General features: G+C 48.0%; 2 protein-coding genes across 2 annotated transcripts in view; both read left to right on the top strand.

Annotated features, from left to right (window-relative positions):
• The window catches only part of LOC140720486 (uncharacterized), a 15,822-nt gene extending 9,210 nt beyond the window's left edge, over positions 1-6,612 (top strand). Inside the window, exons 4-6 of the mRNA XM_073035336.1 lie at positions 1,384-1,526; positions 1,989-2,050; positions 5,509-6,612. Of these exons, the coding sequence (XP_072891437.1) occupies positions 1,384-1,526; positions 1,989-2,050; positions 5,509-5,701 (398 nt within the window). The 3' untranslated portion in view covers positions 5,702-6,612. The remainder of the gene's footprint in view (positions 1-1,383; positions 1,527-1,988; positions 2,051-5,508) is intronic.
• A 34,241-nt stretch (positions 6,613-40,853) lies between these two features.
• Positions 40,854-64,959, top strand: LOC140720454 (NACHT, LRR and PYD domains-containing protein 3-like). Its single transcript, XM_073035306.1, has 11 exons — positions 40,854-40,984; positions 46,475-46,566; positions 48,309-48,475; positions 54,006-54,177; positions 54,276-54,341; positions 59,542-61,309; positions 63,016-63,102; positions 63,258-63,428; positions 63,584-63,754; positions 63,910-64,077; positions 64,236-64,959. The coding sequence occupies exons 2-11, from the start codon at positions 46,557-46,559 to the stop codon at positions 64,336-64,338; spliced, it is 2,883 nt and encodes a 960-aa protein (XP_072891407.1). The 5' UTR covers positions 40,854-40,984; positions 46,475-46,556; the 3' UTR covers positions 64,339-64,959.
• Positions 64,960-72,089: the final 7,130 nt, after the last annotated feature.

Below are 72,089 nucleotides of genomic sequence, written 5' to 3'. Positions count from 1 at the left end.
CTCTGTGTTTTACTAGAAGTGTCTAATGGAACAGTGCAATACGGAGCTCACACTGGGTGAAACCCTGGGAGTGTGATGGGACTGTATGGAGGGAGCGTCACTCTACTTCAGACGTATGTCGACTGTGACAGGATGATGTGGCAGGAGCTGCACTCTGTGACTGACACAGTGTGCGTGTGATGGAATGTTACGGAAGTAGTATCACTTATACCTGACCCATGGAGTATGTGACGTGACTGTGTGGAGGGAGATTCACTCTGTGTCTGACCCCGGGAGTGTGTGACGTGACTGTGTGGAGGGAGATTCACTCTGTGTCTGACCCCGGGAGTGTGTGATGGGACGGTGTAGAGGAAGCTTCACTCTGTGTCTGACCCCGGGAGTGTGTGATAGGACGGTGTAGAGGGAACTTCACTCTGTGTCTGACCCCGGGAGTGTGTGATGGGACGGTGTAGAGGGAACTTCACTCTGTGTCTGACAACAGGATTGTGTGTTGGGACAGTCTGGTGGGATCATCACTCTGTGACCAAACCCAGGATTGTGTGATGGGACGGCGTGGAGTGAGATACGCTCTGTGTGTCCGACCCCTGGAGAGTGCGATGGGGCACTGTAGAGGGTACGTCACTCTATGTCTGACCCCGGGAGTGTGTGATGGGACCGTGTGGAGTGAGATTCTTTCTGCGTCTTACCTCGGGAGTGTGTGATGGGACAGTATTGAGGGTGATTCACTCTGTGCCTGACCCGGGGAGTGTGTGTGATGGGACGGTTTGCAGGGAGCTTCGGTCTGTATCTGACCCGGGGAGTATGCGATGGAACGGTGAGAAGGGAGCTTCACTCTGTATCTATCCCCAGCAGTGTGTGATGGAGCGGTGTCGAGGGAGCTTCACTCTGTGTCTGAATCCGGGAGTGCGTGATGGGACAGTGTGGAGGGAACTTTGTGTCTGATTCCGGGGTTGTGTGATGGGACGGTGTGGAGGAAGCTTCACTCTGTATCTGACCCCGGGTGAGTGTGATGGGAGGGTGTGGAGGGAGATTCACTCTTTTTCTGACCCCGGGTGTGTGAGATGGGACGGTGTGGAGGGAGCTTCACTCTGTGTCTGACCCCAGGAGTGTGTGATGGGGCGGTGTGGAGGAAGATTCACTCTGTGTCTGACACCGGGAGTGTGTGATTGGACGGTGTCTATCTCCCGGCGGATTCACTGCTACATGTTCGGAAATTCCAGAGCCAATTTGTCAAGGGACCGGTGAGGAGGGTGTTTCATTCTGTACTTGACCAGTTGTGTGTGATGGGTCGGTGAGGAGAGATCCTCTTTCGCTGTCTGACACACAGCGGACGTAATGGACGGTACGCAGTGAGATTCACTGTTCTTTTCTCCCAATTTCCAGAGCAATATTTTTCCCATAACTGGATCAGAAATGATGGCCCGTGTTATTTTATATCCACGGTTAACACTTCCTACGATGAAGCGAAGCAGAATTGTTCGAACTCTGATTCTAAACTTCTTGAAATAAATTCAGCAGAAGAGGAGGTACGTGTCAGATCGACGGAAGATGTATCCACACCAGAGGGAAGCTCCCTTAACTCCGTTTGATCTCACACTTCCGGGCTCAGACACAGAGTGACGCTCCCTCTTTCTCGTCCCAGCACACACTCCTGCTGTCAGTAACGGAGCGAATCTCCTTCACACCTTTCCATCACACATGTCCGGTGTCAGACACAGAGTGAGGCTCCTTTCACACCGGCCTATCACACACTCCCGGGGTCAGACACAGAGTGAATCTCCCTCCACACCGTCACATCATACACTCCCCGGTTCAGACACAGAGTGAGGCTCCTTCCACTCCGTGACATTCATATTCTCGCGTGGTGAGACAAAGTATTAAGCTCCTGCAACACCATCCCTTCACACTCACCTGGGTTCAGACATAAAGGGACGCACCGTAAAACTCTTTGGGATTCAATCATTAATGATAGCAATTTAATTTCACAGAATTTTGTTACAAAAACTCTCCGCGACCGCATTTCATATTGGATTGGAAAATGCAAAGACGGGTGAGCTTTGGGATCTTGCAGGTTTCTGAAAAGAAAGTGGGTCGTCGGATTGATACACGCTGCGAGAAGCGAGTGGGCGGTGGATTTATTTTGGGGACTGGCACAGGCTGCGGGAAGGTTGTGTGCAGTGATATTAGTTTGTGGTCAGACACGGTTTGCTAAAGGGAGTGGACAGTGGTATGATTTTGCGGACAAACAAGGGCTGTGGGGTGAGAGTGGGCATTCGGGGCGTTTTGGAGAGAAAAAGTTCTGCGGTGAGAGAATGAGCAATTGGATTTGTTTGAGGATCGACAAGGCCTGTTGGTACAGAGTGTGCAGTAGAATTAATTGAACCATATAACTACATAACATTTACAGCACGGAAATAGGCCATCTCGGCCCTTCTAGTCCGTGACGAACACTCACTCTCACCTAATCCCATCTAACTGCACTAAGCCCATAACACTCTATTCCTTTCCTGTCCATATACCTATCCATTTGTTTAAATGACAAAATGGAACCCAAATCATACCTCCGTCACCTAACATATCTCATTCCCTAACAGGAGATCCAGCACTGCCCTTTCTCTAGTTGGTAACTATATGCATTGCTGCAAAAAACTAGACTGCATAGATTCTACAAACTCCAAACCATCCAGCACTTTTACAGAATTGGCTTCCCAGTCCATGTGTGGAAAATTAAAATCTCCCACAATCACAACCTTGTGCTTACTACAAGTATTTGCTATCTCCTTACAAATTTGCTCCTCAAATTCCTGCTCCCCATTAGGTGGTCTATAATTGTTACTATACCTTTCGTATTCCTCAATTCGCACGAAATAGCCTCCCTAGACGAGCCCTCTAATTTATCCTGTATTACCACCGCTGTAATATTTTCTCTGACAAATAATGTAAGACACCCCCTCTTGCCCCTCCGATTCTATCAGACCTGATAGAAAAATATGGAGTTAGTTCTCGTGCGTTCAGAGATGAGATTGCGCAGTGGAGGAAGATGTCCCATTACATCTCTTCATCATAGAAATCAACGAATACTTAGTTGCCAATCACACCCCTCCTGCAAGCATGATTCACTAATTGCTATAACATCATATTTCCAGGTATCAATCCATGCTCTAAGCTCATCCACATTTCTTACAATGCTCCTCGCATTAAAATAGATACATTGAAAAAACTCTCCACCTCTTCCTCTATGTTTATCCCTAACGGTACAAACAACTTTATTATCTTTTTCTTCCTTCTCTCCTATATCCTCGGTCTGAGCGCTCCTCTTCTCCATCACCTGCTTATCCTGTCTCCGACATTGTCTACTAGCTTTTTCTATTTGTGAAATAACCTGCTCTCTCCTAGTTTCTTCAAATTGATTCACACCCCGACCATTCTATTTGAAAGTCTCCCCCGTAGCCTTAGCAAATCTCCCCGCCTGGATATTTTTTCCCCTCAGGATTCAAGAGTAACCCATACTTTTTGTACGGGTCGCACCTGCCCTAATGGAGATCCCAGAAACTTGAATCACTGTCCCCTGCTTCAACCCCTCAGCCACGCAGTTATCCTCCATCTCATTCCATTCCTACTGTCACTGTCGCGAGGCACAGGCAGTAATCCCGAGATTACTACCTTTGCGGTCCTTCTTCACAACTTACTTCCTAACTCCCTATATTCTCCTTTCAGGACCACTTCCCTTTTCCTACCTATGTCATTGGTACCGATATGTACCACGACCTTTGGCTGCTTTCCCTCCCACTTCAGGATATCTTGGACGCGATCAGTAACATCCCGGACCCTGGCACCAGGGAGGCAAACTACCATCCGGGTCTCCTGACTGGGCCCACAGAATCGCCTGTCTGACCCCCTAACTATCGAGTCCCCTATTACTACTACCTTCCTCTTCCTTTCCCTACGCTTCTGAGCTACAGGCCGGACTCTATGCCAGTGGCACGGCACCTGTCGTTTCTCCCAGGTAAGTTGTCCCCACCCCCCCCCCCAACAGTACTCAATCAGAAGTACTTATTTTCAAGGGGTACAGCCACTGGTGTACTCTCTACTACCTGACTCTTCCCCTTCCCTCTCCTAACCTTGACGCACCTTCGGCCTCCTGTGGCCCTGGTGTGCCCACCTGCCGGTAACTCATCTCTATCATCTCCTCACTCTTCCTGACCAGACGAAGGTAATCGAGCTGCAGCTTCTGTTCCCTAACACGGTCCCTTAGGAGCTACAACTCGGCGCATCCGACGCAGATGCGGACGTCCGGCAGGCTACGAGTCTCCAGGACCTCCCAATCCGACACCGAGGACAACAAACTGCCTTCACACTCATAATTCCCCCTTTCCTCAAATAAAAGGAAACATTAAAACAAAACCTACCTTGCCTCGCCCGTTTCCACCTAAGCCTGGTAAGCCAAATCCCTTAAGAGCCCTTTACTCTGCTCCCGGCTCACTCCGCTGCCCGCTGTATAAGGCTGTGTTCCTTTTAAATCTTCCCCGCTTCGCTGCCCAGCGTCACAGGCCTGCGCAGTCCCGCCTCTCTTAACTGCAGTGAGAAGAAGAAAAAAATCCTTTCTGATCCTTAGACTTCCTTCTCCAAATGTGGGAACTGACATGGGCTGTGGGAAGAGAGTGGGATGTGGCTGTCTTTCGGTGGTTGACACAGATCTTTATCGGAAGGCGAGGCATTGGGATTATTTTGGGGACCAGCACGGGTCCGTGGGGAGAGAGTGGAGCTATAGAGCTCTTTTGGGAACTGACCCAGGTTGTGGGAGAGAGTGAGGCAGTGGGAACACCTTGGGGCCTGGCACATGTCTATGGGGAGAGAATGATGGAGGGCTGTACTGTGGGGACAGACACAGATCTGTGGGGAGAGAATGGTTCAGTGGGAGTGCTCTGTGGACTGAGACACGTCCGTGGGGAGAGCATGAGAAACGGGAGGTGTCTTGGTGACTGACACAGGTCTCTGAGAAGAGGGTTGAGCAGTGGGATTATTTGGGGGACCGGCACGGGGCTGTGGGGAGAGAGTCAGGCGGTGAGTGTAGTTTGGACTGACACTGATCTGTGGGATGGGATTGGTGAGTGTGAGCACTTAGACAGAGAACACAGGCCTGTGGGGAGACAGTAAAGAAGTGGGAGCATTTTGAGGACTGACATGGGGCCTTGGAAGACACTGGCGCTGTGGGAATAATTTGGGGACTGACACGGGCCTGTGAGGAGAATGTTGGGTCCTGTTATAATTCTGGTCTCTGACACCGATCTGCTGTTAGAGGGGGCAAGGGATTACTTTGGTGACTGACACTGGGCTGCAGAGAGAGTGGGTCAGTGGGATATTCTGGAGGCTGACACAGGGCTGTGCTGGGACAGTGGGGTTGTGGGAGATGTTGGGGTGCCACAGGTCAATGACGAGGGAGGATATCAGTGGTTTGGGGGACTGATTGCTGGAGGTGTGTTGACATTGTTTACCCATCTTTGACAGGAAAGTGGCTTCGAATGTCATGTTCCGAACGAACGGTGGAGACCCCGAGTGCGGTGTATGTACATGGTACACTGAGAGTAAACCTTGCGATGAGGTTCGCACGCGCTTCATCTGTGAGAAGTCTGCACCTTCGTGCCCAGATATTTCTGAAAAGATCCAGGATCTCTGTCATCAACCACTGGGACCGACTTGAATACAATGATAAAACCCTCTTTCTCCTCCATTTCTCTTAACCACTCACATTAACCCCTCCGCGCCGCTGCCAGTCACCCTTACCCTATTCTCCTCTTTCCTTCAATCACAGTCTTACTCACCATCTTACCATCTCTGTACACTCGTCCCTCTAATGACTCTCCCTTATCCTTCTCCACTCCCGCCTCCTCTGTTACAACCCCGTTTTCCTCAGCCTGGTTTCTTGCCTCCCTCGCCCCCAATTCCCCCTTCTGTTCCCGGTCTCTCCCTCGATTAGCTTTCACTTCCACTAGCTCATTCTTTCCCACAACCTGGATCAGTTCCCAAAAGAGCTCCATAGCTCCACTCTCTCCCCTCGATTAGAGATTCTGTCTCTACCCACTCTCCTCATCCTACTGTGTCGCTTTTATCAAACCCAACTCGCACCCCGCTTCTGTCTTTAGCTACTCTCACCTCAATCATGTGCGTTAATGTTCTCGTTACCCCAGTCATGGGGAAATAGAGTGCACGCATTCGGCTGATCTGTGTCCCTTGTGGTTTTCTACACCTCTGTAAGGTCACCGAAAAAAGTCTCAGAATTCCCAAACTCGCTCCATAACTCAGTCCCTCCTGTCCCGGCAGCATCCTCGGAAATCTCCCTCTGCAATCTTTCCAGTTCGTTGAAATTTCTCTTAGAGCAAGGCAAGCAGAACTGAACTCCATACTCCAAGTGCGGCCTGACCGACGTCATCTGCAACTGCAACGTGACCTCCGACCCCCGTACTCAGTGTCCTGACTGATGAAGGCCAGCGTGTCAAATGTCCTGTCCACCTGTATCGCATCTTTTCTACTGGACTCACGGTCTGTTTTATTATCTGTGACTTAGACCACCTGAGATTTCTTCTTTTGAAGAATCAGTAGGGCTCAAATATGTAAAATTAACGTCAAATGCAAAACGTTAATAAATGCCGCAAAAATGTGGAGGTGTTGCTGATACGTTCAAGAATATGCTGGCGGAGGGGAAGAAGGTCTTCCTGGTTCATTGAGATTTCAATCTCCTGTTCGTCGTCAACCCTCCTTCCCAGCCGACCATCCTCGTCACCGTCATCCACGACTTCCGCAAAAGCCCTCCCCGTTTCCGCCACCGCTATCTTGTTCCACACCCTGTCTCCATGACCCCTCCGTCCCCTACACTCCGTGTTGTCTCCGTTATCTCCAGCTTCACAAATTCGGCTCTCCTTCTCACTGACCCGCTCCATCCCCTGCAGGTCCTCCACGATTCCATTAACCCTCTCCCTCCTCCACACGTCTCCCTCTCTCTCTGTTTATATGGAATTATGGGGAGGAGGGGGAGAGGTGACTTCTGTTGTTACAACAGCCAGCCCCCTTCCACCGGATATCGATCTCTGGGTTTTGAGCCTCTGCACTGCTCTGTGTGAACAGGCCGATCGTTTGTTTCGACAACATTTCATCCCAGTGACTGCTACCTCACCACCATGTCCATCCCCGTACCAATTCTCTCCTGTTCCCTGCACATCCTCTGAACAGAAACACACGCACGTTCTCCGAGCCGGCACACAATTCAAGACTACTGGAACATCGGAGTTCTGGGTATTGGTGAAAGGGAACAGGCTTCGGAACATGGGAGTTTCTGAAGGGACCCTGGGGAGTAAGCTTCGGTTTGAGTCTGAAACCGGATGTGTTCGATAGGACGGTCCAGAGAAAGCGAAACCCAGTGTCTAACTTCAGGAGGGTGTGATGCGACGGTGTTGATAGAGTTTCACTCTGTGTCTGTCCCTGGGAATGTGTGCTGCGTTTTTGTCAAGGGAACTTCACTCAGTGTCGAATACCGGGAATGTGTGATGTGAGGCCTTCTCTCTGTGACTGACCCTGTGAATATGTGATGGGACAATCTGGAGGGAGGCTTAATACTTGTCTGACCCCGGGAGTGTGTGTTATGACGGTGTAGAGGAAAATGCACTCCATGTCTGACCCCAGGAGTGTATGATGAGACGGTGTGGAGCGAGACTCAGTCTCTGACTGAACGTATCAGTGTTGGATGGGAGGATATGGAGGGATTTCCATTCAGTGTTTGTATCTGAGTGTGTGTGTGTGTGTGTGTGTGTGTGTGTGTGTGTGTGTGTGTGTGTGTGTGTGTGTGTGTGTGTGTGTGTGTGTGTGTGTGTGAGTGAGATGAGGTAAAGTAGAGGGAAAGAGTGCCGGGAAATTGGATTTGAGTGGAAGTAAGAGGGTTTATCTTTTTGATTCTGCAAGGAGAATAAGTCTTGGGTGAGAGAAGGCACAACATTATTGGTTGTTTTTTTTTAGTTGAATTATCGTTTTCCTTTTCTTTATAATCGCACAGTCATGACAGTAACAATGCCTGGCAGGAGAGTTGAATGCTCCTCTTGTAAGATGTGGGAAGGCATGGAGACCTCCAGAGTCCGTGCCAACTTCACCTGCAAGGAGGTCATCACGCACGCACGCACGTATATAAATAAGCAGCTTGAAGTCCTAGGCACTTTAAATGTCACCGAAATCCAAAAACTACAGCAAATGAGCTTGTCTATTGCCGAACGAACACTGGGGGCAGCACCGAGTCATGCCTAGAGGCCGTGCCATATCGGCCCACATTGTGCAACTGCTTCATCTTCCCCGCCATCTTGCAATTCTCTCACCTGATCTGGAGTGAAACTAATATCCCAGCGGGAATGTTTGCCATTAAAATAAGGGTATTTGTGGTGTTTAAGCTAGAATTGCAGGGGGATAATAACCAGAATGTTTGAACAGATAGCTGAATCATTGTGGGACAAATGTTGTTAAGACCTCAGATAAAGTCAGCAAGCAAAATATTAAGCCCGCTGGGACTCAAGTTGTGAGCTGCGTCCATTTCAAAGCAGTAAGTATTGTACGAAAGGCAGATGAGTTCAGGATAGGGGCCCACTACTGAAAGCATGATAGATTAGTCATTAGTAAGAGTTGGTTGTTGGAGTGGCAGGTTTGTAAGCTCAACCTTCCAGTTTACCGCTGTTTTAGTCTGCTGATGTATATATAATTCAGACAGAGGCGAGGCTTTAAAGGTGGAAGTGAGGAATGAGAGGGCATGAACTCCTTCACGGGGCTACATTATCGATCACCGAACAGTCTGGGGATTTAGAGGAACAAATCTGTGGAGAGTTCGGAGTCTGTTGTATGAGACATCAGGTTGTGACATCGGGTGAGTTTAACTTTCCTGGTATTGACTGTGAGCCTCACACTGTGAAAGGGCCACTGGGATAGTTTCCTTAATCAGTTAAGAAAGGTTCCTTAATCAGTAGATTAATGTCCCAATGAGAGAGTGCAATACCTGATCTCATCCTATCAAATAGGACATGCCGGGGACGGAAGTTTGTGTAGGGGAACACTTTGCATCTAGTGATGGTAATGCCATTAGATACAAGGCAATTATGGAATAGGATAGGTGTAACCACGAGTTAAGTTTCTCTTTGAGCTGTATAACAATACGAGACGCAAATAGCCAAGATAGCTTGTATCTGTTACCCATGGGAGGGGGGGGTAATGACTAATAACGGAGTACCTGCATTAGGGTGAGAGGGGGGGACGTTCAAAGGAGATGCGTTTGGCACGTTGTTGTTGTCACACAGAGGGAAGGTGTGGAGGGAGCTTCACTCTGTGTCTGACCTTGGGAATGTGTGATGTGACGGTGTGGAAGGAGCTTCTTTCTGTGACTGACCACGGTAGTGTGTGATGGGACAGTATGGAGGGAGCTTCAGTTCTTGTCTGATAACGGAAGTGCGTAATGGAATTGTGTGGAAGGAGCATCACTCAGTGTCTGACCCAGTGAATATGTGATGGGGACGGTGTGGAGAGATATTCACTCAGTGTTTGAATGTGTGTGTGTGTGTGTGTGTGTGTGTGTGTGTGTGAGAGAGAGAGAGAGAGAGAGAGAGAGAGAGAGAGAGAGAAGAGAGAGAGAGAGAGAGAGAGAGAAGAGAGAGAGAGAGAGAGGAGAGAGAGAGAGAGAGAGAGAGAGAGAGAGAGAGAGAGAGAGAGAGAGAGAGAGAGAGAGAGAGAGAGAGATAGCTGAGCCGGACTAGAGGGAAAGAGTGGAGGGAAATTGGATTTAAGTCAGCGGGTTTATCTCTTTGAATCTTCAAGGATGGGGGTCTTGGATGAGAGAGGTACAAAACTGTTTCTTGATTTGTTTTCAGTTTAATTATAATTTCCTTCTTTATAATCGCAGTGGGAGCAGCAGCAATACCTGGCGGGAGTGTTGCATGCTCCTGTTGCGGGTTGTGGGTAGGCATGGAGACCTCTGTAGTCGCTGACAACTTCACCTGTATGAAGGTCATCCAGCTGCACCGTCTATCACTCTGCTTAACAGAGTTGGAACTGGAACTAGATGAACTCGGGATCATTCGGGAAGCTGAGCGGGTAATGCTGCTGCCTGGCCTGCTGCGTTCCACCATCTTTTTGTGTTTGTTGTTTGAATTTCCAGATTTCCTCGTGTTTGCCACTTCCAATTCTCTCCTGTTCTCTGTACATCCTCTGAACAGAAACACACGCACATTCTTCGAGCCGGCACACAATTCAAGACTTCAGGAACGGCGGAGTTGTGGGAATTGCTGAGAGGGAAGGAGCTTCTGAACATGGGAATTTCTGAAGCGACCCGGGGGAGTAAGCTTCAGATTGTGTCTGAACCAGTGTGTGCGCGATAGGACTGTCCGGAGAATGCGTCACCCAGTGTCTAACATCAGGAGTCTGTGATGCGACTGTGTGTAGAGAGTTTCACTTTGTGCCTGAACCCGGGAGTGTGTGATGGGATGGTGTGGTGAGATTTTCACTCAGTGCTTGAATGTGTGCGTGCGTGCGTGCGCGCGCGCGTTTGTGTGTGTGTGTGTGTGTGTGTGTGTGTGTGTGTGTGTGTGTGTGTGTGTGTGTGTGTGTGTGTGTGTGTGTATGTGTGTGATGAGCCAGATAACCCGAAAAGAGTGGCGGAAAATTGGTTTTGAGTGGAAGTCAGAGGGTTTACCTCTTTGCATCTTGGGTGACTGAAGGTAAAAAAAAAACAACTGTTGTTTGATTTTTTTTCAGTTTAATTATTGTTTCCTTCTTTACACTCGCACAGTCATGACAGTAACAATGCCTGGCAGGAGAATTGAATGCTCCTCTTGCGAGATGAAAGAAAGCCTTCCAGCTGCACCTTCTATTAACCATATAACCATATAACAATCACAGCACGGAAACAGGCCATTCCGGCCCTCCTAGTCCGTGCCGAACTCTTAATCTCACCTAGTCCCACCTACCCGCACTCAGCCCATAACCCTCCACTCCTTTCCTATCCATATACCTATCCAATTTTACCTTAAATGACACAACTGAACTGGCCTCTACTACTTCTACAGGAAGCTCATTCCACACAGCTATCACTCTCTGAGTAAAGAAATAGAGTAAAGAATTCTGAGTAAAGAATTACTCGGCGTTACAGAGTGGGAACTGGAAATGGAGGATCTCGAGAACATTCGGAAAGCTGAGGGGTGATAGGAAGGACATATAAAGAAGTATTAACACTCAACGTGTAGGATGCACGAAACCGGGTGACAAACAAGAAGGTGAAAGGGATTAAAAGCCAACGCCGGTGCAGAGACACCTTGTGGCCATCCCGGTCAATAACAGGTAGACCACTTTGGATACTTCTGGATGGGAGGAGAGAGGTGCGAATGACCAAGCAGAGGAAAGTCTCACTGTTAGTTCTCTGGCGCTGACTATGGTTCTGAGGCTCAGAAAGGAGGGGGTGAAATGTGTTGAGCTGTATCGATAGTGTTGTCTTTGTTAGTGGAAGGGAAATGAAGGTTATGTGGACGAGAAAAAGATTCCTTGATGGTATGCGGTCAATATACTCACCAGTTTATAGGTAGGAAAAGGGATCCGGTTCACTAAACTTATGTATGTGCAGGTGTGGCCAAAATTAGAAAGAACATTCAGTTTAAAATGTGGCTAATGAGTTAGGTTTGGAACAAGCTCTTCAGATATGTTTATTACTGGGCTCTCTCCCTGGGAAGGTGCGGCCTCTACAGACGAGACGAATTCATTTCATTTCAATTCAATTCAATTAAATTTTAATTGCAATTCCATCACACATGACCGCCAGGGCCAAGCTGCTAAACACAAAACCAAGTGTCACACGAGGCACAAAACACACATAATATGTATGAAATAGAAAGTTTGCAAGCATATGTACGATATCAGTGAAATACTTTCATGCTTTATGTAGACGCACACTCAAGCACGCGCTCGCGAATATATTCATACATAAGCAGCTTGAGGTCCTCGGCTCTATAAAAGACACCGAAATCTACAAGCTACAACAGCTGAGCTTGTCTTCTGCCGAGCGAACACTGGGGGCAGCACGGAGTCCTGCCTGGAGGCCGCGCCAAACCGTCCCTCGTTGTGCAGCTTCTTCATTTTCTCCGCCATATGGAAACTCTCTCAGTTTACACCTGAACCGGAGCTGAATTAATGTACCAGTGGGAAGGTTTACCATTAAAAGATGGGTCGTTGTGCTGTTTAAGCCAGAGTTGCAGGGGGATGATAACCAGAATGATTAAACAGATTGTAGACTAATTGTTGGGACAGATGTTGTTAAGAATTCAGATAAAGTCAGCAAGCAAAATGTTGAGCCCGTTGGGCCTCATGTTCTCAGCTGCGTCTATTTACAAGCAGTAAGTATTGTACGAAAGGCAGATGAGCTCAGGCCAGGGGCCAAAAATTGGAAGCACCGTAGTTTTGCCGATAGTAAGACTTGGTTGTAGGAGACGCAGATTTGCTTGCTCAACCTTCCAGGGTACCGCTGTTTTAGTCTTGCTAAAGCACATATAATTTAGGCTGAGTTGAGGTATTAAAGGTGGAAGTGCGGAATAAGAAATGTGTGAATTCGTTCATGGGACTACATCATCGACCACCGAACAGTCCTGTGCAGTTAGACGAGAAAATCTGTGGGGAGCTTGTAGTCTGTTGTAAGAGACATCAGGTTGTGACATCGGGTGAGTTTAACATTCTTGGTATTGACCTTCAGCCTCATATTGTGAAAGGACCGCTGGGATAGATTTCTTAATCAGTTAAGAAATGTTCCTTAATCATTAGATAGAAAATCCCAATGAGTGAGTGCAATACTTGATCTCATCCTATCTAATAGGACAAGCCAGGGGACAGAAGTTTGTGCCATTAGATACAAGGTAATTATGGAAAAGGATAGGTGTAATCTCGAGTTAAGTTTCTTTTCGAGGTTTATAATACGAGCCGCAAAGAGACCAGGCATCTTGTATCTTTTACCCCCAGATTGGAAATGTCTAATATGAGAAGACCTGCATTAAGGTGAGGGAGCGTCTTTTCAAGGGAGATGAATTTGGCAAGTTTTTGTTGCCACAGACATTGGCGGGTGATTGGAACGTGCTGGCAAGGCTGATGGTGGAGGAAATCCACAGAGGTGTTTAAGTGGCTCTTTAATAGATGTGCAGGGAATGTAGGGAGACGGACGTTGTGTCGGCAGAAGGAATTCAGAATTCTACAGGTACTGGCCCACATTACCTCCGACACAGCCCCAGTTCACCACAAGCCCGTGGTCGGCTGTGGCCAGCCTGTTGGGAATGCAGCTACAACACACAACTGCCTACCACCCACAGTCGAACGGAGTAGTGGAACCCTTCCACCGTCACTTGATGTCGGCACTCATGGCCCGCCTGAGAGGACCTAACTGGGTGGAGGACCATCCCTGGGTCCTGCTTGGCATTCGCACAGCGTGCAAAGAGGATCTGCAGACCTCGCCGGCCGAGTTTGTGAACGGCGCACCCCTGGTCGTGGACTCGGAGATGTGGGACAGATGTCGCTCCCAACACCTCTCCACTAAATGTTCTGGCATTCTGCTTCCCATCCTAGTTTCACACACCCCTTTCCTGTCTGAAAAACATGAAGAATTAATGAGGTATCTGTTAAAACGCAGATGGGCCTTTGGCTTGTGTCTGAACAGGCCGTTGGGCCGTTCACCGCCCATGTCGTCTGTGGAAACATCGTTCCTTGTCTTTGTCAATCCATCTTCATATTCCCTGATCTTCCTCACACCTGCTCTTCCCTCCCTCCGAGTTCAGATCTCTCTCTTCCCCTCCCGCAGAGCAGTGAAATCAGACAACAGAACAAACGAGACCCTTGTCCCCGCAATCTTGTGCTAAACCAATTGAATAAATCCTTTCTGCCTACACAATCTCCATCTCCCTCCATTTCCTGTACATCCGCGCGCAGTGTCAAAGAAGCACTTAAATCCCTCTATCGATCTGTCTCACTCACAAACCCTGGCAGCACATTCCAGTCACACACGCTATTTGTGTAAGCAAGACCTTGCCCATCACAGCTCCTATAAGCATACCCCCTCTCACCTTAAACTCTGCGGTATTCGACATTTTCATCCTAGGGGAGAAATGTACCGGTTCTCTCGTCTATCTGTCTCTCGAAATGATATAGACCTTTATCTGCTCTCCTCTCAGACTACGCCGCTCCAGAATAAAAATATACCGGCTGTCTGTTCTACCTGTGTCTCTCGTAATTACATAGAAATTACCCCCAAGAACATGGTCATTTATTTCTTATTCCCAATTTCTACCCATAAGGGCCTGATTATGACGAGTTGTCATGTCTGTCCTGACTGAGCACTGCAGTGACAGTTTCTCTGCCCTGTAATGTCACCCTTCCTCCTTTAATTCCTTTCACTTTTTGACGTCATAAACTTAAATGGAATTGAATTGAAATGAAATGACATAATCTCGCCTGTAGAGGTCGCAGCTTCCTTGGATGCGAGCCCAATGATTCCACATATCTGAAGCCCTCGTTCCGACCCTAAGGCTTAATCCACCTGTTAAATTGTATGTTCTTTCTACTTTTTTGACTACGCCAGCACATACAGAACGGCCTCTTTCCTTCTACCTACAATACAGGTACATTTAACGGCCTCATACCATTGAGGAAACCACGTTCTCGTCCGCAGAGCCTTTTCTCTGTTACCCTAACAAAGTCAACCCTAGCGCTAGTCTGGTCTCACTGGGACGAGTAGTGGACCGGGGCATCAAATTCACAGGCAAATCCCTGACATCACTTTGCAGAACCAACTCCCTACTCATACCGATGTCATTGGTCCGGACATGGACCATGACGTCCGGTTGTCCGCACACCGAATTAAGCATCATCGAGAAGGAAACAATTCATAAACTGCAAAAATATTTTTGAAGTTTGATGCCTTTTCTCGCTGAAATCTCTCCTAACTGAAGCATCTAAGTGATAAAGCCTCTAATAACCAGTCCGATACTGCCTCTTCAACAATGGCAGCTCCGCTTGCCGCTGCCTTGTGTTTGTTTCCACTTGCTGATGAATCCCGTTCCGTGATTGGTCGCTGCTCAAACCCCATCACTTCGGTAAAGTACCGTTTTCCATGCGCTCCGCAGAATGCGGGAGTTCCCATTTTCTCGTTCCCTGCCGCTGTCTGGAGTCTGATTAAATGCCGAAATATCGCCTCACACTCTACCGGAGTCAAAAAAGAGCGAAACTCCCTCCATCCCCCTATCACCCCTCTCACAATACACAGCAATTCGGCATTCAGTCGTCCCGAATTGAGTGTGTCCCTCGGGGATTGTGTATGCGTGTGACCCGATGGTTTTCTGAGGGAAGAGGGAGGAAGGCAGTAGAGTGGAGCCCACAGACAGAGTGTTCAGATTGCAAACTTTCGAGCAAGTGGTGTCGGTCCACACGACCGGCCTGTGCCCTTAGAACCGAGAGACGGATAACCGGCGGAATGGGGCAGGTGAGACTGCCGGGGAAGGGCAGTTGTGCAGGGCAGGTCGTGTCTCACGGTGATCGGAGGTGTTTATGAGGGGAAGAGATGGGGTGGACTGTGACAGCATTAAGAAGCGGGGCGTGTTGGTATAATGGTGTCACGATGAAAGACGTGTCGCTGCCACTGTGGGGTGTGTGGCAGTGTCATCGCAAGCGGTTTTCAGTGTCCCATTGAGGGCGCTGGGGCCCTGTCCCAGTCACAGTGTGTGTTCCCCAGCCTTATACGCATAACTCCCTCTCACCTTCAACACTTCCCGCTATTCACGGTATAGTCCGCTCCATTCGACACTGAGATAAAACAGCGCTTGGGTTCGACATTACCAAATGCACATTTGCCAGACCGCAGCTTGTCCAAATCCACACATTCCAGTCCTTTCTGATCCCAACAAATTTGGCCTTGATCCAGCTGAGAGTCTAATCCCGAGTACTGGCCCCATGCATTTCCATAATTACCTTGAGAGAAATGGCGTTATGATCAGTAGATACAAAACGTGCCCCCCGCACAAACCTCTGACACCTGCCGTGTCCCATTCCGAAGTAGGACATCATGTATTAATTTTTCTCTCGTTGGACTTCTATGTGCTCATTATGGAATCTGCCCCGAATATTTTTCACAAACTCCACCCAGCTGGGCTTTATGCAGTATGGGACTCAGTCAATACGTGGGAAACTGAAATCACCTGCTATCACAATCTTAATGTTTCCTGTAACAGTCTGCGATCTCTCTCCTGAATTGTTCCTTCTAATCCAGCGGACTGCTGTCTGGTCTCTCATGCAGCCCCATGAACATGCTCATACATTTCTGATTCCTCATCTCCACACATTCCTGTAACAGTCTGCGATCTCTCTCCTGAATTGTTCCTTCTAATCGAGCAGACTGCTGTCTGGTCTCTCATGTAGCCCCATGAACATGCTCATACATTTCTGATTCCTCATCTCCACCCATTGTGCTGTCCCGTTTTTCCCTCTTGCCTCCAATCCTCAATAATGGCTACAATGTAATAATTCAAAGTGTTGATTCGTGCCCTGAGCTCACCTCCCTTTCTTTAACTTCCAGCATTGAAATAGACGCAGCTCGGGACACTAGTGGCATCATGCTCAACCTTCTGATTCCTGCCTCTGTCTGAGCTCTTTACAACATCTGACTCCAGACCAACTCGCTGCCTGCTCTCAAGCTTTAAACCCCAACCCCTGCAACTCGGGTTCAACAACTCTGCACCAAACTCTCTTGCACAGTCCCGGCAAATAATCCCGCTCAAATATTAGTTCCCCTCCAGCTTAGGTGGAGACTGCCTTCCATCGCTCTGTACATTTCCTAACTTCCTTGGAAAAAAACACAAGGTTCCCAAATTCTGAAGCCCACCTAAAAACACCAACTCCTGAGCCACGCGCTAAACAGCATGATATCCCAAAGTCTGGCCTCAATGGGACGGTTGGTGGGCCTGTCCTTCAATGTAAAAACTAAAACCCTGACCTCACTTTGCAGAACCTCCTCCCTATACATTGTCGTTGGTACCAATATGGACCAGGTTCTCTGGCTGCTCACACACCCTCTTAAAGGCTATAGAGAAGGAAGGGTGTGCTGAGGGAAGAGAAAGGCAGCGGAGGAGAGTGGAGGCCACAGAAAGGGTTCTCAGATTGCAGACTCTGGAGAAGAAGGTGTGAGTCACCATTTTCTTGCTCACTGTCTCTGATTGGACTCTGTTTAAACGCCAAATTCTCTGACCTATGTCTATGAGTCAGAGACAGCGCGACGCTCCCTCCATGCAATCCCACTACACACACTTGGAATCATGCCCTGTGTGACAACAACGATCCATCACACATTCTCCGGGTGAGACACAGGGGGAAGCTCCAACCAAAACGTCGCTTCACATTCTCGGTTTCAGACAGAGAGTGAAGCTTCTCCCCATCGTCCCACCACACCCACACGGGGACAGATTCAAGGTGAATCTCCCTCCACGCCGTCCAATCACACACTCCCGGAGTCAAACACAGAGTGAAGCTCCCTCTACCCTGTTCCATTTCACACTTCCTGGGTCAGGCACATAACGAATTTCCCTCCACCGTCACGAAACGCAGTCGCTTGGCCAGATAACCATTTACACATTTAAGGTGAGCGTGTGTTTGACAGAGTCGTGGAGGGGTTTTGCTGTGGGAGGGCGTTATGACAAGACCATGAGGTTTCCTTGTTGCAGAGCAGGTTCTGTCAGTGTGTTCGTGTCACGACGAGGTCTGTGTCGGTTTCACTTAAACACTGTAACAGGTCTTTCAGTAACACTGTGAAGATGGTGTCAGTGTGTGACTTGTTCACAGCCTAGGCCGTCCGTGAATTGGTTGTTCCTTCTGTTTGTCGATAAATCTTCAAATTCCGTGTTCTACGCATCCCGCCTCGCTTCCCATCCGATGAATAGAAATCACTCCCTTCTCTTTCCACAGAGCAGAACAGACGCTTCAGTTCAAAGGTTATTGTGTACCAATTAAACTGAATTCCTTCTGCCGACACCATGTCCTTCTTCCACCATTCCCGGCACACCCACGTGTGTTTTAACGAGTCAGTTAAACGCCTCTAAGGATCTCCCTCCACCGCCAGCGCTGACAGCGGGTTCCATCATCCGCCAATCTGTGTGACAACCAAAACCTGCGACACTCATCTCCCTTGAACTTACACCCTCTCACCTTAATGCGGACCCTCCGGTATCGGATATTTCAACCCTGCGAGGAAAAAATGCACACTATCTGTTCTATATACGTCTCGTAATGCTATAAACCTCGATATGAAAGTAAACCCGCGCTCACAGCAATCCTTTCTGAGTTACCTCTTGTCTAATGGCATTACCATATATAGATGCAAAGTGGTCCCCTGTACAAACTTCTGTCCGCTGCCTTGTCCCATTCCGTAGCTGGAGATCAACTATTACCCACTCTCGGTGGTAGGAAGCTTTCCTGAAAGCATTTGACATATTATCCTTAGATCCTTTCACAGTGTGAGGCTCACGGTCAATACCAAGAATGTTAAACTCACCCAATGTCACAACCTGATGTCTCTTACAACAGACTCCGAACTCTCCACAGGATTGTTCCTCTAAATCCCCAGACTGTTCGGTGGTCGATAATGTCGCCCCGTGAAGGAGTTCATGCCCTCTCATTCCTCACTTCCACCTTTAAAGCCTCGCCTCTGTCTGAATTATATATACATACCTTCCCTATTCCTCAGTTGCACATTCAAAGACTCACCTCGAAGAGTTCTTCAGTCTCTCCTAACTGAGCACCGCCGCGATGTTTATCCTAACCATTAAAGCCGCCACCCAGCCTAAATCATATATACATTAGCATGACTGAAACAGCGGTAAACTGGTGGGTTGAACTAACAGATCTGCATCTGCAGATGCACTCGTGTTTCCTTTTTAATGATACAACTTTCAAACTGGGATATTAGTTCCACTGCAATTCAGGAGTAAACTGAGAGAGTTGCTCGCTGGCTGAGGAAATGAAGGATCTGCACTACCCCGGGGCGGTGTGGCGCGGACTCCAGCTATTGAGTTTGTGCTGCCCCCTCGTGTTCGCTCGGCAGAAGACAAGCTCTGTTGTGGTAGATTTCGGTGGCATTGAGTGCACAGGGTTTCAAGCAGCTTATCTGTGTGTGTGTGTGTGTGTGTGTGTGTGTGTGTGTGTGTGTGTGTGTGTGTGTGTGTGTGTGTGTGTGTGTGTGTGTGTGCGTGCGTGCGTGCGTGCGTGCGTGCGTGAGTGCGTGAGTGCGTGTGTGCGTGTGTGTGTGTGTGTGTGTGTGTGTGTGTGTGTGTGTGTGTGTGTGTGTCGATGTCTGTGAGTGCGTGTGATCCAATGGTGTGTTGAGGGAAGTGGAAGGAAGAGGAGGAGAGTGGAGGCTAGAGAAAAGATGGTGCGATTGTAGCAATTGGAGAAAGTGTTGTTTGTGCACACGATCAACCTGTATATTCAGAGCTGTGGACAGGCTCAGAACCGAGAGAACGATAACCTGTGGCGGGAAGCAGGTGTAAACTCCACCCCATTCCCGGCAGAATTCCCTGTGAACACCAGGATGGAGATCTGTGGATGGGGTGAAGCGACTGAGATGTGGTATGTTGTCGGGGATGGAGATGTTCACGGAAACAGGGAGGGTCGTGGGGAAGGGAATGGGTCACGGGGTAGCTTATATGGGAGGGTGTGACAGACGGGAGGCGGCTGTGGAGGTTCTATGTGACAGGCAGGGAGGATTTTAGGAGAGTGAGGTTTTGAGGGAAACGCGGAGGGTTTTGAAGATGAAGTGGGTTATGGTGTCAGGGAGGAAGGTGTCCGTTATACACTGCAGGGTTTTGAACACAATACTCTAAGTGCGGTCTCACCAGAGATTTGTAGAGTTGCAACATGACCTGTATAATCTTGAACTCATTCCCCCTGTTAATGAAGCTTGCCATCCATAGGACTTCTTAACTACCCTATCAACCTGTGCAGCGACCATAAGGGAACAGCAAAGAGCCTTTGTTCATCAACACTCTATGTAACTGACCATTAACCATGTACTCAGTAGTCTGGTTTGTCCTTCCAAAATGCATCACGTCACACTTGTCCGGATTGAACTCCATCTGCCATTTTTCTGCCCAGCTCTGCGGCCTGTCTATATCCTCCTGTAACCTACGGTGTACTTTGACCTGGTACTGATCTGCGGGGTGAGAGTGGGAGGTCAGAGTACTTTGGGATATAAAGCAGGCCTGTGGGGAGAGAGTGAAGCAGTGGGAGCATTTTGGAGACTGATATGTGTCCTTGCGGAGAGAGTGGCGCTAGGGGTGTATTTTGGGGCCTGTGGGGAGACGCTGGGGTACTGGGATTATTCTGGTGTCTGTCACCGGTCTGTGGAGAGAGGGTAAGACATGATATTACTTTGGGAATTTACACAGGGCTGCAGGGAGAGAGTGGGTCAGTGGGAGTATTTTGGAGACTGACACAGGGCTGTGGTGGGAAAGTGGGGTTGTGGGAGATGTTGGCGTGACACAGGTCAACGGCGAGGGAGGGCATCAGTGATTTTGGAGATTTTGGGTTATTCCGCAGTTCAATGGTGAGGGAGCGTGTCACATATTTTAGGGAAAGTTCCTTTTGAAATTGTTTAACCCTCCTTGACAGGAAAGTGGCCACGAAAGTTGTGTACCATATGAACGCTGGAAGGTTCAAATGCAGCGAATGTAAATGGTACAGTCACCGCTTCATCTGTGAGACGTCTGCACCTTTGTGCCCAGACATTTCTGAAATGATCCAGGATGTTTGTCAACGGCCAGTGGGTTAGACTTGAATCAAATGCAACACACTCTTTCTACCCAGTGCTCTTACCGACTACCCCATTCGCTCTGCGCCTCACCCTAACCCTATTCTCCTCTTTCCTTCTATCGCATTCTTACTCGCCATCACTCCCTCCCCTACCCTCGTCCCACATAACTCTCTCTCTCTCATGCCTCTTCACTGCCGCCTCCTCTAGTTCATCCGCAGTTTCCTTCCCCCCCCCCCCCACCCCGCTTTCTTGTCTCCCTTTTCTCCAACTCTTCGCCGTCTATTTCGGTCTCTCCCTCGCTTCTCTACTCCGTCTCTACCCACGGGTAAGTAACAAATGATAAACGCCTCTTTCTCCCCCATTCCTCTTAATCACTCACACTATCCCTTCCGCGCCACTGCCCCTCACCTTACCCTACTCTCTTTCCATCGCAATCTTACTCACCATCTTGCCCTCTGTTTACATTCGTCCGTATAAATCCTGTCTCTCATCCCTCTCCGCTCCCGCCTCCTCTGTATCATCCACATTTTCCATACCTCGCTTTCTTGCCTCCCTCGCCTCTAATTCCAACTTCTGTTTCCGGTCTCTCCCAAGATTAGCTACTCCGTCTCTACTCACTCTCCCCATCCCACTGTCTCTCTTTAATCTAACCCAACTCGCCCCTTGCTTCTGTCTTTAGCTACTCTCACCTCAATCATGTGCGTTAATGTTCTCGATACTCCAGTCCTGGGGAAATAGAGTGCACGCATTCGCCTGATCTGTGTCCCTCGTGGTTTTCTATACCTCTGTCAGGTCACCGAAAATGTCTCAGAATTCCCAACCCCGCTCCATAACTCAGTCCCTCCTGTCACGGCAGCATCCTCGGAAATCTCCCTCTGCAATCTTTCCAGTTCGTTGAGATTTCTCTTAGAGCAAGGCAAGCAGAACTGAACTCCATACTCCAAGTGCGGCCTGACCGACGTCATCTGCAACTGCAACGTGACCTCCGACCCCCGTACTCAGTGTCCTGACTGATGAAGGCCAGCGTGTCAAATGTCCTGTCCACCTGTATCGCATCTTTTCCACCGGATTCACGGTCTGTTTTATTATCTGTGACTTAGCCACCGGAGATTTGTTCTTTTGAAGAATCATTAGGGCGCAAATATGTAAAATTAATGTCAAATGCAAAAAGCTAATAAATGACGCAAAAATGTGGAGGTGGTGCTGATGCGTTCACGAAAATGCTGGCGGAGGGGAAGGAGGTGTTCCTTGTTCATTGAGTTTTCAGTCTCCTGTTCGTCATCAAACCTCCTTCCCAGACGACCATCCTCGTCACCGTTATCCACGACTTCGCCTACAGCCCTCCCCGTTTCCAACACCGCCAGCTTCTTCCACACACCCTTTCTCCATCACCCCTCCTTCCCCTACACACCGTGCCGTCTCCGTTATCTCCTGCTTCCCCAACTCCTCTCCCCGTCTCCCTGACCCGCTCTATCCCCTGCAGGTCCTCCACGGTTCCATTAACACTCTCCCTCCTCTACACGTCTCCCTCTCACTGATTATATGGAATTATGGGGAGGAGGGGGAGAGGTGACGTCTGGTGTTACACCACCCAGCTCCCCTTCCTCCGGATCTCTCGGTTCTGAGCCTCTGCACTGTTCTGTGTGAACAGGCCGATCGTTTGGTTCGAGAACACTTCATCTCAGTGACTGATATTTGAACACCACGTCCGTTCCCCCACCAAAACCACCCCCACTTCCAAATCTCTCCTGTTCCCTGCACATCCTCTGAACAGAAACGCACGCATATTCTCACGGCCGGCACACAATTCAAGACTTCAGGAACGGCGAAGTTTTGGGGATTTGTGATAGGGAAGGAGCTTCGCAATATCGGAGTTTCTGAAGGGATCCAGGGGGAGTGAGCTTCAATTTGTGTCTGAACCCGGGTGTGTCCGATAGGACGTTTCGGAGAATGCGTCACCAGAGTTTAACTTCAGGAGAGTGTGATGCGACTGCGTGGATGGAGCTTCACTGTGTCTGAACACAAGAGTGTGTGATGGGATAATGTGGAGGGAGCTTTACTCAGTGTCTGACCCCGGAAGTGTGTGTTATGACAGTACGGAGGGAGATGCACTCTGTGTCCGACCCAGGGCGTGTATAATAAGATGTGTGTGTGTGTGTGTGTGTGTGTGTGTGTGTGTCTCTGTGTGTGTGTGTGTGTGTGTGTGTGTGTGTGTGAGAGAGAGAGAGAGAGAGAGAGAGAGAGAGAGAGAGAGAGAGAGAGAGAGAGAGAGAGAGAGAGAGAGAGAGAGAGCGAGAGAGAGAGATGAGCCAGATAAGAGGGAAAAACAGGCGGGAATTGGATTTGAGTGAAGTCAGAGGGTTTATCTCATTGAATCTTCAAGGAGGAGATTCTTGGGTGAGAGAAGACACAGAACTGTTGGTTGATATGTTTTCAGTTTAATTATTGCTTCTTTCTTTAAAATCGAAAATTCAGAGCAGTAGCAATGTCTGGCAGGAGAGTTGAATACTCCTTTGCTAGATATGGGAAGGCAGGGAGACCTCAAAGGTTTCTGACAACTTCACCAGTAAGAAGGTCATCCAGCTGCACCTTCTATCGCTCTGCGTTACGGAGTTGAAACTGGATCCGGATGAACTCGGAAATCATTCGGGAAGCCGAGGGCGTGATAAGGAGGACATATAGAAATGTATTTACCGCCAATGTGTAGGACACAGGAAACTGGGTGACAGACAGGAAGGTGAAATGGGTTAAACAGCCAGAGCTAGTGCAGAGATCCCTTGTGGCCAAGCTGCTCGATAACAGGTAGACCACTTTGGATACTTCTGGATGGGAGGAGAGAGGTGCAAATGACCAAGAAGGGGAAAGTCTCACCGGTCAGGTCTCTGGCACTGTCTGTGGTTCTGTAGCTCAGAAGGGAAGAGAATGAAATATGACGAGCTGTATCGATAGGGTTGTCTTTGTTAAGGGAACGGAAAGAGGTACTGTGGACGAGAACGAGATTCCTCGATGGTATTCGGTCGTTATCGTCACCAGTGTATAGATAGAAAAAGGCAGCAAGTTCTCCAAAATTAAGTACGTGCAGGTGTGGACAAAATTAGAAAGAACATTCAGTTTAAAATGCGGTTATAGAGGTAGGGTTGGAACGAGGTCTTCAGACATCTATATCTCTGGGCTCCTTTCCTCCGAATGTGCGCCCTCTACAGGCGAGACGTATTCATTTCATTTCAATTCAATTCACTTTAAGTTCAAATGCAATTCCATCACACATGACCGCTCGAACTGCCAAACACAGGTGCAATGCACGCTTAACACGCATAAAATTGAAAGACATACAGCATATGTAGGATATCAATAAAATACTTTTGTGCATTATGTGCGTGCACACACACACACACACACACACACACACACACACACACACACACACACACACACACACACACACACAAACACACACACACACACACAATCTACCACACACAACCGGACACACACACACACACACACACACACACACACACACACACACACACACACACACACACACACACACACACACACACCATCTCCGAGAGACACACACAATTCAAGACTACTGGAAAGCGGAAAGGCTGGGTGTTGGTGAGTGGGGAGACCGGAGGAGGGAGAGGGTTTCGTACTTTTTTCGAATTCTAGTAGAGTGTGCTGCGATGGTGCGGGAGGTACTTCACATGTCTGACCCCGGGAGTGTGATGGGATAATATTTGGGGAGCGTTGCTGGTTATCTGACCCTGGAAGTTTGTGATGCGACGGTGTGGGTGGAGCTTCACTCTGTGTCTGACCCTGGAGTGAGTGCTGGTACAGTGTGGAGGGCGCTTCATTCTGTGTATGACCCCGGTGTGAGTGCTGGTACAGTGTGGAGGGCGCTGCACTCTGTGTCTAATCCCGGCAGTGCATGATGAATCGTTGCGGATAGAGCGTTACTCGCTGTATGTTTCCAGGAGTGTGTGATGGGATTGTATGGAAGGATTATCGCTCTGTCTCTGACTCCTAGTCATGGGTCAGTGGGTTTCGGCTTTTAATCAGTCCAATCAGAGATAGTGAGCAGGAAAATGGCAACTTACACGTTCTGCTCCAAAAGCTGAATCTGACCCATTTCTATGGCCTGTACACTCCTCCCCTTCCGTCCTGTTTTCTCAGCACAGCATTCATTCTCTATGATTCTCATGTGGGTGAGTGAGCAGCACGAGGTCCTGTTCCATAGAGGTACCAATGAAATCGGCATGCATGGGAAGGTGGTTCTGCAAAGTGAGATCAGGGATTTTGCAATTAAATGAAAAAACAACAGCCCTACTCGCCCTATTGAGGCCGTCCCAGAAAACGGAAAGAATCAAAAGTTTGAGCATGATGCGACTGGTGCCCTGACCTGCGTATAATTAAAGGCAAGAAGCTTTAAAGAAAGGGCTGGGGAAATGAATCAACACATTGAATTATGACATTGTAGACATTGTTGAGAATTGGGTGTAGGGGGAGCAAGCAGGAAATCACGACATTTCGGGATTCCCTGTTTTTAGACATGAGTAATCTGAAGGAATTACAGGAGGAGGGGTGACATTACAGGGCTGAGAAAATGTCACCGCAGTGCACAGTCAGAACAGACAAGAGAACTCGTCTCGGTGAGGCTTCAAGGGTGGAAATGAAGAATAAGGAATGTATGACGGTGATTATGGGGCTACATTATAGACCAGACAACAGTCCGCTGGATGAAGAGGAAAAAATCTGTCGAGAGATCACTGACTGTTGCAGGAAAAGTAAGATTGTGTTAGGAGGTGATTTCAGCTTTCCACCTGTTGACTGAGTTCCATACTGAAACAGGGCCAGTGGGACAGTGTTTGTCAAACATGTTCAGGGAAGATTCCGTAATAAGTACGTAGAAGTCCCAATGAGAGAGAACAACGCTTAATCTCCTACCAGGGCACGAAACAAGTCAGGTGTCAGAGGTTTTTGCAGGGTGTTCTTTGTCTCCAGTCATGATGATCATAGAGGATAGGACAATACAACACAGTACAGGCCCTTCGGCCGACAATGTTTTGCCGGCCATTAGTCCATTAATGGATAATACGAGGGATATAACATTAAGGTAACTGGAGGAAATTGTAGAGGGGATTTCCGATGTAAGGCTTTTATTTTCCCTTTCGCTTACACAGAGAATGCTCCGGGATTCGCACATGCTGCCAGAGCCGATGTACTTGACTGAAAGATTACGGGAGTTTAGGCGACACATGAATGAAAGTGAAATAGAGGATTATACAGAGGAGTCATTTGTTATATCTCGGAATAGGTTCAGTGACGGTGGGACTGGTGCAGAAAAGACGGCTTGCATCTGAACTGAAAGGAGAGTAATGTCCCAGCGGCAAGGTATGTTAGTGCTGCACGCCAGGTATGGGGGGGGGGTGTGGTGGTGTAATTTTAATAACCAGGGGAATGCGAACCAGACTGCCAGATCACTGGAGAACTCACCTAGTGAGGTGTTCCCTGTCCAGACGTTTTCGAGGAATGAATTAGTAGAGATCGCAAACTGTTGAACGAAGCAAAAGGTGATGAGAGGTGATTTTAACTTTCCAGATTTTGACTGGGAATCCCACACTGTAAAAGGACTGGGGAGAGTAGAGTTGGTCGAATGTGTTCCGGTTAGTTTAGTACATCAGAACCTGGAAGTCAGAAACGTGAGAGTGTGCAATACTTGATCTGTTTTTAGGAAACGAGAGAGATCCGATGAGAGACGTTTGCGTAGGGGACACTTTCCAGTCAGTGATCCGAATGCCATTAGACTCAAAGTAAATATGCATAAAAGATAGGTCTGGTCCGCTCATATGGGGCTGGACTACAACCAGGCGTGTTTGGTTACGGTGTAAGGTGCAGACATAAAGGGGGACGATGTGAAACTTCTTCACTCAGAGGGTGCTGAGAGTGTGGGATGAGCTGCCGGAACGCGTGGTTTATGTGAGCTCGATCTCGACGTTTAAGAGATAGTTTAGAAGGGAGGGGTATGGTCGGTATGGTCCCGGTACAGGTCGATGGGAGTAGGCAGTTTAAAAAGCTCGGCCGAAGGGCCTAATTCTGTGCTGTACTTTTCTCTGACACTTTAACTCTGACTCGTTGATTCCTTGGTCGCTGTTTCACAACAGACCACAGGGTGATCACACAAAGGACAGAGTAAATTTCAGAAGTTGAATTATTGGACCTAAATTCAAAACTAAAATTGGCGGATATACTCGGGTATGTTTCGAGGTGGTTACAAACTGCCCTGCCCACTGCTCCAACCGCTCCCTCTCGCCGATCTGGGAAGAGGCCAGATGATGGATTGATTTGGAACATGCGGGTTGTTTTTCTGTGAGAATCGGGGCTCAGGTATTTGTGTCAGTAGCTGTCTGGCCCTGCACATTCTTCAGAACAGGGAGCGGCCTTTCTGCTGAAACCAAATCCAGCCTGTTCGACGATTCGCTCTCATTCGACTCTGAACAAAATCACTTTAATATTGTATTTAAGCATTTAAGCATTTCTTGAATAGATTCGAATTGCATTCCTCTGAATGAAGAAGATCTCACAGAGGTGAAGAAGATCAAAATGAGGGGTGTTGATAGCATAAATGCAAGCAGTCGGTTTCCACTGAGGTTGTGTGGAGCTACAAGCAAGAGGTCATGGGTTAAGGGTTGAAGATGAAAAGGTTAGAGACCATGAAAGGAACCATCTTCACTAGGCGGGTTGTGAGAGTGTGGAACGAGCTTCCAGCTACACATGTCCATGCGAGTTCGATTTCAACATGAAGAGATAGTTTGGATGGAAGGGAAACGGAGGGCTTTGGCCCGGTACAGTTCGAAGTAAAGAAGCAGTTTAAGTGGCTGAGCGGAAAGGCCTGGTTCTTGAACCACAGAACATTACAGCACAGAAACAGGCCTTTTGGCCCTTCTTGGCTGTGCCGAAACATGTTGTTGCCTAGTCCCACTGAACTGTACCTGGGCCATATCCCTCCAAACCCCTCTAATCCATATACCTGTCCAAGTTTTTCTTAAATGTCAAACGTGAGCCCGCTTTCACTACTTCATCTGGCAGCTCATTCCACACTCCCACCACTGTCTGCGTGAAGAAGCCCCCCCCCCCACGTTCCCTTTAAACTTTTGCCCCTTCATCCTTAACTCATGACCTCTGTTTTATTTTTCTCCCTGACCTCAGTGGAAAAAGCCTGGATGCGTTCATTCTATCTACACCCATCATAATTTTATACACTTCTGTCAAATCACTCCTCTTTCTCCTACGCTCCAGGGAATAAAGTCCTAACCTATTCATCCTTTCTCTGTAACTGAGTTTCTCAAGTCCCGTCTACGTTCCTATGTCTCCTTGATCTCTGATTCAAAACAGAGGAAACGGGTTGATTAAACAAAGATCAGAAAAAGTTACCAGGAATTTAATTTTTCACAGCTTATATTCCCCAATAATATTCTAAGAACTAGTATATGTTCTGAAGTCTTTTCAAGCTGCCACTTCTTGCTACACCACACGCTGATCTTCGTAACCATGGTAACGCACAAAATTGTGGAGGAACTCAACAGGAACGGTAGCATCTTTGAAACTGATAAATAAGTCGAACTTTCGGGCCAAGACTTTCAGTGGGGAACTGGAAAAGAAGAGTGAAGACGGCAGATCATGGACTGATTTAGAAGATGCGGGTGGTTGTTCTGTGAAACTCGGAGCTCAGGGTCTGTGTGTTTTCATCTGCTGGACCCGCACATTCCTCGGAACTGGGAGCGGCCTTTCTACTGAAACCAAATCAAACCGGTTCTACAACTCACTGTCATTCAGGTGTGAAATCATTCACTTTTATCATGTATTTAACAATTTCTGCTGCAGGGAAGGCCGATAGAACCATTAATTTGTCTTAAGAACCTGGGGTCTCGAACCCGCAAAGTTACCCGTTACAGTGTTGCAAGTGTTTGCTGCGAGTTTCCAGCATTTTACGTTCCCCTCGGACTCGCATCATCTGCAAGAATTCTACAAGTTTTTTCAGGATTCCTTCAAATAGTTAGTCCAAGGCATTCCTTACTGCAACATTAACTTGGCTATGTTCCCAGTTACCGTTGACAGTAATTTTTAAATGTTTCCTGTAACCTTGAGTGTAAGGGGGAGGGAGAGGCTGATGGAAAGGAGGAGAGTGCGGTTTGATGGAGTGAGCAGGCGGAGGAGGGGCAGGATGAGTGTGTAGAAGTTGGAGAGGGGTAAGAGGAGGGTCGGGTGAGGGAGAGGAAGGGTTGTGGACGAGGCGGGCGAGTGGGACGGGTGAGAGAGAACTGCAGTGAGCAAGAATGGTGAGTGACCGGGACGCATAGGAGAGAGGAATGAGTGAGGTGGGCGGCAAGGAGAGAGGGGGTGTAAGGGTACTGTTTGCATCTCGTGATCACAATGCCACCAGATTCAAAGCAAATATGGAAAAGGGTATTTGCGTGGGTTGAGATTAGAATTTGGAAAGGAAAATTTTGATGGCATCAGAAATGACACTGTGGAAAGGACAGGCCTTTTTCTGGCAAAGCCGTTCTAATAAGCGGGGACACACAGAGGTAAAATTTTGAGAGTATGAAGTATATATGTGCCTATCAGAATAAAAGGTAAGTGGTTTGAGGAAACTTTTTTTTGAGAGAGATGTTGAGTCTCTGGTTACGCGATAAAAGGATGATTTTACCACAGTATTTTACCATACCCATACAGTACCACAGATTTTACCATACCCATCACAGTAGTTATGGGCAGATAGGTAATGATCGAGTGTACGAAATGCAAGTTAACACTTAGAAAGAAATCAAGTGTGCTAAGTGAACGCTTTGGGTGAAGGCCAGTACTAACGGATTATACAGATCAGAACAAAAGGATTGCAAGGGACAGTATTGGTCCTCTGAAGGATCAGAACAGTAAACCATACATGCAGCCAAAGGAGAATGGGGAGATGAAGAGATGGAAGAAATGGATTTCCTGCATCTGAATTTACTCGGGACAAGGATACAGAGTGTGTATATGTCGTGAGTTCCTGGATCCTATGTGGATTAGAGCGGATCATCTGTTTCAGAAAAGGTCTAAAGCTCTGTGATAATGTTATAGGCAGGTGTGTCTGATATCAGTAGTGGGAAAGATATTGGGAGCTATTCTAAGGGATAGGATATATGAATTATTTGATGGACATTGACTGATTATGGATAGTCTGCATGGCGTCGTAAGTGGTTGGTCTTGATTCTGCAATCTTATAGATACTTTTGAGCGTGCTACTACAAAAGTTGATGAAGTCAAGCCAGTGGAGATATTCTTCATCGAATTTAGAAAGGAATTGCCAAGGTCTCGCATGGGTGGACTCTCAAGACGGTCCAGTCACAAGGCATTCAGTAAACTGGGTGAGACATTGTCTTGGTGGGAGAAACCGGAGAGTAGCAGCATCTGGTTACCTCTCTGACTGGAGCCCTGTGACTAGTGAAAAGCTGCAGAGATCAATGCTGGCTCGGTTGTTCTTCGTCATCGAAAGCAACAATCTACATGACACTGTAGTTATTTGGATGTTGCCGGGTCTGAGTGACCTGAGTTAAAGGACAGATAGAGAGGATATTATGAAAACTATGAGGCATATGGGTAGGGTAAGTCCAAGCAAGCTTTTTCCACTGGGATTGCAACCAGAGGTCATTTGTGAAGGGTGATAGTTGAAAAGTTTAAGAGGAAGATGAGCGGAAACTTCTTCGCTCAGACGGTTATGGAAGGAGCGGCCAGCAAAGATAGTGCATGCGCACACGATGTCACTGTTTAAGCGATCGTTTGGTGGGTAGGGGTATGGTGCACTGTGGCTCACACTCAGACCGGTGAGATTAGGCAGTTTAAATTCCTCGGCCGAAGCGCTGTTTCTGTGCAGTACAGTTCTATGACTCTTTCACTCCTTGATCTCCGATCCATAATGCAGACAACAGTCTGATTAAATGATGGCCCAGAATAAATATCAAAAGTTGAATTATTCATACCTAATTCCAATATAATATTCCAAAAGTGCAGATATGCTTGAAGTCGTTTCACACTGCCCGTCCCACTGTACCGCACGCTCGCTCTCGCCGATCGTTCGTACCCATGGAACACACTCAAGATGCTGGAGGAACTCAGCAGGTCAAGTAGCATCTATGAAACTGAATACTAATTTGATGTATCGAGCCGAGATCCCTCTGTGGAATTGGAAAGGAAGGGGGAAGAGGCCAGATCATTGACCCGGACGATGCGGGTTGTTGTTCTGAGCTCAGGGTCTGCGTTCCCGCTCTGCTGGCCCGGGCACATTCCTCAGAACAGGGAAGGGCTCTTTTCTGAAATAAAATCTAATCAGTTTAACAATTCGCTCTCCTTCGGGTGTGAACAAGGTCACTTTATATATTGCATTTAACCATTTCAGCTGCAGGGTAGAGTGTTAGAAACTTTAACATAATTTAAAGAACATTACCTAGTGTCTCGAACCCGTGACGTTACCATTTACAGTTGCTGCCCTGTTTGCTGCAACTTTCCAGCATCTTGTGTTTACCTCAGATTCGCATCGTCTGCAGTTGGGTTAAAATAATCTCCAAAGATCTTTAAAATAAATCAGTCCATGGCTCTCCCAATCGCGACTTCCCTTAATGTGAAGGACATCACCTCGGAGCTGGAACCTGCCGCGTTCCCAGTTACAGATTCCCCGAATCCTTTCAGTGGTGTCGAGGTGAGGGTGAGGGGCAGGAGCAGAGTGAGGTGTGAACAGGATGAAGATGAAAGTGAGTGTAAGGGGAGACCGCAGGGAGAGAGAGGGGGGAAGGGTTAGAGAGAAAAGGGGAGGGAGAGGGAGATAGAGAGATGGGAGAGAGAGCTGGAGAGGAAGGGAGCTAGAGGGAGAGAAATGGAGAGGGCGGTGGGTGAGTGGTCGAGTGAGAAGGGGAGAGACGTGTGGAGATTGAAAGAAATGGGAGAGAGGGGGAGACAGAGGAAGGAGTAAGATGCTGTGTGAGCCCAAGGGAAAGTGTGAGCGATACGAGTAAAGATGAAGTGACATTGTGTGAGTTAGAGAGAGAAGCTGAGGATTGTGGGGTGAGAGGGAGTAAGGGAGGAGTGTTGAGTACGTGGGGGTGTGGTGGGATGGGTGACGGACAGGGTAGTGAGCACGAAGGGATGAGTGATTGGCGAGGCGAGGAGAGAGGGATGAGTAAGACGGCTGACAAGCGTGTGCGGTGTGGACTATGAAGTGAAGATGAAGGGTGACTGAGACGGGTGGCGGAGAAAAATGGGTGAGTGAGAATGCCGCCAATGAAAGAGGGGTGAGGAAGGGGTTCGAGGTAGGACTGAAAGTGTGTGGTGCAGAAAGCAGGGTGAGTACGAGCGGGTGGCGAGCAAGCAGGGGTGAGGGTGAATGGTGGTGAGTTAGGATAGGAGAGGGAGAGGGATATAGAAGAGACCAGAGTGAGAGAGACATGGATGACTGAGAGAGGCAGTGAGTCTGGTCAGAATTATCAGACAAACTATTCATCCATTCACAGAGGCACGGATGTTAGTCATGGTCTATCACACATCACTGAACAAATCCACAGTGAGGTTACGGTTCCCTGTCTCGCGATTCCTCATGGGGAGTTTTGCCGCCCACTGTTCCCCGTCTCCATCCCCGAGCGGGTGTTTTACCATGCACGGTTCCCAATCTCCGTAGCACACATGGGGACTATTACCAGACACGATTCCCAGTCTCTCTATCTCGTTAAGCGCTATTATCAATCACCATATCCCAATCCGGGAGCTTTACCGTACATGATTCACAATCATCATATCCAACACCGGGCCTTTTGCTGTGCTGGGTTCCCAGGCTTCCTGTCAAACTATTAGTCTGCTAAGACCCATTGACCTGCTCTCCATCCCCTACCATCTATGTACTTATCCAGGTTTCTCAGACAGATGTTGTTAGGACCACAGACAAAGTCAGGAATCGCAGGTTAACCACGGTGCGAATAATGTTCTGAGCTGCGTACATTTCAGTGCCTGAAGTATTGAAGGAAAGGCCGATGGGCTCAGGGCATGGATCAACACGTGGAATTATGACATTGTAGCCATTGGTGAGGCTTGGGTGCAGGTGGGGCAGGACTGGCTGCTCTGGGTTTCCATTGTTTTAAATGGGGTAGGGGTGGCAGGAGAATGTCCCGGCAGTGCTCAGTCAGGAAAGACTGGAGAACACCTCTGGTGAGGCATTATGGGCAGAACTGAGGAATAAGAAAGATACGACCACATTAATGGGACTATATTACAGACACCCCAACATTCTGTGGGATTTAGTGGAGCAGATTTGCTGAGAGATTGCAGTCTGTTGTAGAAACATAACTTGTGATGGTAGGTAAATTTAACTTTTCTCATATGCACTGGGACGCCCATACTGTAAAATGACTTGATGTAATAGATGGACACCATACAGATTAGATAGAAGGAGTTTTTGCTGTCTTAGGGACGATGAATCTGCAGGACCTGACAAGGTCCTCCCCTGCATGGTCTGGAGGCAAGCGCAGAAATTGCAGGGCCCGAGCAGAGATCTTAAATCATCCACAGCGACATGTGAGGGAGCGGAAGACTGGAAGATAGATAATGTTGTTCCACTGCTTCAGAAAACCTCCAAAAATAAACCAGGAAATTGGAGGCCGGGGATCCTGATGTAAGTAGTGGGAAAGTCATTGAAAGCTATTGTAAGGGACCAGATCTGTGACTATGTGGATAGACTTTGACTGATCCGGGATGGTCAGCATGGCGTTGTGCCTGGTAGGTCTTGCCTCAGCGTTCTTCTAAAAGACAAGACAGTGGATGTTGCCGACGTGGACTTTAGCAAGGCATTTGCCAAGGTTCCACTTGGGAGCTTAGTCAAAAAGTTTCAGTTGCTGGACACTCAAAATAAGGCAGTAAATTGAACTGGACAGTGGTTGGGTGGGAGAAGCCGCGATGTGGTCGTAGATGGCCGCCTCTCTGACTGGAGGCTTGTGAACAATGGAGTGCTGCAGGGATCAGCGCCGGCTCGGCTGTTCTTTGTCATCAAAACCAACAATCTGGATGATAACGTGGTCAACTGGATCAGCAGATTTACAGATAACGCCAAGATTGGAGATGCCGGGATCAGCATCTATGGAACTGGACAATGTCGATGCTTCAAGCAGAGACCCATCAGTGAAATTGGAAATGAAGGGGGAAGAGGACAGATTATGGATTGATTTGAAGGTTCGGGTTTTTCTTCTGTGAAACTCAGTGCTCAGGGCCTGTGTGTGAGCTGCTGCCTGTTCACGCACATTCCTCAGAACAGGGAGCGGCCCCTCTCCAGAAATCAAATGCAACCGGGTCTGAAGAAAGAAACACCCTCCTGCAGGCGCAAAGAAAGTCACTTCAATATCGTACTTAACCCTTTCTGCTGCAGGGAAGAGCGAGATCATCTCTAACATGATTTACCCAGGGTCCCGAACGGGCAACATTACCAGTGACAGTTGTTGTCCTGTTTGCCGCCAGTTCCCAGTTACAGATTCCCCGAATCCTTTCAGTGTTGTCGAGGTGAGGGTGAGGGGCAGGAGCAGAGTGAGGTGTGAACAGGATCAACAGGAAGCTGAAGATGAAAGTGAGTGTAAGGGGAGACAGCAGGGAGAGAGAGGGGGGAAGGGTTAGAGAGAAAAGGGGAGGGAGAGGGAGATAGAGAGATGGGAGAGAGAGCTGGAGAGGAAGGGAGCTAGAGGGAGAGAAATGGAGTTGGCGGTGGGTGAGTGGTCGAGTGAGAAGGGGAGAGACGTGTGGAGATTGAAAGAAATGGGAGAGAGGGGGAGACAGAGGAAGGAGTAAGGTGCTGTGTGAGCCCAAGGGAGAGTGCGAGGGATAGGAGTAAAGATGAAGTGACATTGTGTAAGTTAGAGAGTGGAGCTGAGGATTGTGGGGTGAGAGGGAGTAAGGGAGGAGTGTTGAGTACGTGGGGGTGTGGTGGGATGGGTGACGGAGAGGGTAGTGAGCACGAAGGGCTGAGTGATTGGAGAGGTGAGGGAGAGGGATGAGAAAGATGGCTGACAGGCGTGTGCGGAGTGGACTATGAAGTGAAGATGAAGGGTGACTGAGATGGGCGGCGGAGAAAAATAGGTGAGTGAGAATGCCGCCAATGAAAGAGGGGTGAGGAAGGGTTCGAGGTAGGACTGAAGGTGTGTGGTGCAGAAAGCAGGGTGAGTACGAGCGGGTGGCGAGCAAGCAGGGGTGAGGGTGAATGGTGGTGAGTTAGGAGGGGAGAGGGAGAAGGATATAGAAGAGACCAGAGTGAGAGAGACATGGATGACTGAGATAGGCAGTGAGTCTGGTCAGAATTATCAGACAAACTATTCATCCATTCACAGAGGCACGGATGTTAGTCATGGTCTATCACACATCACTGAACAAATCCACAGTGAGGTTACGGTTCCCTGTCACGCGATTCCTCATGGGGAGTTTTGCCGCCCACTGTTCCCCGTCTCCATCCCCGAGCGGGTGTTCTACCATGCACGGTTCCCAATCTCCGTAACCCACATGGGGACTATTACCAGATACGATTCCCGGTCTCTCTATCTCGTTAAACGCTATTATCAATCACCATATCCCAATCCGGGAGCTTTACCGTACATGATTCACAATCATCATATCCAACACCGGGCCTTTTGCTGTGCTGGGTTCCCAGGCTTCCTGTCAAACTATTAGTCTGCTAAGACCCATTGACCTGCTCTCCATCCCCTACCATCCATGTACTTATCCAGGTTTCTCAAACAGATGTTGTTAGGACCACAGACAAAGTCAGGAATCGCAGGTTAACCACGGTGCGAATAATGTTCTGAGCTGCGTACATTTCAGTGCCTGAAGTATTGAAGGAAAGGCCGATGGGCTCAGGGCATGGATCAACACGTGGAATTATGACATTGTAGCCATTGGTGAGGCTTCGTTGCAGGAGGGGCAGGACTGGCTGCTCTGGGTTTCCATTGTTTTAAATGGGGGAGGGGTGGCAGGAAAATGTCCCGCAGTGCTCAGTCAGGAAAGACTGGAGAACACCTCTGGTGAGGCATTATGGGCAGAACTGAGGAATAAGAAAGATACGACCACATTAATGGGGCTATATTACAGACAACCCAACATTCTGTGGGATTTAGTGGAGCAGATTTGCTGAGAGATTGTAGTCTGTTGTAGAAACATAACTTGTGATGGTAGGTAAATTTAACTTTTCTCATATGCACTGGGACGCCCATACTGTAAAATGACTTGATGTAATAGATGGACCCCATACAGATTAGAGTGAAGGAGTTTTTGCTGTCTTAGGGACGATGACTCTGCAGGACCTGACAAGGTCCTCCCCTGCATGGTCTGGAGGCAAGCGCAGAAATTGCAGGGCCCGAGCAGAGATCTTAAATCATCCACAGCGACATGTGAGGGAGTGGAAGACTGGAAGATAGATAATGTTGTTCCACTGCTTCAGAAAACCTCCAAAAATAAACCAGGAAATTGGAGGCCGGGAATCCTGATGTAAGTAGTGGGAAAGTCATTGAAAGCTATTGTAAGGGACCAGATCTGTGACTATGTGGATAGACTTTGACTGATCCGGGATGGTCAGCATGGCGTTGTGCCTGGTAGGTCTTGCCTCAGCGTACTTCTAAAAGACAAGACAGTGGATGTTGCCGACGTGGACCTTAGCAAGGCATTTGCCAAGGTTCCACTTGGGAGCTTAGTCAAAAAGTTTCAGTTGCTGGACTCTCAAAATAAGGCAGTAAATTGAACGGGACAGTGGTTGGGTGGGAGAAGCCGCGATGTGGTCGTAGATGGCCGCCTCTCTGACTGGAGGCCTGTGAACAATGGAGTGCTGCAGGGATCAGCGCCGGCTCGGCTGTTCTTTGTCATCAAAACCAACACTCTGGATGATAACGTGGTCAACTGGATCAGCAGATTTACAGATAACGCCAAGATTGCAGATGCCGGGATCAGCATCTACGGAACTGGATAATGTCGATGCTACAAGCAGAGACCCATCAGTGAAATTGGAAATGAAGGGGGAAGAGGACAGATTATGGATTGATTTGAAGTTTCGGGCTCTTGTTCTGTGAAACTCAGTGCTTAGGGTCTGAGTGTGAGCTGCTGCCTGTTCACGCACATTCCTCAGAACAGGGAGCGGCCCCTCTCCAGAAATCAAATGCAACCGGGTCTGAAGAAAGAAACACCCTCCTGCAGGCGCAAAGAAAGTCACTTCAATATCGTACTTAACCCTTTCTGCTGCAGGGAAGAGCGAGATCATCTCTAACATGATTTACCCAGGGTCCCGAACGGGCAACATTACCAGTGACAGTTGTTGTCCTGTTTGCCGCCAGTTCCCAGTTACAGATTCCCCGAATCCTTTCAGTGTTGTCGAGGTGAGGGTGAGGGGCAGGAGCAGAGTGAGGTGTGAACAGGATCAACAGGAAGCTGAAGATGAAAGTGAGTGTAAGGGGAGACAGCAGGGAGAGAGAGGGGGGAAGGGTTAGAGAGAAAAGGGGAGGGAGAGGGAGATAGAGAGATGGGAGAGAGAGCTGGAGAGGAAGGGAGCTAGAGGGAGAGAAATGGAGTTGGCGGTGGGTGAGTGGTCGAGTGAGAAGGGGAGAGACGTGTGGAGATTGAAAGAAATGGGAGAGAGGGGGAGACAGAGGAAGGAGTAAGGTGCTGTGTGAGCCCAAGGGAGAGTGCGAGGGATAGGAGTAAAGATGAAGTGACATTGTGTAAGTTAGAGAGTGGAGCTGAGGATTGTGGGGTGAGAGGGAGTAAGGGAGGAGTGTTGAGTACGTGGGGGTGTGGTGGGATGGGTGACGGAGAGGGTAGTGAGCACGAAGGGCTGAGTGATTGGAGAGGTGAGGGAGAGGGATGAGAAAGATGGCTGACAGGCGTGTGCGGAGTGGACTATGAAGTGAAGATGAAGGGTGACTGAGATGGGCGGCGGAGAAAAATAGGTGAGTGAGAATGCCGCCAATGAAAGAGGGGTGAGGAAGGGTTCGAGGTAGGACTGAAGGTGTGTGGTGCAGAAAGCAGGGTGAGTACGAGCGGGTGGCGAGCAAGCAGGGGTGAGGGTGAATGGTGGTGAGTTAGGAGGGGAGAGGGAGAAGGATATAGAAGAGACCAGAGTGAGAGAGACATGGATGACTGAGATAGGCAGTGAGTCTGGTCAGAATTATCAGACAAACTATTCATCCATTCACAGAGGCACGGATGTTAGTCATGGTCTATCACACATCACTGAACAAATCCACAGTGAGGTTACGGTTCCCTGTCACGCGATTCCTCATGGGGAGTTTTGCCGCCCACTGTTCCCCGTCTCCATCCCCGAGCGGGTGTTCTACCATGCACGGTTCCCAATCTCCGTAACCCACATGGGGACTATTACCAGATACGATTCCCGGTCTCTCTATCTCGTTAAACGCTATTATCAATCACCATATCCCAATCCGGGAGCTTTACCGTACATGATTCACAATCATCATATCCAACACCGGGCCTTTTGCTGTGCTGGGTTCCCAGGCTTCCTGTCAAACTATTAGTCTGCTAAGACCCATTGACCTGCTCTCCATCCCCTACCATCCATGTACTTATCCAGGTTTCTCAAACAGATGTTGTTAGGACCACAGACAAAGTCAGGAATCGCAGGTTAACCACGGTGCGAATAATGTTCTGAGCTGCGTACATTTCAGTGCCTGAAGTATTGAAGGAAAGGCCGATGGGCTCAGGGCATGGATCAACACGTGGAATTATGACATTGTAGCCATTGGTGAGGCTTCGTTGCAGGAGGGGCAGGACTGGCTGCTCTGGGTTTCCATTGTTTTAAATGGGGGAGGGGTGGCAGGAAAATGTCCCGCAGTGCTCAGTCAGGAAAGACTGGAGAACACCTCTGGTGAGGCATTATGGGCAGAACTGAGGAATAAGAAAGATACGACCACATTAATGGGGCTATATTACAGACAACCCAACATTCTGTGGGATTTAGTGGAGCAGATTTGCTGAGAGATTGTAGTCTGTTGTAGAAACATAACTTGTGATGGTAGGTAAATTTAACTTTTCTCATATGCACTGGGACGCCCATACTGTAAAATGACTTGATGTAATAGATGGACCCCATACAGATTAGAGTGAAGGAGTTTTTGCTGTCTTAGGGACGATGACTCTGCAGGACCTGACAAGGTCCTCCCCTGCATGGTCTGGAGGCAAGCGCAGAAATTGCAGGGCCCGAGCAGAGATCTTAAATCATCCACAGCGACATGTGAGGGAGTGGAAGACTGGAAGATAGATAATGTTGTTCCACTGCTTCAGAAAACCTCCAAAAATAAACCAGGAAATTGGAGGCCGGGAATCCTGATGTAAGTAGTGGGAAAGTCATTGAAAGCTATTGTAAGGGACCAGATCTGTGACTATGTGGATAGACTTTGACTGATCCGGGATGGTCAGCATGGCGTTGTGCCTGGTAGGTCTTGCCTCAGCGTACTTCTAAAAGACAAGACAGTGGATGTTGCCGACGTGGACCTTAGCAAGGCATTTGCCAAGGTTCCACTTGGGAGCTTAGTCAAAAAGTTTCAGTTGCTGGACTCTCAAAATAAGGCAGTAAATTGAACGGGACAGTGGTTGGGTGGGAGAAGCCGCGATGTGGTCGTAGATGGCCGCCTCTCTGACTGGAGGCCTGTGAACAATGGAGTGCTGCAGGGATCAGCGCCGGCTCGGCTGTTCTTTGTCATCAAAACCAACACTCTGGATGATAACGTGGTCAACTGGATCAGCAGATTTACAGATAACGCCAAGATTGCAGATGCCGGGATCAGCATCTACGGAACTGGATAATGTCGATGCTACAAGCAGAGACCCATCAGTGAAATTGGAAATGAAGGGGGAAGAGGACAGATTATGGATTGATTTGAAGTTTCGGGCTCTTGTTCTGTGAAACTCAGTGCTTAGGGTCTGAGTGTGAGCTGCTGCCTGTTCACGCACATTCCTCAGAACAGGGAGCGGCCCCTCTCCAGAAATCAAATGCAACCGGGTCTGAAAAAAAGAAACACCCTCCTGCAGGCGCAAAGAAAGTCACTTCAATATCGTACTTAACCCTTTCTGCTGCAGGGAAGAGCGAGATAATCTCTAACATGATTTACCCAGGGTCCCGAACGCGCAACATTACCAGTGATAGTTGTTGTCCTGTTTGCCGCGAGTTTCCAGCACCTTATGTTTATCTCAAACTCGAACCGTCTGCAGCTGGCTTGAAAATATTCTTCAAGGATTTTGTTTTTTTAATAAACCGGTCCAGGAGAACTTTCCCGGGAAAACGTCTGGCCATTTGGAATGGCCGGAAACCAATTCCACAAGTATTACCGGCGGGGTGTGAACCAACAAACATTGCTTGTGAAAAGAAACCCGCTGTTAACCGTGGGCGAGGGGGTTCCTTGTAATAATAGTTGTGCGGATGGAACTGCAATAATCTCTAGTGTTAGAGTTAATCAATTCCCCTGAATCGAGAGGCGCTGAGGAAATCTTTGACCAGATTTATTACAGTTGAGTGTGAATATATATAGTCGGAGGTGATTGGATTAATTTCAGCAGAAAGGCGGCTCCCCGCACCTGAACAGGTGAGTGACGTTGGAGTTGAAACTACCTACGCCGGGCAGTCCTGTTTACACACAGGGGGCAGAAACTCAGCCCCTCCCAGAACCCGGGCTGGATCAAATTCTTAGCCTGGGACTGGCTGGGTTAAACAGAGAAACTCCGCCCCACTGGTTGCGATGAAAGAAAAAGGAGCGATCTAGGCTGAAATCCGGACAGAAAATTTAACGCAGCCTGTTTGTTTTCCTCTTTAGGGTTGCTACATTGATCCCACTCCCGCCTCCTCCCGCAGTCAGACCCGTCCTGAGCCGGTGAGAGTTAGTGTGACCCGGACCGCGGTAGTCCCGCTCTGCCCCATTTCTCCCGGCCCTGTCCATCGCTTCACAGCCGGGTATCCTCGGGAGCAGCAGCATAGACTCAACTTTCCGTACAGGAAGAACAAACCGGTTCCAGGACCATTGTCCGTCACACCCGGATATCAGACTGTTTTTCCGGGACCACACTGAACACCAACCGGTTACGATATCAGAGGTAAGTGTTGTCTATTATTCTGCACAACTATTCAGCGAGGCTCGGCTTTGTTCGGGATCGGGAGTGAATTTAGTGGGAGAAGGGAGTCCTGACGTGTTCGTGTTCACGAGTCAATTGTCCAAGTGGATTAAGAGACGCGAGCTGGGTACTACTGAGTGAGAGCAGAAGGATTCTTTCACCCTGGTAGAAATATATGAAATATCCCACGGGGCAGCGACCCGTCACCGATCTCTCTCGAACAAGAGAAAACAGCAGATGCTGGAAATCCGAGCAACACGCACACAATGCTGGAGGAACTCTGCAGGCCAGGCAGCATCTGTGGAAAAACAGTCCAGTCACCTTGGAGGCCACAGGTAGTGTTTTTACATCGCGCCATTGGTTCCACCCGCTCTTCCCAGCAGCAGAAAGGGTTAAATACAATATTAAACTGCCTTCACATTTGAACGACAGTGTCCTGTCGAACCGGTTGGATTGGATTTCAGCGGAACGCCGCTCCCTGTTCTGAGGAATGCGCACTGACGGGCAGCCGCTTACACACAGACCCTGAGCACCGAGTCTCACAGAACAACAAGCTCCACCTTCCAAATCAGTCAATCATCTGCCCTCTTACCCTTTCCACTCCAGTCCTGATTAAGGATCTGGTTCCGCAATGTCGTCTGTTTACACCTATCCATCGATGCTGCCTGACCTGCTGAGTTCCTTCCAGCATTCTGTGTGTTGCCATGGTTACGAAAGTTCCGGGTGGGGCGGTGGGCGGGGCTGATTGTAAGAAACGGCCCACAGTACCCACATTGTCATAATGGTCTTCGGGAATTAAGGTGAGAATAATTCAACTTCTGATATTTATTTTCATATTTATTTCCAACTAACCAGTTATCTGTGCTTTGGATCAGCGAACAAGGAGATATTTGTGGTTTTTTAAGCTACCTCTGCTGGTGGTGATCTTTGTGTTCCTACTGTTATCTGTTTGCACGAGTGACATTTTCCACCGGTCAGGTGAAGTTTAAGATCAGCGCCCAACAGTTTCAAAGCAAGGGTGCGAGATGCAAACAGCAAGCACCTTCTCCGTTTCCGGAATTTCCCATTTTAGAACAATACATCTATTGTTCCTGTGTCGATTGAGGGTGTTTTGAACTCTTCTCCACAATGATCAGTGGAGGCAAAGACGGCTTTGAAGTGATGCAGGGATCCACATGGGGGAATACGCAATGAAATTTTAGATCAGTTCAGCCGTGATCTCATTATCTGCACAGCAGTTTCGAGGGGACGGGTGGTCCAATTATGGGTTTTGTTGCGTTGACTGGAAAAACTCTGACAATTCAATTAATGTAAGCTTACTAGTATGTGAAGGAAGATATTACTGTATTTATATCGTTGAACTGAACACAAGCGGTTTGCTTGATTTAATGATTTGCGTTCAGCTTTGTGTGTTAAACGTCTGCCCCAGCTGTATTAAGGTGTCGAACTTCTGACTCATTCAGTGAGCGAGCCAGCACAGTACGGGAACGAGGGTCGCGCTCCCCGTTCCCTATCCCTGACTCTACAGCCTCCACATCTACCGCGCGCACCAGCTCAACGCCCCGCCCACGGCCCTCGCGCGCACCAGCTCACCGCCCCGCCCACTGCCCTCGCGCGCACCAGCTCACCGCCCCGCCCACTGCCCTCGCGCGCACCAGCTCACCGCCCCGCCCACGGCCCTCCCGCGCACCAGCTCACCGCCCCGCCCACTGCCCTCGCGCGCACCAGCTCACCGCCCCGCCCACTGCCCTCGCGCGCACCAGCTCGCCGCCCCGCCCACTGCCCTCGCGCACCAGCTCACCGCCCCGCCCACTGCCCTCGCGCGCACCAGCTCACCGCCTCGCCCACTGCCCTCGCGCGCACCAGCTCACCGCCCCGCCCACTACCCTCGCGCGCACCAGCTCACCGCCCCGCCCAATGCCCTCGCGCACCAGCTCAACGCCCCGCCCACTACCCTCGCGCGCACCAGCTCACCGCCCCGCCCACTACCCTCGCGCGCACCAGCTCACCGCCCCCGCCCACTGCCCTCGCGCACCAGCTCACCGCCCCGCCCACTACCCTCGCGCGCACCAGCTCACCGCCCCGCCCACTGCCCTCGCGCTCACCAGCTCACCGCCCCGCCCACTGCCCTCGCGCGCACCAGCTCACCGCCCCGCCCACGGCCCTCCCGCGCACCAGCTCACCGCCCCGCCCACTGCCCTCGCGCGCACCAGCTCACCGCCCCGCCCACTGCCCTCGCGCGCACCAGCTCGCCGCCCCGCCCACTGCCCTCGCGCACCAGCTCACCGCCCCGCCCACTGCCCTCGCGCGCACCAGCTCACCGCCTCGCCCACTGCCCTCGCGCGCACCAGCTCACCGCCCCGCCCACTACCCTCGCGCGCACCAGCTCACCGCCCCGCCCAATGCCCTCGCGCACCAGCTCAACGCCCCGCCCACTACCCTCGCGCGCACCAGCTCACCGCCCCGCCCACTACCCTCGCGCGCACCAGCTCACCGCCCCGCCCACTGCCCTCGCGCACCAGCTCACCGCCCCGCCCACTACCCTCGCGCGCACCAGCTCACCGCCCCGCCCACTGCCCTCGCGCTCACCAGCTCACCGCCCCGCCCACTGCCCTCGCGCGCACTACATGTGGCCAAAACATTGGAGCTTTTCCATACTCCTGGTCAGCAGTCTGCCTCTACTTCTTCAAGTGTTGACTTGTCCGATCTTCTTGCTGTCTGATGCACTCATAACACTTTCCTTCAGCATCCAATTTCAAAGTCGTCGATTGTTTTGTATTCAGCCTCACTAACAGTCCATCTCTCACAGCCATACATCGCAACTGGAAATACCATAGACCCGACTCTATGGTTCTTCCTAGACGATGTTATGTCTCTGAGCTTCTGAATTTTATCTAAACTTCCCATTACTGCCCTGTCCGGAAACAAGAGCTATTTAATTTCCTGGCTGCAGTTACCGTTTATAGAAATCTTTGAAACGACAAAATCTGTTACTGTTTCCACTTCTTTTCCATTTATTACCACGAAGTTGATAGGGCTGGCCGGTATACTTAATATTGAGGAACAATTCAACTTTCCCACTTTCTTCTTTCACGTTCATTAGAAGCTTCCGCAGATCCTTCTCACTTTCAGCCATTGGAGTCGCATCACCCGCATGTCTGAGGCTGTTAATGTTTCATCCGGCAGTTTTACAATTCCTCCCTCGGAGTGTCGGCACCCTGAGCCCATAGGCTGGCCCTGGACTAATTCCACTTATTCCACTTACTGTTATTTAATTATTTATGGTTTCTATATTGCTAAATTTCTACACTATTCTTGGTTGGTGCGACTGCAACGAAACCCTTTTTCCCTCGTGGTCATTACAGTATGTCTGGCTGTCTGTCTGTCTGTCTGTCTGTCTGTCTGTCTGTTGATTCCAACACTTTGAGTCCTCGATGCCAGCATTGCTCATGATGTGTCCAGTATAGGAACAAAACAAGCAGGGTGGCCGTATGCAGCCTTATCGCACTCATTTCCCAATCCTGAACCAGTTTATTGTTCCGTGGTCAGTTCTAACTGTTGCTTCTTGATCTTCGTACAAGTTTCTCATAAGGCAGATCAGATGTCCAGGTATCCCCATTTCTTTAAGGATTTGCCACAGTTTATGTGGTCCACACTGTTGAAGGCTTTAAAATATTCAATAAAACACAGATAAATACTTTTCTGGAATTCTCTCGATTTCTCTGTTATCCAGTGTAAGTTAGCAATTTGGAGCACAGCGCAACTGCCTCTACCTCTTCTAAAACCAGCTTGTACATCCAGCAGTTGTCGTTCCGTTTATTGCTGGAGGCTTGCCTGCATGATCTTTAGCAATACCTTGCTCGCATGTGAGATTTGTGAAATTGTTGGAAATATGACATTCCTTTACATTTCCCTTCTTGGAAATTGGGATATAAACTGTTCTTTTTTTCCAGTCTAAAGGCCATTTTTACGTTTACCAGATTGCATGCAAATTGCACGCAGCACTTTTACAGCGTAATTTTTAAAGTTTTAAACAATTCAACTGGACCCCTGTTTCATCCTGCAGCCTTATTATTGGAAAAGTTTTCAATTCGACTTCACTTTCCAGAATATCTGGCTCTAGATCGATGAGGAAATCACTGCAGGTATATTTGCTACTGGGATATTTCCTGTACAATTCTTCTAAGTACTCCTGCCATTTCTTTTTGATATCTTTTCTTCTATATAGTCCTTCCTTTGTTTTGTCTTTTCCTATACTCATTCTTGCATAAAATGTTCCTTTAATTTCTGAAATCTTCTTGAATAGATCTCTTGGTTTTTTTCCCCTCTAATGTTGGCTTCTTCAGCTTCTTTGCATCGCTCCTTTGAGGAAGTTTCCGTATCTTTCCTTGATATCTTCTTGAACTTCGTGTACAGTTGGAGGTATTTGTTCCAATCTCCATTGGCCTTCACGTCTCTTCACTGCTCAGCCTCCGCAGAAAGCCAATTTGCTTTCCCGGCCTCCATTGTGTTTGCAATACTTTTTTTGGCACCTCTTGTATAACGATCCTTACTTCTATCCATAGTTCTTCCGGCTTTCTCTCCACCAAGATTAATCCAGAAATCTGTTCTTCACCTCCACGTCATGTTCTTGAGGGATGCGATCAACATCAAACTTCTGGTCCGCAGCTCTTCCTGATGGTCTTCAGTTTCATTCTGAATATTCCAACAAGGAGCTCCTGGTCTGAGATTGTCAGAGACCAGAGGGACTGATGAGTTCACTCACTGCGGCAACACGGGGCCGTGAAGGGGTGTTTACCACGCTGTCCTTCAACAGTCAGGGTACTGAGTGCAGGGGTTGGGAGCTCCTGGTATGAGAGTGTCAGGGACCAGAGGGACTGATGAGTTCACTCACTGCGGCAACACGGGACCGTGAAGGGGTGTTTACCACGCTGTCCTTCAACAGTCAGGGTACTGAGTGCAGGAGTTTGGACACTATTTTCTTTGAGATAACATGAGCCCTGTAAGTCCCCTGATTTAACCCTAGTCTTGTCACAGGACAATTTACAAGCTGCCTGCCTGCACGTCTTAAGACTGGGGTGAAACTGGATCACCCGGAGGAAACCCATATGATCACGGTGAGAACCTGCAAATTTTCAAAAACTTTCAGAAATTGAAACCGGCTAGTTCCAACTGTAAAGAGTTGTGTTAACCACTATGGAGCCTTTGTATAAGTCGTTGGCGAGACTATGTTTGCAGTACAAATTATAGTTCCAGCCACTCCGTTTGAAAAGGCTTGATTAAAGTGGAAGTAGTGCAGGGAAGATTTGCGAGTGTGTTGTCAGGGCCAGAAGGCCTCAGTGCTGGGGAGAGGATGCTAATCTGTCTCTTTACTCCCTGGAATGCAGGAAACTGAGCAGCGACCTTACAGAAGTGTTTTAAATTATGAAGGGCAGAGTAACTGACTCACTCTGTTTTATTTGTGTAATTCAGATAATTGCCAGCAGGTGGTGCTTCCTTCCACCCGGAAAGCAGACAAGCAGACGACAAGCAACCAACATCAGTCAGAGCCAGAATGGACACAGGTATGCTCACTGGGCTCTTTCTCATTAAAACTCTGTCATCATGGTACACGTCTAGTGAAATCATCAATAATTCAGAGTAATAAACGTGGGCTCTAAAGGGGCACAAACGGGGTCATTGATCGCACTGGTAAAGCGGCCTTGAGCAATGGAACAATTCATCAGGCCCAGCGCAGGGACCTAACAACGGAAATAGCCGAATAACTCGGAGCAAATCTTCACCTGACTGAAAGGAGAAGCAGCTCTTGAATAAGCTGGGTGTGGGTAACACTCAGACAGGAATACAACAGCGGGCAATGTAACAGTCCAGGGAGCAGATGGAATTCCTGTCAGTATTAGGTACGCCCTGATGTGGGAAATGCCTCCAACAGCCAGTGAGAGAAACAGATGTTGTTTTCTCTTTTGGAAGGGAAATGGTGAATTCTCCCCAGATTTTTGGGTTGTTGGACAGTGGAGATTCCCGTAGTGTGTTTTCTGTGGCCGAGTTAAAGAACGGTGTATTGTGGGAGAATCTGCTGGGTGCAGGAGACAGCGAGCAGGAGAAATTTTAAACAGGGAATCTGAGTGTGCTACCAATATATGGCGAATGGGATAAAATTGAGACAAGAGGGTAAGTAGAGAAGGCAACGCATAGAATGCTGGACGGACAGCAGGTTAGGCAGCATCTCTAGAGGGAAATCAACAATCGACACTTTCGGTTGAGGAATGTTAAGCAGAGACTTTGTACATTGATTTCAAAGATGTCTTGCTTACATAAAGTAGAGTCAGGACTGGAGGAGCATTCCTCTGGGTGAAGGTCTGTGACTAGCCGTGTCTGCAAGGGTCACTGCTTCGCTGTACGTCGTGTGTGATGTAAATACATTAATAATAAACTATGCATTACTCAAAACGATTACATAATCACATGGGTGGACTGATTCGTCGATTTACAGAAGTTGGCGGTGTCGTGTATATTTAAGACTGTTGTCGAAATGTTCAGCATCCAATTATAAATATGAACAGACAGTCACCAGGTTCAATTAATTAGGGCAAATATGAGGAGTTGAACTTTGGGAGGTGAAGTTCGCGAGCAATGTGCACAGTGTATGCTGGGACCGTTAGGAAGATTGATGTACGGACGGGCCTTGTGATGGATGTGCATAGTTTCCTGAAATTGGCAACACAGTCGGCAGCGTGCAACGACAAGTAGAGGTGCGAGTGGATATTTTTGAAAATTGTGTTGTATCTGGATGAACTTTGGTTAAGAGAAAAATTCAATATGGTGCACTGATCTGATAAGCACATCACGAGAATCATGTGGAGTGTCTGGAGAGGGTGCAGATGTGTTTCGCAATGATTACAGAATATTGGCTTCCAGAAGAGGTCGAACAACCTTGGGTTGCTTTCTCTGGACCGGTGGACACTGAGACCTTTTCTCAGAGAAATGTGTGAATTCATGATAGGCATAGCTAAGATAGATAGTCTGTAACTCATGGCAAATGTTAAATACCAGAGCGAATAGGCTTATGGTTAGAAGGGAAAGTTTAAAACGGATCTGGGAAGCATGTTGTCTTCAGAGATAGATCAGTTTCTGGAATGTGCTGCCGAGGGAGGGACTGGAAACGGACACTCGGCAGCATCTAAGAAGCGTTGGAACTCATGCGTAGGCCGGGAACCGAGGGATATTGACCATGTTCCTGAAGAAGGAATTGGTTTAAATTGGCATCGTGTACTTCAACTATTTTATGTTCTATGACTGACTACAGATCTGAACTCGGCCATCTCCGCCTTCCTGTCAAATTGTGATGATCACCATCTGTTCCGTTTGACGAGATTCTACAAGGAGAGACTGGAGCAGGCGATTGAGGAGGGTGTGGAGGGAGTCGGCTTCATGTTAATGGGCGATGATCACTTCACCGGGCCAGAGTATCACGTAAGTGAGAGGGAAGTACACTGAGTGTAGATTTTACTGAATTTATCATAGACCGACAGAACCGGTGTAACGGCACCTCTGGGCTATGAAAATCCTACAATGTGGTCAACATCAAGAAAAGAGTTTTCGTTTGCAGATACACTGAGCCTTTATTCACCATTACAATCCTCTAACCAGTTTTCCGAACACTTTCAGTTTTGGACAGTTTAGGATACAGACGATGATTGACAGGTGACTTTAGTGTGTGACACTTGACGGACTTTGTAAGTGGACAGAGAACCACTTTATACCTCTCTGTCTGCTATCACATCGTGCTCCCAATGCTCGACCTTAAGGGCCATTCATTAGCCTGTATTCTCTTGAAAACCCCGGGGTGTCCCACAAATCAAATATATAGTGAATAATTTCTCAGCTCATTTCTCGAGTCGACCTTAAACCCCATCATCAATTGACCAGGCAGAGCTGAATATCATCTCTGTTAAACTGCTGAACCGTTTTGTTGGTTAATATCCCAACATGCCTCATGGTTCCGTTCCCTTCTCTTGTGACTGTTCCACAATGAGTTTGTAACTACCACCACATGTACTACTAACATTGAAAAGTGCAAAATCAGTATCACTGGAAATATTCCAAGCATCTAAAGCTATTGCAGAATTACAAATAAACAGCTTTCCAGTCGTCCTTCTGATACTGGAGTGCATTCACCTATTGCCAGCCAGACCATACCAAACTCGACATTCCACAGGAGACAGCCGACAATTTCAATCCAAACTTCTTTCTCAACATTACCACACGTGCACAAAAGGTCAGAATTTGCTGTCTGCTCCTCACTGCCAATTCCCAGCTGTCTGCTGACACTGGACACCTCATGGAGCCTGGGAGTGAAGTGTGAACCTTCTGTGGTTCATCAACAGTTACCCCGGGGAAAATCAACAACGACCCTCTCATACTTCGACCTAGTCGTAGACATTGAACTCCACTGTACAACAACAGGCTCTTTGACCCATCTAGTCCTCACTGACCTAACTTTTTCTGTGCCTCCAGCTACTCCGTAATCTCATCCCTAACAATCGATTCCAACAACTTCCCAACCACTGATGTCAAGCTAACAGTTTCGTTTCTGCTGTCTCCCAACCTTCTTAAATAGAGCAGTAACATTTGCAATTTTCCAGTCATCGTGGACAATGCCAGAATCTATCGACTATTCATCATTGTTAATACCTCCACAATGTCTCCAACAACTTCCTTCTGAACCTGAGGGTGCATTCCATCAGGTACTAGAGATTTATCCACCCTCAGAACATTAAGCTTCCTGAGCACATTCTCAGTCGTAATTTAAACTGCACATTCTTTACTTCCCTGACACTCTTCAATGTCGGCTATACTGCAGACATCTTCCACTGTGAAGACTGATGCAAAATACACATTCAGTTCCTCTGTCATTTCTGCGTGTCTCATTACAATATTAAAAACGTCATTTTCTATTGGTCCCATATCGACCCTTATCTCTCTTTACACGTTATATACTTAAAAAAAAACTTTTAGTATCTTCTTTGACATTAGTCGACAACTTCCTTTCATAATTCATGTTCTCCTGCCAAATGATCTTCTTAGTTTTCTTCTGCAAGCTTTTAAACGCATCTGATTCCTCTATCTTCCCACGGGCTATGGCTTCCTTGTATGTCCTCTCTTTTGCTTTCACTTTGGCTCTGACTTCACCTGCCAGCCACGGTAGACTCCTTCTTCCATTCGAAAATTTCTTCTTGTTTGGAATATAGCTGTCTTGTCTTTCCCTCCTTATTTTCGCGTAACCCCCAGCCACTGCTGCTCTGCTGTCCTTCCTGCTAGTGTTTCTTTCCAGTCAATTTTGACCAGTTCCCCATTCATGCCACTATAATTTCCTTTATTCCACTGAAATACCGACAGATTAGAATTTAAATTCTTCTTCTCAAATTTCAAAGTGCTCGAACATATTCTGACCACTGAATCCTAAATGTTCCTGAACCTTAAGCTCTCTTTTCACGTCCCGATCATTGCACAACCCCCAATCCATCACAGCCGATCCCCAAGTGGACTCAACAGCAAGCAGTTCTAAAAAGGCCATCTCTCAGACAATCTACAAATTCCCACTTTTGATGTCCAGTTGTGGTCTGGTATTTAGAATCCACTGTCATTTAAAATCGCCAGCGATTATCATGACGTTGCACTTTTGACACGCCTTTTCTATCTTCTGCTGTAATTTGTAATCTACATCCCGGCTGCTGTTTGGAGGCCTCTATACAACTGCCATTATGGTCCGTTTACCCTTGCTATGTCTTAACTCAACCCATTGAGTTTCTACACTTTCAAATCCTATCTCAACACATTCTAATGATTTAATATTATTTCATGTATACAGGACCACACTACCCCCTCTACCTACTATCCAATCGTTCTGATATAGCATATATCCTTGGACTTTCAGCTCAAAATTGCAACTATTCTTTAGCCAAGTTTCAGAGATGGCCACTATGTCATATTTGCAAATCTTAGCGGAATTTCAAGATCGTCCATTTTATTACTTTTGTTGCGTGCATTCAAGTATAACACTTTCAGTCCAGCATTTGCTGCTCCCTGTTCTAACAGCACCACGCGTCTATTACTCTGTAACTCATGCACTGGCTGCTATTGTCCTTATCGCCTGCCATATCCTTTCTATCATCTATGTTTTCCCCGTCCTCAACCCTAACACTCTGGTTCCCAACTCCCCGCCAAATTAGTTTAAACCCTCCCTAACAACTCTAATAAATCTGCCTCTATTCCAATTTCTGTATTCAAAACTTTGATTTATGAAGACCTAAGCCCTTAATGTTTTACAAAGCTATCTACTTTTGACAACAGTTTCAAGAAATTTTGGATCTCTACTCCCTGATACCTTGGTTTTACCAAACTGCTCAATGCCCTACCAATAAATGTCTTCGTGCTATCATGGTTTGCCCACAAAAAATGCAAAACCTCACACTTGCGCTCATTAAATTCTAACTGACAATTGTAATCCATCCTTTTCGAGCTGTTCCAAGTCCCTCTCGAAGCTTTGATAACCTTCCACGCTATCCCTACTTTGGTGTCATCCACGGATTTGCTGGCCCTGTTTACCACAGTATCATCCAGAGTTTTAATATGTGATATATATGACAGACAACAACAGACTCAGCACTGGTCCCGGAAGCACACCACTTACTCATAAGCCTCCAGTCAGAAAGCAAACCTCCACTACCTGTCTTAGCTTCTCTCACAAGCCCAATATCTAAACTAACTTGCTGCCATGTCATGAATGCCAAGCGACTTAATCGTACTGACCAGGCTCCTATGATGGACTTGCCAAAGGCCTTGCTGCAGTTCATGTAGACAACATCCACTGACGTGTTTTCGTTACATGCTTGGTAACTGACCCGAGAATCGATAAGATTGGTTAGACAGGATCTACCAGGTACATATCAATATTGACAATTCCTAATCAATCCTTGTCCATCCAAATACTCATATCGAGTCTCTTAGAATAGCTGCCAATAACTTTACTACCACTGGTGTCAGGTTCACCGACCTGTAATTCCCTGGCTTATTCATACAGCCTTCTCAAACAGCAGAACATTATCTATCCCTCAACACTTTCGCATCGGACGTTTGAAATTTCTTTGCTGGAGCTCCTGCAGTCTCTGCACTAGCCTCAGACAAGATGCGAAGGAAAACCCCGGGGATTTGTCCACCCTAATCTGCCTCAAGACAGCGAATACCTCCTCATCTGTAATTAATATAGCGTCCATGATTTAACTACAATTTTGCCTCACTCTAAATACTCTGTGTATATCCTGAATAGATACAGTGCCATGCAAAATTCAGGGCACCCTGCATGGTCAGTACTTAGTAACACCCCCTTTGGCAAGTATCACAGCTTGTAAACTCTTTCTGTAGCCGGCAAAGTATCTTTCAATTCCTTCTTTAATTCCTCCCGCTCTATGGAATCACGTGTATCGCAAAGAAAAGCTGATCAGTCTGACCTGCACCTCTTCCTACCAAATCACATCAATGGTTACAATGTTGTAATTCAATGTGCTGATCCACGCTCTAAGTTCATCTGCCTTTCCTACAACAATCCTTGCATTGAAATAATAAACAACTCGGAGCATTAGTTTCCCATGTTCACCCTTTAGTGTCCTGACTCTGGAAGATGGCTTAACAACATGTTTCCTACACAGCCACTCCATCATCCATTCTTGTTCTTCATCCCCCTGCAACTCTAGTTTAACACCTCCCCTATCCCTATGCAGCGCTAACAACCCTTCCCGCAAGGTTATCAGTCCACCTCCAGTTCAGGTGCAAAACGATCACCTCTCTCCATGTCCCATCTTCCTTGGAAGAGAGCCCAATCATCCAAATATCTAAAGCCCTCCATAATGCAACATCTGATCAGCCACACGTTAGACTGTATTATCGTCCTACTTCAGACCTCACTCGCACGTGCAATCCTGAGAACACAACCCTGGAGTTCCAGCCCTTTAGCTTAGCATCTAATGACATAAGCTCACTTTGCAGGACCTCATCACATTTCCTACTCTTGTCATTGGTGCCAACGTGGACCATGATCGCTGGCAACTCATCCTGCCCTTAAGAATGTGTCAGACTCGATGGAAGATATCCCTGACATTGGCAAGACAGCATTCAACAGTCTCGTTCTCGTAAAAAGAATCTCCAGTCTGTTCTCCTGACCATTGAACTCCCCCTGTCAGTGCAGCTCACCACTTCTCATCCCTTCTGAGTCGCAAAACCAAACTCTGTGCCAGAGGCATAATCGCAGTGGCTTTCCTCTGCTGGGCAATACCCCGAAGCACAATGATATATATACCTGTTACAGAGGGGTTTTCGTTAGTGGTTGCCTATCCCCTTCCCCCCTCCTGACAGTTACACAATTACATATGGACTGCGCCTTGGGTATATCTCCGTCCCTGAACAGTCTGTCAGTCAACCTCTTAGCATTCTGAGTGATCGTGGGGTCATCCAGTTCCAGCTCCAATTCCTCAGCACAGTCTGTAAGAAGCTGCAGCTGGACGAAATGCCTGAAGGGGCAGTAGTCGGGCTACCCCTGTCTTGCTGCACCCTGTAGGAAGAGCATTCCACTATTCTGCCTGGCATTCCCACTGTTCTAATCATGAAAAAGAGGTAAAGTATTACCCAATATCTACCTAAAGCCTCCGCCTCTCCGCACTGAACCCTCTCTGACACAAAACCTCAAATCCCCACTCTATTTCTGGCTCACTCACGCTATGTGTGCTCCGCTTAAAATTCGTCAAGTGGATAATTACCCCGCCATCTGTGGCGTGCAGGAACTCCTGACTGGCCCCGCTCGCATCTTTTAAAATCTTTACCCCGCTATGAACACTTCAATGGTTGTGAGTGATCTACAGTGAGTAGAATGTGGTGGGTCTGTCCATGTTCAGGGTTGATTTGTACCCACCCCTCCGCTACTCAATGTATTACCCATTGTTCATTACAGAGCGTGACTGAGCTGGTGGAGAAGGCAAACCGAGCGGGCGCTTCCAAACTCCTCCTGGATCTGGTAATGGAGAAGGGTCCGGGGGCCCGGAGGGTGATGTGGGAATCCTTTGTGAAACTACATCACCATTTACCGAAGCTGAGCAGAATACTGAATGAAATACGGGAACATGGTAGGGTGAACAATACACTGTGTGTTGCAGATGTAAATGCTGATGAATTTCCAGTATTACACAGTACAGACCTCATGCAGTTTAATCTGTTTGAACAGGTGACGGCCAGTTCGCCTACATGGACACTGAGCGGGGTTTATCTGAAGTGCCCAAGCATCTGAAAGGTAAGCGATGGAAAGGACATTTCAAAGTCTTTATTTCGCTCTGAGAGTCATACGGGGGGGGGGGGGGGAATTGGGAGTGGACCCAAAAGCATGACACAGACACTGAACTACCAGGAACAGGACTAGGCTGAGAAGGAAGCAAGGGAAATGGGGAGGAAAGGACGCTGGACATGACACAGGCCCCGGACGAGACAACGATTCCGGGCCTGGGCTAGGACTTGACAAGGATAGCGGAACCAGGACATGGAACTGGGAACTAGGAGTCTGGCCTTGGACTCCGAGCCAGAGACTGGACAAGTTCCCAGAACCTGGGTCTTGCCTCGGGCTCGGACTCCAAAACAAGGCGAGGGCAAGCCGAGGCTACAGGACGAGAAGAGGCAACAGGACGGGACCAGATACTATTGGACGGGACAAGGGAAACTTAGCACAGGATGAGAGAATCCTAGCACAGGGCTGGGCAAGGTACTCTTGTACTCAGCGAGGCACATGACGTAATGAGAACCCAGAACCTTGGTCGAGGGAGAGACAACAGGACTGGACGTGAGACTCCTGGACAAGGGAACCCCAGCAAAGGACGAGGGAGTCCCAGCACCGGGCTGGGCAAGGTACTCCTGTGTTGAGCGAGGCACATGGACATGACAAGAACCTCGAGCTTTAGTCGAGGAAGAGACAGGAACATGGAATACCGAGCCTGGACACCTCCTTGGGTACAGGACGTAGGGCCGAGACTCATAACACAGAACACAGAGCAGGTCCCCTCCTTGGGTGCGGGACGCAAATCCGGGACTCATTACAGAAAACCAAGAGCCTGGACCCCTCCTTGGGTACGGGACGCAAGGCCGGGACTCATTACGCAGAACGCTGCACACGACGCCATAGTTCCCAACGCTAGGTAGCGGCAAATCGGCCGAACCGACCTAGCGAAGGCGTGGACATAGACAGAGAGTTGAAAACAGTGCGAGGCTCCAGACACAGGCAAGACAAGGAAAGGCTCCAGGCAGAGTCGAGGCGAGGCAAGGCGAGGCAAGGCAGGTCTCCAGGCGGAAGTTGAAGGGAAGGGATACAGACAGGGGGTTTGGACAGGAGAAATCCAGCAGCCAGAGGATGAATCCCGAAGCTATTTATGAGGCAAGCCCAAACGAGAATAAGCTGCCTCAACAGAAAATAGAGATAACCGGAAAACCTGGAATAAGGAACGGGACCGGACCGTGAACCTGAATGCTGATTTCACGGACCGGACCATGACACTGAGAGCCTGAATACCTGTCTTTAGAGGCATGTTTCGAGACTGTCAGAGTTCAGGCGACACTCCTTGAGCTGTGGCTGGCGGACGGATAACCATTTGCTTTTTTCAGAACACCTTTTTACCGTCCAGGTCTTCGGCTGTGCACCTGGAGAAATCTATGAGTTTGCTAAACAGACATTCCGGTCAGTCAAAGAAGAAGCATAGAATATAGAACACAGAATAGTATACAACTGTCAGGCCCTTCGGCCAATAATATTGTGCTGACTTTTAAACCTTGCCACCCATGTAACATCCCCCCCCACCTTAAATTACCCCATATACCTGTCAGGTTGTTTCTTAAATTTCACTAGTGTATCTGCCTCCACTACTGACTCAGGCAGCGCATTCCACGCACCAAACACTCTCTGAGTAAAGAAAGCTTCCTCTAATGTCCCCCTTGAACTCCCGACCCCTTACATTAAAGCCATGTCCTCTTGTGCTGAACAGTGGTGCCCTGGGGAAGAGGCGCTGGCTGTGCACTCTATCTATTCCTCTTAATATCTTGTATACCTCTATCATGTCTCCTCTCATCCTCCTTCTCTCCAGAGAGTAAAGCCCTAGCTCCCTTAATCTCTGATCATAATCCATACTCTCTAAACCAGGCAGCATCCTGGTAAATCTCCTCTGTACCCTTTCCAATGCTTCCACATCCTTCCTAGTTGAGGCGACCAGAACGGGTCACAGTACTCCAAGTGTTTCCTAACCAGAGCTGAATCATTACATCGCGATTCTTAAACTCTGTCCCTCGATTTATAAAAGCTAACACATCATAAGCTTTCTTAACTACCCTATCTACCTGTGCGGCAACTTTCAGGGAACTGTGGACATGTACCCCCAGATCACTCTGCTCCTCCACTCTACCAAATATCCTGCAATTTAAGTTGTATTCTGCCTTGAAGTTTGTCCTTCCAAAGTGTACCACCTCACATTTCTCCGGGTTGAACTGCATCTGCCACTTCTCAGCCCACTTCTGTATCCTATCAATGTCTCTCTGCGACAGTCCTCTATACTATTCACAACACCACCAAGTGTCTACCCCAACATCCAATTTGTTAATAAAAATGAAGACAAGTACAGGTCCCAGACAGATCCATGAGGGACACCACTAGTCACAAACCTCCAAAACGAATGTACTCCCTCCACCATGACACTCTGCTTTCTGCAGGCAAGCCAATTCTGAATCCACCTGGCCAAGCTTCGCTGGATCCCATGCCTTCTGACTTTCTGAATAAGCCTACCGTGTGGAACTTTTACAAATGCCTTACTAAAATCCATGTAGATCATATCCACTGCACTCTCCTCATCTATATGACGGGACACCTCCTCAAAGAACTATATAAGGCTTGTTAGGCACGATCTGCACTTCACAAAGCCATGCTGACTGTCCCTGATCAGACCATAAATCTCTAAATGCCCATAGTTCCTATCTGTAAGAATCTTTTCCAACAGTTATCCCACCACAGACGTAAGACTAATTGGTCTATAATTACCTGGACTATCCCTACTACCTTTTTTGAACAAGGGGATAACATTCGCCTCCCTCCAACCCTCTGGTACCATTCCCGTGGATAACGAGTACATAAAGATCCTAGCCAGACACTCCGCAATATCTTCGCTGGGCTAGTGGGGAATATTCCATCAGGCCCCGGGGACTTACCCGTCCTGATGTATTTTAACAACTCCAACACCTCCTCTCCCTTAATATCAACATGCTCCAGAACATCAACCTCACTCATATTGTCCTCAGCGTCATCAGTTTCTATCTCATTAGTGAATACCGAAGAAAAGTATTCATTGAGAGCCTAGCTCACTTCCACAGCCTCCAGTCTTATCTTCCCACCTTTATTTCTAACCGGTCCTTCCTTCACTTCTGTCATCCTTTTGTTCTTCACATAATTGAAGAATGCCTTGGGGTTTTCCTTTACCCTACTCGCAAAGGTCTTCTCATGCCCCCTTCTCCTCTCCTCAGCACCTTCTTAAGCACCTTTCTTGCTACCCTCTGTTCCTCTATAGAACCATCTCATCGTGGCTTCCCAAACCATGCTGCCTTCTTGCACCTGACCAGCTTTTCCACCTCACTTGTCACCCATGGCTCCTTCACTCTACCATTCTTTATCTTCCTCACCGGGACAAATGGATCCCTAACATCCTGCAAGAGATCCTTAAACAGCGATCACATGTGCATAGTAAATTTCCCTGCAAAAGCATCATCCCAATTCACACCCGGAAATTTTTGCCTTAAACCCTTATAATTTGCCCTGCTCAAAATTTCCTGTCCTCTCTGACTCTACCTTTTCCATGATAATGCTGAAGGCCAAGGAGTGGTGATCACTGTCCCCCAGATGCTCACCCACTGAGAGATCTGTGAATTGACCCGGTTCGTTACCTAATACTACATCTAGTATGGTATTCACGCTAGTCGGCCTGTCAACATACTGTGACAGGAATCCTTCCTGGACACACTTAAAAAACTCTGCCCCATCTAAACCATCAGAACTAATCAATGTCAATCAGTACTCGAGCAGTTAAAGTCACCCATGATAACACCATGTTATTATTGCACGGTTCCAAAATCTGCACCCCAATCTGCTCCTCGGTATCTCTGCTGCTACTAGGGGGCCTACAGAATACTCCCAATAGAGTAACTGCTCCCTTCCTGTTCCTGCCCCCCGCCCATACTGACTCAAAAGCGATTCCTGCTACATTACCCAAACTTTCTGTCGCTGTAATAGTATCCCGGACCAATAATGTCACCCCTCTTCCCCCCACCCCCCTTATTCCTTATAAAGCACTGGAATCCGGGAATATTGAGAATCAATTCCTACTCTGGTGCCAGCTAAGTCTCTGTAATGGCCACTACATCATAATTCCATGTATGTATCCAAGCTCACAGTTCATCACCTTTGCTCCTGATGCTTCTTGCAAAGAAATACCCGCACTTTAGCCCTTCTGCCTTGCTACCTTTATACACTTTATCCTGCTTCTCTTTATCAAAGCCCCTATATGTTAGATCTGGCTTTACTATATTTGCAGCTCTCGCATGATCAGTATCCTTTAACACCTCAGGATGTGCTCTGACACTCTGGTTCCCCTCCCCCGAAAGTCTAGTCCAAATCCTCTGAGCAGCACTAGCAAATCTTGCCGCAAGGATGCTAGTCCCCCTCCAGTCCAGGTGCAACACGTCCCGTCGAAACAGGTCCCACCTTCGCTGGAACAAAGCCCAATCTTTCAGAAACATAAAGCCCTCCCTCCTACAGCAACTCTTTAGCCACGTATTTAGCTGCATTATCTCCCTATTTCTAGCCTCACTAGCACGCAGCACGCTAATCCTGAGATTGCAACCCTGAAAGTCCTGTCCTTCAATTTTGCACCTACATCCTTAAACTGTCTTTGCGGGACCTCCACCTTCTTCCTATCCACGGCATTGGTCCCTACTTGGACCTCGACATCCGGGTATTCACCCACGCCTCTTTTCCCTCCTTCCCTTCTGAGCTGAGGATCCAGTCTCGGTGCCGGAGACACAACCACTGCAACCTGTCCCTGGTAGGTCATCCCCACAAACAGTATCCAAAACGGTACGCCCCCCGTACCCACTGCTACCGTCTGCAGTGTTGCAGAGTACAGCATAAGCTGGGCAGCGAAAGCAGTGAAACCACCAACTCCACACAACACTCTCCTCTCCAGGATCACGTGTCCACTTGGTGCTCGCTGGAACACCGGGGAACCTGCAAACACCAACAGCGGATCTGAATGAGATCAGAGACGTTTCTGGGACATCGTTGAGTTTCACACACTCTTAACTCTGATTTCCCGATTTCACCCAAACAATGCCTTTTTTAAAAAAATAGGGGAAATAAGTGGATGTTCCGTGTTCATCAGATCAGGCTTTGACCACCTACTTCTGTCCGTCCTCAGATCTTCGACAGAAGCACATGGAGACTCTGCGGACACAGACTGAAACACTCAGAGTGAACACGATCCTGATGAGGGAGAAGGTGAAGGTTTTCCAGCTGGTTGATCGATACGCTGAGCTCACGGTCATTTCTACAGTTCGAGATCGGACACTGGTGGAACATGAGCTGCTGGCAAGAGGCAGAGACCACGAGGAGTGGAGACAGAAACATCTCCGCAAAGAGCTGGAGAAAGTCCAAATTCCTCATCTATTTCGTAATAGTCACTCACACAGTTTTCGGGACAAAATGAAAAGATTCTTCACACGATTAACTTCGGGGTGCTCGGTAGTAATGGCCGGAGTCCCGGGGATCGGGAAAACGACAATGGTACAAAAGATTGTTTACGACTGGGCCACAGGGAAAATATACCAACAATTCCACTTTGTCTTCTGTTTCAAATTCCGGGATTTAAACTCCAGCAACTGCAGAATAAACCTGAGGGAACTGATTCTGGATCAGTATCCTTACTTTGGGAATATCCTGAGAGAGGTCTGGAACAACCCAGAGGGATTGCTGTTTATATTCGATGGTTTGGATGAATTCAAACACAGAATCGATTTTGCTGACAGTCGGAGAGACACAGAACCCAAGCACCAGTGCCCAGATCCCGAGTGGTGGTGTGAAGTGTCGGACATTGTGTACAATTTAATCCAGGGCAAGCTGCTCCCAGGGTGTTCAGTGCTGGTGACCACACGCCCCACTGTGTTACATTTATTGGAAAAGGCTGATATCAGTGTTTGGACTGAAATCCTGGGATTTGTTGGTGAGGAACGGAAGGAATATTTCATCAGGTATTTTGAAGATCAGACGTTAGCCGCAGCTGTTTTCAAACACGTGCAGGAGAACGAGATCCTGTATACCATGAGTTACAACCCCTCTTACTGCTGGATCCTCGCTCTGACACTGGGCCCCGTCTTTACACAAAGAGTCAGGGACCCGCAGCGAGTTCCCAAGACCATCACTCAACTGTACTCCTACTATATTTACAACATCCTGAAAAACCACGGCCGTGAGATTGGAAACCCCCGTAATGTGTTACTCAGGCTTGGACAGATGGCCTACAGAGGAGTGTTCGAGAAGAAGATTGTGTTTACAGGTGGAGATTTGATCAACTACAATCTGCAGCCTTCCCAGTTCCTGTCCGGGTTCCTGATGGAGCTTTTGGAGAGAGAGGATTCTGCCCGGAGCGTGGTGTACACATTCCCACACCTCACCATCCAAGAGTTTGTAGCTGCAGTCGCACAATTCCTGAATCCACATCCTGGGGATATCCTGAAATTCCTCACTGTAGACCGCAACACGACAGATGGACGATTTGAGGTATTTCTCCGCTTTGTTGCTGGTCTCTCCAACCCAATGACAGCTCGGGGCCTGGTGGAGTTTTTGGGCCCATTTCCTAATCAAACAACCTGCCGCGTGATTGACTGGGTGAGGGAGGAGGTTAAACGCCAGAGTGGAAACACATGGAATGAAGCTGGTAAAAGGCGCCTCCTGAACACATTGCACTACCTGTTTGAGTCTCAGAATCGTGGACTGGCTCAGGACGCACTGGAGTCCGTGGACACAATTTCATTCAGTGGAATGACACTGACCCCGGTTGACTGCGCGGTCCTGTCTCATGCCTTCGGACTCTGTGATACAATAAAACACCTCAACCTGGAGAAATGCAACATTCAGTGTGAAGGAATCCAGCGGCTGGGACCCGGGCTGCACAAGTGTCAGGAGTTGAGGTAACTTGATTTATCTCTCGCACTGAACTGTGAAATAGTCCCATTGTGTTGTTTCAAATTTGGTAAAATTGTGGATAGGGTGATGAAGAAAACTTTTGTTATGTTGGCCTTTATAAATCAGAGCATTGAGTATAGGAGTTGGGAGATCATGTTAAAATTGTACAAGGCATTTGTAAGGCCGAATTTGGAGTATTGTGTACAGTTCTGGTCACCAAACTATAGGAAAGATAACAACAAAATAGAGAGAGTACAGAGAAGATTTACCAGAATGTTACCTGGGTTTCAGCACCTAAGTTACAGGGAAAGGTTGAACAAGTTAGGTCTTCACTCTTTGGAGCGTAGAAGGTTGAGGGGGGACTTGATAGAGGTATTTAAAATTACGAGGGGGATAGATAGAGTTGACGTGGATCAGTTTTTTTTTCCATTGAGAGCAGGGGAGATTCAAACAAGAGGACATGTGTTGAGAGTTAGGGGGCAAAAGTTTAAGGGTAACACGAGGGGGAATTTATTTACTCAGAGAGTGGTAGCTGAGTGGTACGAGCTTCCAGTAGAAATGGTAGAGGCAGGTTCGGTATTGTCATTTAAAATAAAATTGCATAGGTATATGGACAAGAAAGGAATCGAGGTTTATGGGCTGAGTGCGGGTCAGTTGGACTATGTGAGAGTAAGCATTCAGCACGGACTAGAAAGGCCGAGATGGCCTGTTTCCGTGCTGTCATTGTTATATGGTTATATGTAAATTTCAGAAACTCAAATAATGTGACAAACAACTGGTGAGTAATTATCCAAGGATATCAAGAATTTGTTGGATGTTGGTGACTTCAGTGAACAACGGCCGTTGGTTTAATGGCAGTAAAACACCGGAATGGCCGTGTTTCTCGCTGCCCATGACACGTCCATTGGCAATGTTCCTTCTCACTGTTACTGACACCCAGACCGACACTGACTGTAGCAGATGGGTCGGAGCTTCACATAGCCTTCCCTGTCAGGAACAAGAGACCATCAGCAGACTGCCCCGGTGAGAAGGAAAGAAATATCATTGAGAGATTGTCCTACCCCACACTTTCCCGTGTGTGACTCTCACCCTCAGTCTAACCGTGTGACGGCTCACTAGCAGATACCCAGATCCCATTCGGGTAACTCCTCTACCGATTGTGGACCTCAGTTCAGACCCACCCCTCCCGTGAAATCTATTTCTGAATCGGATCGTTTTGTCGGAATATCTTTTCCCATCGGTATCTTCCTCTGGGATCTCTTCAACATCCTCCTTCCTTCTATAGGATGTGCTTTCCTTTCTTCTGTGGGATCACTCTACTTCATCCCCCTTCCTTCTGCAGCTTCAGACTTCACATCCCTTTACCTCAGGTGGGATCTCCCCCACCTTCTCCCATCGACGCATTCCTCATTCACAAATCTTTCTCACTGTGGGACTTCCTCCCACCTTTCAACACTGCTCCCTCCGACCCTCTCAGGTCAGGAACACTTTTCTAACATTCAGGGAATGAGCCAGAATACGTGGAGTTTACAGTGTCACTCCGACAGACTAAATTACTGACATTGGGTGAATACCCTGGTGCTGGGCAGTGCGGGACATTGACAGTGATGGGAACTCCGATCAGTGATTTACGGAAGGGTTTAATGTTTCCTGAAATATCCAAGTGACTCACGGTTTGAATCACTTTGTTCATCAATTTTTCTGTGTTTAGACTTGGGAAGAATAAACTGGGAGATTCTGGAGTGAAACTGGTGTCTGCTGCTCTGAGGAACCCGGAGTGTAAAATACAGGAACTGGAGTAAGTACCAGACTGTGGGAGATTGTGTTTACAGTCACTGGGTGTCTGACACTGAACTTTAATGTGATCAGTAATTGTGTTACTGATTAACACTGGGGATCTGTACCGTCTCCTGTCTCTCTGTGTCCTTCACCCTCACTCTCTGTCATCTTCAGGCTGGGGAATGTCGGTCTCACAGATTCTGGGGCCGAGGATCTCGCCTCCGCTCTCAGTACAAACCCATCACTGATGGGGCTGAGCCTGAGTGATAATGAACTGGGAGATTCAGGAGTGAGACTGGTGTCTGCGGCTCTGAGGAACCCAGAGTGTAAAATACAGAAATTGCGGTAAGTACCAGACTGTGGGAGATTGTGTTCACAGTCACTAGGTGTCTGACACTGAACATTAATGTGATCAGTGATAGTGTTACTGATAAACACTGGGGATCTGTACCGTCTCCTGTCTCTCTGTGTCCTTTACCCTCACTCTCTCTCATCTCCAGGCTGAACAAAGTCGGTCTGACAGATTCTGGGGCTGAGGATCTCGCCAGCGATCTCATTACAAATCGATCACTCACGGATCTGGACCTGAGTGCCAATACACTGGGAGATTCAGGGGTGAAACTGTTGTCTGCGGCTCTGAGGAACCCGGAATGTAAAATTCAGAGACTGTGGTAAGTGCCATACTGTGGGAGATAGTGTTTACAGTCACTGGGTGTCTGACACTGAGCATTATTGTGATCAGTAATTGTGTTACTGTTAAACACTGGGGATTTGTACCGTCTCCTGTCTCTCTGTGTCCTTCACCCTCACTCTCTCTCATCTCCAGGCTGGCTGGTGTCCATCTATCAGATTCTGGCGTCGAGGATCTCGTTTCAGCTATCATTATAAACCGATTAATAACGCGGTTGAACCTGGAATCAAACTGGCTCACAGACCGATCTGTCCCCGCTCTTCGTCGCCTTATACTAGCACTCCCGAGTCTGGAGCGGATCGTGTAAGTGTTAAGGTTCAATATGATTAACAAACAGCGGATGCGTGCGTTTTCTGGTGTTATTTGTCTGTCAGCGTTGTTTAAACATTAACCCCAGTCCCCTGTTACTAACACTGTTGTATAATCTGTTTATTTCATCTTTATTCTCCCATCTGTTTCAGGCTGGTGGGGAATATGTTCAGTAAAAACGGGGAGAAGGAATTGAGTTATCTCCAGGAACCCAGACCTGGACTGAGAGTGATACTTGACCATCGGGATATGTGAACATTTTCGCACGTCTAATGGGGACATTCAGGCAGACTTCCCGGTTTTACCTTTAACTGTCGCCATTAACGGCCGTTCTCCAGAATTATTTCCAATAGACTCCGGCTCCAGCGGAGCGTGCCTTGACGTCAGAGACAGTCCCGTAGCCAGTGTTTCCGTCCACAGTGCAGTGGCCCTGCTTCCGCCGGATGTCCTGGTTCAGGTTTCGCCAAGGGGAACCGTGGAATTACACAGACCGGAATTACATCGGAAGCCATTGTCAGTCTGGAACACTACTGTCCTGGGTGGGATTATCCGGGAAGGGGATCGTTTTTGTCACTTTGGTCTGAGGACAGTTCATTCGGCAGTCTTGCCTCGATAATGATGTTAAATTAGCAAGTGCCTTGGTAGTAACCCTGGGTCTGCAGCGATCTCGGACATTGCCCTGGTGTGATTTTATAATCATCGGTTCCCCGATGCAGAGTGACGGTGAGAAACGGGACTGATTATTCAAATTGTCACTCGTTGTCGCCGGTCAGTTAATTGTGTGCGACTGCGAGTGAGTCGGGAGCAGCTTATTCATTCCCGCACGTCAGCAGCTCACACATTGTTTATTTTACGTTTATCACGATGAAATCAATAAACCGCTGTAACTCTCTGTCTTGGTGTCGGTGACTCAGCTAAGAGGAACGAACACAGACCTGAGATTCCCGCTGCACCGCGCACCCAGTGCACTGTGACAGCGGTCCATATAACCTCACGGCACAGCATCATCTCCTTTCCAGCCTAATGAAGGGCAGTCTCACAGAGTCTCATTGCCTCCCGCGCTCTCCTCCCTCGCTCCCTCTCCCATTATCTCCTCGCTCCCTAACCCGCGCTCTCCTCGCTAACTCCCCACGCTCTCCCGCCCCCATCCGCCTGCTCAACGTGCACGCCTATCCGCCTGGGGTCACTCTTTGCACCTGCCACCGGCCTACTGTCCTTGCTGTAGCATGCCGCGCTCGTCTTGCGCCCACCATATCCACGCTCTTTCGCTGCTGTGGTGTCAAACCCTTCCGTACTGCACAGCCCATTACTCTCCATTGTCACATCATCCCCACGCCTATGAAAGTCTCTTAAAAATCTGGAATGTATCTTCATTAAGAGTATAATGCCCAGGATCTCGTTCCCCACCTCCGGCGACTGCGCTCACCTCACTTCCCACCACCGGCCCGCACTCTGCATGCCCGAAACACTCCCTTCCCCCACCACCGCAACTGCGCTGTCCTCACTCGCCTCTCCTGCCGAACTCTCCTCGCTGACCCCAGCACTCTACCTGCTCCAGCCACCCAAATCCCTCTCCTGCGCCGAACTACCTCGAACCTCTCCCCACTCACAGCCTACAAACTTCCATATTTCTGTCGTCCCTGTGCTTATCTGAGAGTCTCTTAATTGTTCTTCATGCATCTGCTCCATAATAACCCTCGGCAGGGCATTCTTGACTTCCCCTCTCTCTGTGGAAATTTATTTAAAAATTACTTACCCTAAATCTTCCTCCGCTTAATGTAAACAGTTGTGCCTATATTAGTGTCTCTTTAAAATCCCTAATGTACCTGCTTCACCCACCATCCCAAGCAACGTATTCCAGGCACGATCCACAGTCTGCGTTAAAAAAAAACATTACCCCATATCCACATTGCAATTGTCACGTCTCACTTAAAATGTATGCCCTCTGTTGTTTGACATTTCAACTGCGAAATATATACTGTCCGTTTACAACGTCCATGCTTCTCATGAACTTGTCATCTGTACCTTCCTTCTCCTCCCCTCCAGAGAAAATAACCCAAGTTTATCCAAATTCATGTTATAGTCCATGCCCTGATAAAGTCGTCTGCACCGTCTTCAAAGCCTTGACATTCCAGTTCAAATTCCAAAGTAAATTCTATTATCAGAGTAAACACGAGGAAATCTGCAGATGCTGGAAATTCAAACAACACACACAAAATGCTGGTGGAACACATCAGGCCAGGCCGCATCTACATGGAGAAGCACTGTCGACGTTTAGGGTCGCGGCCCGAAACGTCGACAGTGCTTCTCCCTATAGATGCTGCCTGGCCTGCTGTGTTCCAACAGTATAAAGTAAAATCTATTATCAGAGTGCTTACTTGTCACCATACATAACACCGAGATTTTTTTTTTGTTGCGCGTGTATACTCAGCAAACCTATAGAACAGTAACTATATAGTGTAAACATCAGCAACGACAGACTGTACACAGCTGTGCAAACGCAGATTGAACTTGCAGCAGGTCAAGTCATTGTTGGTCCGGAGCAGACCGGGCCGTAGGTCTACACACCTGAACATCCCGAGTGAAACAACTGAAATGTCCCTGTGGAACCAACTTCCCAGACAAAGTGGGAGGAGGGATTTTATTCTGTTGATTTATTCCAATTGAATTCAAATTTCCAGCAACGTTGTGAGGTGATGAATACATTCCCATGCTCAATGCTAACTGCATGACGGAAAGTATTTCCACGTTATTTTATGAACACAACGATCAATGTCGATTCGTGGATATTGATATTCCGCAGTGTGAAAGTTTCAGCAGGAGGTTCATGCAGCTGATCCACTGCTTCCATAATTGAAGGAGTTGCTCACTGCTGAGGGATATTAAATTAAGTGGATGAGACAAGACATGAGAGGTATAGTTGTAACGTGCTTAGACGTAGGTTTAGAGGAGATGTCGGGTTTTTTTTTATGCAGAGAGTCGAGAGTGTGTGTAATGGGCTATCGGCGGCTGTGATGGGGGCGAAAACGATAGGGTCTTTTAAGAGACTCCTGGATGGCCAAATAGAGCTTAGAAAATAGAGGGCTATGGGTAAACCGTAGGTAGTTCTAAGGTGGGGACATGTTCGGGACAGCTTTGTGGGCCGAAGTGCCTGTACTGCGCAGTAGGTTTTCCATGTTTCTATGTAAGACACTATCACCTGCGATCCCATTGGACGAATAGAAAAAACCTGACACTAACTTTTTCCGGAAAGCGGCATTGATGCGTCAGTTATTGTTATAACGATGTCTTTTACATTAGCTTTGACAGAACTAAAGTGCGTCTTTCAATTTTGCTTCAGAAAGATAAATCACAGTACTAAACATTATTATTTCTTTTATCTTTACTTTTCTAGCCAACTAAACAAGAAAACATAAATTCTGAGAGCTATTGAGTTTCCGTTCTGTGTGAAGGTATGGAGGGAGGGATCGATTACCCTTGAAATATAGAAATAGTGACGGAATCTACCGGGGTGATATATGAGTTTGAAGGGCAGAAGCAAGGTAGATAAAGCGTTTCTGATCTCATTGTGGTCGGTCCGAACTGGAAGAATTGAATGAATGTGTCTCGAAAAAATCTAACCAACGATCCAAGCAGATTCCACACAGCAAATAGAAATGCAGAGAATGAATTGTATATGCATTCACTTGGACAATGGCTACATTGTTAGAGTAACCGTGGCACGGGATTGGTAAATCCAAATTGATTACTACTAACAGGATGGAATCCTTCGATGAAGCAGAAGATAAGCAAGCAAATAAAAAGGGGCGATTACTGACTTTTTAAAGCCCAGGGTTGCCAACAAGATTTTCTATCGTGGAATAACAGGAACCGCTATTCTACAGAAACAATGCAGAATCCTGATACGTTGCAATTTTTCTGGACTAGTGGAAGACTTAGCAGGAACACATTTTTATAAATATTAATGAAGACCGGGAAATGTTTGGAGGAGCATAACAGTGATGTAGAGGAAGGTGAATAGAATAGCGGAAATATGACAATGCTAAAATATTAACCAGTGTTATTGTCATGGTCCAGTCCGTGAAATCCGCATTCTGGTTCACGGTCCGTACATCAGTATTCCGGGTTTTCCAGTTTTCCCTGGTTCCATTTGGTGCCTTAATTGAGTTAGACACCTGTTTCTCGTTTTAGGCTGGCTCCATAAATAGCTTCGGGATTCAGCTTCAGGCTGCTGGACTGTTCTTCCCTTTCCTCCTATCCCCTCCCTTCTGAATCCCTGGCAGTTACTTCGACACTAACCTTCGTCTTTAATCTTCCACTGTTAGCTTCGCCTGCTACCTTGCCTGCGTCCTCGCCTGTATCGCCGTCAAGATGAACAGCCGGAGTGAGACCGGAGCTTTGCCATGCCAAGATAAGGAACTATCTATCGTTGAGCTTGGAACTGTCCATTTGTGGCCCCATGTTTAAGTGTCCATGTCAAAGAAGAGGCCGGGCCTAGGTCCTATTTCCAAGGCGGGGTCCTGACTCTGTGTTCCGTGTACGAGTTCCAGCCCTACGTCCTGTCTCCAAGGACGTGTCCTGACTCCGTGTAAAGCCCCGGCCCTTAGTCCTGTTCCCAAGGAGGTATCTTGGCTCTGCGTTCCGTGTATGAGCCCCAGACCTACGCCCTGTTCCCAATGATGGGTCCTGGCTCTGTGTTTTGTGTTCCTATGTTCCAGTCCAAGGCTCTGTGTTCCTGTGCTCCAGTCCAGTACTTCATGTACTCACCCAGTTCTGGTGCCTCTTCTAGTCCAGGGGTACCTCGCCCAGCCCGATGTTGGAGATTCCTCTTCCTGTGCAGGAGTTCCCGCGTCCTGTCCAAGTCAAGGCTTTGTGTTCTCGTCCTGTCAATGTGCCTCGTCCTCTGCAGGAGTTCCACGTCCAGTCCTGTAGCCAAGTCTCGTTCTCGCCCAGATCCGGGGTCCGAGCGCGAGTCAAGACTCAGGTTCCAGGTCCCTGTCCACTCTCTGGCTCGGAGTATTATTCCAGGCTGCTGTGCCCATGTCCATGTCCCGAGTTCCCTTGCTTTCTGGATAATGTTAGTCCTGTTCCCAGTGCTTCAGTGTCTGTGTCGTACATTTGGGTTCGCTCACTGCGCCGCCTCATGTGACTCCCAATAATAAGTCACGAGAGTTTCACCACACTCTCGCACTGACTGCGCATGTCTTCAGGAAGCCACACAGACAGATCTTTGGCATTAGATCGTTAACACAGACACCCCAACTCTTTCATTAGCCTCTTCCAATCACCAATCATCTGCAGTACCCGTTGAACCAGATCTCGCCACAAGCCTCCGCCACTGACCACCCCCGTTACTACGCTCTCTCAATAAACCCATCCATCCTCTACCAGTTCCCAAAAGAACACGTTTTCCCAAAAGCCCGTCTTACTGAGCCCAAACCTCCCACACCAGAACGCACTATCAATTCCGCATTGAAACCGCGGACACCCGTGATGATTTACAGACACCTAAAGACCTCACACAGCCTCACTGATCCCTCCTTCTGAACCTAACTCTTTACGAGCGACATATGGCAATGGCCTTAATCCTTCCCATGAAAATTTCCCAGTAATCTCATCAGATCCCAGCAGGATACAACGCTGTAGCCACGCTGCCCTATTAATCCCTGATTCCGTGAACCCTCATCAGCCCCTACATGTACCATTCTCTCAGCGACGCCATCACTAACTGCGCACACACATCCGGATTACTGTCCCGCACTTTTCCTCCGCAACATTGACGTCTGCATTGGTGCTGCTTCCTGCACCCTTGCTGAGTTCCTCGATTTCATCCCCTTTGCCTGTAACTTCCACCCTGCCCACAAATTCAACCTGTCCACTTCCGACTCTTCCCTTCCTTGTCGAGAGGGAGCGTGTGGGGCAGTGGGAAAGGCAGTGTGAAACGACTTCGAACATATCTGCACTGTTGGAATATGCTTGGGGAATTAGTCGTGAATTTTGATATTTATTCTGGGCCATCATTTAATCAGATTGTTGTCTGCATTATGGATCGGAGATCAAGGAGTCAAAGAGTCATAGAACAGTATCGCACAGAAACAGACCTTCGGCGGAGGAATTTAAACTGCCTAATCTCATCGGCCTGTGTTTGGGCCACAGTCCACCATACCCCTACCAACCAAACAATCGCATAAACTGTGACATCGTGTGCGCATGCACTATATTTGCTGGTCGCACCTTCCATAACCGTCTGAGCGAAGAAGTTTCCGCTCATGTTCCTTTTAAACTTTTCATCTTTCACCCTTCACCCACGACCTCTGATTGCAGTCCCAGTGGAGAAAGCTTGCTTGGACTTACCCTACCTATATGCCTTATACCTCGATCAAATATCCTCCCAATCTTACAATCTATTCAATCTGTCCTATAATTCAGGTCACCCAGACCTGGCAACATCCTTTAAAATGTTTTTCATTACTCCGACAACCTTATTCACATGTTTACTGCAGATCGGTGACCAATCCTTCACACTGTTCTCCAAAGTCTTATACAACTTCCACATAACATCCCATCTCCTGTACGCAATACATAGATTTTTGAAGGCGTGTATTTGAAAATGTTTTCTTTTCTACCTTATCTAACAGCCGCATTACTTTCAATGAATTATGGAACTGTAACCACAGATCCCTTCGTTCTTCCGCACTCCTCAGTACTCTATCGTTCACTGTTGTAGTCCCTACCCTGGCTGTTCCTACCGAAGTGTAACACCTCGCACTTGCCTGCGTTAAATCACGTTTGACGTCTTATAGACCATCTTTGCAGCTGGTCCAATTCCCGCTGCAAGCCATGATAACCTTCCTCGCTATCCACTACGCCCCTAATCTTGGCATTGTCTGCAAATGTGCAGACCCAGTTAACTACAGTATCATGTAGATTGTCGCTTTCGATGACGAAGAAAAGCCGAGCCAGCACTGATCTCTGCAGCTTTTCACTAGTCACAGGACTCCAGTCAGAGAGGTAACCAGATGTTGCTACTCTCCGGTTTCTCCCACCAATACAATGTCTCACCCAGTTTATTGAATGCCGTGTGATTGGGCTGCCTTGAGACTCCTTCCATACGAGACCTTAGTAATTCCCTTCTAAAGTCCATGAAGACTATCTCCACTGCCTTGACATCATCATCTTTTTGCGGTAGCACCCTCAAAAATATCTATAAGGTTGCTGAGACAAGACCAACAACGTACGACGCCATGCCGACTATCCATAATCAATGTCTATCAAATAATTCATATATCCTGTCCCTTAGAATAGCTCCTAATATCTTTCCCACTAATGATATCAGACTCACATGCCAATAACATTCTCACAGTGTTTTAGACCTTTTCTGAAACAAAGGATCCTCTCTAATCCACAGTGGAACCAGGACCTCACGACTTATGCACACTCTGTATCCTTGTCCCGAGTAAATTCAGATGCAGGAAATCCATCTCTTCCATCTCCTCATCTCCCCATTCTCCTTTGGCTCCATGTATGGTTTACTGTTCTGATCCTTCAGAAAACCAGTGCTATCCCTTGCAAACTTTTTGTTCTGATCTGTATAATCCGTTAGTACTGGCCTTCACCCAAAGCGTTCATTTAGCACACTTGCTTTCTTTCTAAGTGTTACCTTGCATTTCGTACACTCGGTCATTACCTATCTGCCCATACCTACTGTGGAACTCCTTTTATCGTGTAACCAGAGCCTCAGCATCTCTCCAAAAAAAAAAGTTTCCTTAAACCACTTACCCTTGCCTTTTATTCTGATCGGCACATATATACCATACTCTCAAAATTTGACCTTTGAATGTCTCCCGCTTATTAGAACGCCTTTTCCAAAAAAAGGCCTGTCCTTTCCACAGTGTCATTTCCGATACCATCAAAACTTTCCCTTCCAAATTCTAATTTGAACCCACGCAGATACCCTTTTCCATATTTGCTTTGAATCTGGTGGCATAGTGATCACGAGATGCAAA

This window comes from Hemitrygon akajei, unplaced genomic scaffold (genome assembly GCF_048418815.1).
Source record: "Hemitrygon akajei unplaced genomic scaffold, sHemAka1.3 Scf000043, whole genome shotgun sequence".
In the NCBI taxonomy this organism is placed as follows: Eukaryota; Metazoa; Chordata; class Chondrichthyes; order Myliobatiformes; family Dasyatidae; genus Hemitrygon; species Hemitrygon akajei.
This window is presented reverse-complemented; position numbering and strand designations above follow the sequence as displayed.

What these genes read in the sequence shown, in the direction of transcription:
- LOC140720454 (XM_073035306.1), top strand. An exon ending in GAATGAAATACGGGAACATG is followed by an intron (nt 54,178 to 54,275) that starts GTAGGGTGAACA and finishes CTGTTTGAACAG; the next exon opens with GTGACGGCCAGTTCGCCTAC. An exon ending in TGTAAAATTCAGAGACTGTG is followed by an intron (nt 63,755 to 63,909) that starts GTAAGTGCCATA and finishes TCTCATCTCCAG; the next exon opens with GCTGGCTGGTGTCCATCTAT.